This window comes from Rhodamnia argentea, chromosome 8 (genome assembly GCF_020921035.1).
Source record: "Rhodamnia argentea isolate NSW1041297 chromosome 8, ASM2092103v1, whole genome shotgun sequence".
NCBI lineage: Eukaryota > Viridiplantae > Streptophyta > Magnoliopsida > Myrtales > Myrtaceae > Rhodamnia > Rhodamnia argentea.
Window position 1 is genome coordinate 18,303,673 of NC_063157.1, and position 72,089 is coordinate 18,375,761.

The 72,089-nt window shown below is 40.5% G+C and overlaps 3 protein-coding genes and 2 long non-coding RNA genes across 6 annotated transcripts in view; 1 reads left to right on the forward strand and 4 right to left on the reverse strand.

Moving 5' to 3' along the window:
- The first annotated feature begins 1,679 nt into the window (after positions 1 to 1,679).
- LOC125316241 (probable NAD(P)H dehydrogenase (quinone) FQR1-like 1) lies at positions 1,680 to 2,407 on the forward strand. Its single transcript, XM_048284112.1, has 2 exons — positions 1,680 to 1,964; positions 2,070 to 2,407. The coding sequence occupies exons 1-2, from the start codon at positions 1,738 to 1,740 to the stop codon at positions 2,299 to 2,301; spliced, it is 459 nt and encodes a 152-aa protein (XP_048140069.1). The 5' UTR covers positions 1,680 to 1,737; the 3' UTR covers positions 2,302 to 2,407.
- Positions 2,408 to 7,096: 4,689 nt separating this feature from the next.
- On the reverse strand, positions 7,097 to 8,021 carry LOC125316303. The gene is made up of 2 exons (XM_048284315.1): positions 7,699 to 8,021; positions 7,097 to 7,258 (listed from the first exon to the last, which is right to left on the reverse strand). Exons 1-2 carry the CDS (start codon positions 7,927 to 7,929, stop codon positions 7,097 to 7,099), a joined length of 393 nt encoding a protein of 130 aa, XP_048140272.1. The 5' UTR covers positions 7,930 to 8,021.
- Positions 8,022 to 21,651: 13,630 nt separating this feature from the next.
- On the reverse strand, positions 21,652 to 21,875 carry LOC115733703. The gene is made up of 2 exons (XR_004014537.1): positions 21,767 to 21,875; positions 21,652 to 21,687 (listed from the first exon to the last, which is right to left on the reverse strand). It is a non-coding gene; the product is annotated as an uncharacterized LOC115733703 (long non-coding RNA).
- Positions 21,876 to 31,975: 10,100 nt separating this feature from the next.
- Positions 31,976 to 51,050, reverse strand: LOC125316242. Its single transcript, XR_007199546.1, has 3 exons — positions 51,039 to 51,050; positions 32,338 to 32,482; positions 31,976 to 32,254 (listed from the first exon to the last, which is right to left on the reverse strand). It is a non-coding gene; the product is annotated as an uncharacterized LOC125316242 (long non-coding RNA).
- Positions 51,051 to 55,364: 4,314 nt separating this feature from the next.
- Positions 55,365 to 72,089, reverse strand: part of LOC115733265 (T-complex protein 1 subunit alpha-like) — a 21,630-nt gene continuing 4,905 nt past the window's right edge. The window contains exons 12-18 of one of the 2 annotated variants that reach the window (XM_048284473.1): positions 71,676 to 71,733; positions 58,354 to 58,430; positions 57,978 to 58,082; positions 57,136 to 57,264; positions 56,894 to 56,988; positions 55,798 to 55,888; positions 55,365 to 55,692 (exon numbers count right to left, since the gene is read on the reverse strand). In XM_048284473.1, coding sequence (XP_048140430.1) covers positions 55,606 to 55,692; positions 55,798 to 55,888; positions 56,894 to 56,988; positions 57,136 to 57,264; positions 57,978 to 58,082; positions 58,354 to 58,430; positions 71,676 to 71,733 — 642 coding nt within the window. In that variant the 3' untranslated portion in view covers positions 55,365 to 55,605. Of the gene's footprint in view, positions 55,693 to 55,797; positions 55,889 to 56,893; positions 57,000 to 57,135; positions 57,265 to 57,977; positions 58,083 to 58,353; positions 58,431 to 71,675; positions 71,734 to 72,089 lie in introns of those variants that run through there. The other variant, XR_007199594.1, reaches the window with a different exon arrangement.

Below are 72,089 nucleotides of genomic sequence, written 5' to 3' on the forward strand. Positions count from 1 at the left end.
TTTAGGCGGCTCGATTAGGGCCGGTTTAGGTTAGAAATTTGGTTTAGGTTCAATGGCCCTAATTGATTAGGTTAGTATAATTAGTTAGGATTTTATGCCTAACTAGATTAGATTGATTGATTGATTGATCCGATTGTTCGAATTGTTTGATCGCGAGCGAGCGATAGGTCAGAAACGAGTGCGCAATTGGAATTGAAATTGGGATTAATAATTGATCGGCTGCAATTGAGTAATTGAATTATTGAATTATTGGCCGTGAGTGCCGGTTTGGCTGTTGATTGCCGTGGGGGTTCGATTAGAGGTTAATCGTCCCAAATTGCTTGGTCTGTCAGTCAATTTAAATTGCGCATTCATGTGACCACGTATGAATTAAAGTTGCATGTTTTTGCACGAAAACGGCCTTGGGGCCAAGTATTTGAAATGCGAGTGTGAGCATTCGACCTAAATCCAAGAAAAGAACCGACTGGTTGTCGAAGTGCCCGAGTGGCCACATAATGGGATAATTCCGACGATCATTGTCTTCCGGTCGTTCGGTCCTGGCAATCATTGTCTTCTGGTTGCTGGATGCGCGTCGATCATTGTCTTCTGGCTGTACGTTTGCCGGTCGCAGCTTGTGATGGGCCGAAACCTTTTAAGGATTCCTGTTAGCTCCGTGCCGTGTCGACAATCATCGTCTTACGGTTGGTCGAGCGGAGTCACATGGACTATCAGACGCCGTCGCCGAAAGTAAGGGACAATGTCCGGTCTCGCCGGGAGAGCACCAACTGACTAGTGTGCTAGACCTTCGGGTCGGATCCGTTAATAAATGGACTACGTGTGGTGTCCTGTGCATGCAAGTCTTGTGATGCTTTGCAGTGATCTGAATTGATTTGGTTGATTGATTGTTGAGTCGAGTATGCATTACATTACGTGTGGCCTGGAGGGTAAGTTGCCTGTGATTGAAATATCCGTTACGTGTTGATGTGATTGCTTTTTAGGGTATTTGAGCGAATCAACGTCCTAACCGGGCTTAGGCGTTGGCTCACCGAGATTAATTTCTCACCCCGTCGTGATTAATAATTTTCAAGCAGTCTTGAAGGCCGTGGACGATGAACCGGGAGGATTGTGGTAGGATTTTTGGGAGTAGACGAGGGATTAACCTTACCGGACCTTGTGTCTTTTGAGGTTCTAGTGAGCCGCCTCGAAGTATGGGGTTGTACGTATTTATCGTAGCTCAGTAGGGTTAAGATTCGTCTGCTTTGGATGTTTAATGAAATTGTTTTTGATGAATTGACTGTGTTGATTTTCTTGCTATACTATCCCCGCTGATCTTGTTGTCCGGGAGATTTGCACGTTCCGCATGCGCCGTAAATTCATAGGTCGATAGCCTACCTAGGACGCTATCATTCATGACCCGAGGCGAGTAAGGTAGGGATGTCGCGAGCTCGAGAGTCGGGGCGTGACACCATAGATCTTTGATCATTTATCTACTTAGAACACACACACACATCAATTTAATTACCATGAATATATTATTTTTGTCCATCGTTCAGAGATTGATTACCAAATATCGCATAAGAATTAGAGATTTTTTCTTCTAAAATGACCATAAAAGGTCAAGCTCGCACGTAAACAGTCGATTTAACTTTTACTTTTCTGTGATCTTAAGGAAGCATTTTCAACTGCAGTTGCGTGACTGAATGGTTTTGGCGAAAATGGCAGGTTCCGGAGACATTGCCTGAGGAGGTTCTGGGCAAGATGGGTGCTCCGGCGAAGAGCGATGTGCCGATAATCACTCCGAATGAGCTCGTGGAGGCCGATGGCATTATGTTCGGCTTCCCGACCCGGTTCGGGATGATGGCTGCGCAATTCAAGGCCTTCATGGACGCAACCGGCGGCCTCTGGGGCTCGCAGAAGCTGGCAGGCAAGCCCGCGGGGATCTTCTACAGCACCAGGTCTCAAGGAGGTGGACGGGAGACCACTCTGTAAGTTGCCGATTCACCGATCGAGTTTGCGAACATCATTCAATTTCGATTTTGTTCATAGACTCATTGCCCGATTTCTCCATTGACGTGCCTTGGTTCGATCAGATTGACCGCGATCACCCAGCTGACCCACCACAGCATGATCTTCGTCCCCGTCGGGTACACCTTCGGGGCCGGCATGTTCGAGATGGAGAAGGTGAAGGAGGGGAGCCCATACGGCGCGGGGACTTTTGCCGGCGACAGCTCAAGGCAGCCTTCGGAGCTGGAGCTCGGGCTTGCGTTCCACCAGGGCAAGTACTTCGCCGACACCGCAAAGAAGCTTAGGGCCTCTGCTTAAAATTTCTGCTCTGATGATATGGAAACTCCGTGCATCTGTTCTCTTCAAATTGCCTCGGCTTGCTACATCCACATTGTAATAAGTGCTTTTCAAGATGATGAAATATTTTGACTGTTACATATTTTTTGGTCTACAGTTTATTTTGATTACACAGTATTTAGCCATTTACTGATGAGGAAGAATGCGGCTGGAGGATTCATCGAAGTCAAAGAAAGACCCAAGTGATATTGCCGCTGCATTACAGAACGCTTTGATCCTTACAGAACGGAGTTTTTTCTTCTTTTTTTGGGTCAGATTTCAGAATGGATTAAACCGACCATTGATTTCTCAAATTTGTGCAACCTATGAAACACAACCATTGCAGCTTGACAAGGATAGACACATCTAAAGATGACATTCTCATAAACCACAGCACCACACACCGATAATAACTGAAAGAAAAAGTGTAATTCACGACCATACTACTACAACTGGAATCAGTGGACTCGCCGAAATACCACTCAAATGGAAATAAAATAGATAAAGCCGTTAATAGAGAAATAGCAGAAGCAGTTATCTTGAAATGGATCATCATGCAGATGCTTCCTTCTCATTGAAGAATATGTCTGTGAACACCTTCTTGGAGTGCAAAGAAACATTCAACAGCTTTATGGCCTACAAACCAGATGACAAGAGAATCAGAAGCTTTCACTGAACATTTCGCAGCCATGGGTAATGAATTGTCATGAGGCTAAAATAGCATAGAGAATTAAGTCCTCAAATTCGATTTAGTAACAATCCAGACCTTATCAGCTATCTTTAACTTAAGAAACTAACAAGTCGTGAAGACTTATTTAGGAAAAGTGCTGATGCACACTATTCCATAACTATGAATTATCATCCTTGTCATGAAGATGTGATTTTATCAAACGATGGATCTTGTTCTTTTTCTAAACCCAAGCCCATTTTTGTGTCGGGGTAGGATATCACTAAACCTTTTGCAATGTCAGCAGCGCGGCCGTAACAGAAGAGAGACTCGTAGCGCAAGTTGGAATGCATAAATCTGACATGTAGTCAATGGCGACACTACTACCATCCATATCCCAGCAATGGCTCACTGAAATCTCTTAACTATCATTAGAAATGCTCTAACTAACAACATCACTTCTATGTGTTATTCAATTATCCTCCAATTTTCACTAACATCGCTCCTACGTGTTATTCAATAATCCTCCAATTTTCACTAACATCTACATGAATAAAAGGCTTAATATGTCCTGGAGCATGACGAAAATGCAACTAATAATTTTAAGCCTGGAAACAAAAAAAAAAAGATATAGGATATTAGAAAGGGGTTGCAGGCCTTACCTCATCCATCCCAAAATCTACCACCTTCTCTTCAACATCCCCAAGTTCCTGCACATTGAACTTGTTGATGAGAGTAACACAAGAAATGGTGGACATAGGCTTCACGACCAGATCATCCATCACCATGTATGTCACAACGCCTTTCACATAACCACCCTCACTGCCGGATGTCTCGGACGAGGATGACACAGCTGGCCTAACAACCCATGAAAGTTTGGCACTCATATTGTCACGGCAATCCGGGCATTTTGCCGAGGGGGCATCAGTGACATAGTGATCACATCCGGAAGGGCACCCGTAGTAGTCGGTTAGGCGCGGAAGCTGAAGCTTCGGGTAATAACAAGGGAAGCTCCGGACCACTTGCTCGGTAACTTGGGCCTCAACGTAGTCTCTTTCTGGTTAGTTTTTAAATATATTTCACTGAGATTGTCAATACTCTTGTAGACGTTGCCTAAGCTAGCAGCTGTGCCTCCACCGGTGAGGAAACTAATAACAGTTCCAACCGGTAAAGCCAAACAATGGAAAAGGAAATCCACAAAGTCCTTTCCAGCTTCAGCAAAAAGCACCGTGTGGCTTCTCCGGTCGACAAGAAGCTTCAAGCTCATCTTAGTCGCTGCCATGGTTGTTTTTGTTCTTGACCTGTCAAGAGAATTAGACCAATCTGAAAAATATCCTTCCGTCCTATGTTACTGAGATAAAAGCCAAATTAAATCTCAACGTGCTTGGTTGTTTTTTGCCATTTTATAACACTTGCGCTTGAGTTTGTAATGTTATACTGTTGTAATATCAGCTTCTCAAATCTCATAAAATGAAAAATGTCTAGAGGTTCTCATGGCTGGCACTAGGCCTTGCAGGCACCGGAGTTTGAAGGGATTTATCGAAACCGAATCAGACGATCACACGGAGAATCGAGAAAAATTGGAAAGACGCACAAGATTACCCAAGTTCACCCCAAGATTAGGGCTACGTCCCGCAAAGAGATTTCACTATATTTTTTTTTTCTTTGACCAAATCAACTCAATACAATGATAAAACCGAATAAAATATATATGCTCAAAAACGGGCTAAAAAACCTAAAACCTCTTAATTCCATCATACGGGCCAGCTTAAATAAAAGCCCAAACCCGTAGAGCTTTCGGGGGCGTTGCCCCCGAACCCCCGCTCACTGACCGGGCAGCCGGACATCCGTGTCGGGCGCGCTGCCCCCGAACCCCTGCATCCCGCGCATAGGAGTCATATGTCGTTGGGTAACACTACGATTTCCCTAAGCTCACGTGGGTGTACCCGGTGTGAGAAATAAGAATCCCCGAAGTATTCGCCAACTCCAACAGAGTTACCCGGACCATCATGCATCTATTTGGCAGTCACCCCTCTAAAGCTTTGATCGATGTCGATCGTACCGGACCATAAAAAAACTATCAAATCAAGCAATCGGGTGGCGGTGTCCACAGAAACCGAGAGAAAATCAAGAACTACTCAAAGATTTGTCTCTTTTGTTGTATAAGCAGATGCGCAAGAGTTTCACGAACCAACATGTCCGTGATACAACCGACTCCTGTTGGGGAAAATACGAACCCTTGCTCTACAATGATGCGAGTAACGAAAAGGCGAGAGCAAATCTACTTCAGTTTCGCACTAACCAGGAGAAAATCGTCAAACTGGGCGTCTCAATTATGGCTTCGACCCTGCAAGTGCAAGAGCTGCTTCCTTCACGGGTCATGGTCAACAGACGGAGAGCTTTGCCTTTCTTATAGTGGAGTTTGGGACAAGGCCGGGGCCCGGGGCTTTTGGAAAAGGCACCAGCTTTTTTTCTTTTGGGTCAGAGGAAATTATTAACACAGGTTCTTCGGGGAGAATTTTTTTAGCTGGAGCACCTTCTTGAGGAAGTTTTCGCAGTGGGGTCTTCTCCTGACAAATATTCGACGTGACTTGATCGCAGGTAGAGCTAGGAGCATGCATATATACGAGGGTGATCGGTTCCCAACAGTTAGGAATGGAGAGGACGGTTCTCGAATTGGAAACTGGACCAATGCCCTGAAACGTTATCCGGTTCCGAGTGAGCCAATGAAACGGTGGCACATAACCCGGAGAGATGTTCTTCTCCGACGCATATCGGGGACCGACAATATCGGCGTCCTCTTTCATCCCGACAAAAGTGCCAAGAAAAAGGAAGAAGAGTGAGACCTAATGCTTGGCCCGATGATTGAAAATAGTTTGGAGCGACCGAGTGAGAGAGAAAAGTACAGTAGGCATCTCCAAGTTAAGGGTGCGCATGGCAACACTTCTACTTCAAAAATTAATTTCTAGTCAGAAGTTGATTTTTCTACTTTTACTTTTGAGCAGAAGTTGATTCTTCTACTTCTATTCTATAAGTTGATTTATGATTAGAGAAAAACTTTTGATAACAAGACAAAATTTCAGCTTCTGAAACACAAATTCGTTTGGTAATGGTTGAAAATTTCTACTTTTAAAATATTATTAACACAAAATCTTCTACGAAAAATTAATGTCGTCGACCAAAAAATCTGTTCTTCATTTTTAATTTTTTTTAAAATTTTTTTAAAGAATAATTTTTATTTTAAAAAAATCTTATTTACTTTTTAAAACTAAAAAAAATATTATTTGCATATGTGTGGCGAGCAAGAGCGGAACGTGCAATGGTCGGCAGCTAGCGGGGGTGGGTGGTAGCGAACAATGATTGGCGGCGGGCGGTGGCCACGGCGGGTGATGGTCGGAGGCGATGGGCGGCAGCAGGTCGATCGTGGGTGGGTGGCGGTTGGCGGTCAATGTATGTCAATGGCGGGCGGCGATTGGCGGCATCATCGGCGGAGCCGTTGTTGGGAGAGAGGCATTGAAAGTGAAAAGAGGTTGAAACGAGAGAGATATTAATATTGAAGAATGGGTGGAAACCACATTATCTATTTTATTTATGGCAAAGGTTAACTACTTAACAGAGTTGACAAGGATGCACAAAGCTATTCCGAAGTCATTGCAAAGAGTTAGATTTTGGACGGGAAAGGACATGTCATGTCGATCCCGCGAGCAACGTATGTATAGCTCCCCTTCACATTATGAAAAAATAAAATAAGTTTCGAAGTTTAGACAATAATTTCTTCTTGCTTATTTTATGGCACCTCGCGAACATTGAATATTGTTATCTTGTCTTTGGTGTCCCTTTTTCTGCTGGATTTTTTTATTTCTATCTTTTTGCCTAGGCCGTCCTTTTGTCCTTTGGGCTTGGGGAGCCTAACGACTCCCAGCCAGTTCATAGTAAATTTATCGAGGGTCGGTTCATAGTAAATCTATTGATTGCTTGAACCACATGGATCAGTTCACATAAAACACATTCATCCCGACGTTACAAGCATATACACATTCAAGAACTTGTTTTCTTAGCAAGCTAACATATAGTAGAGACTAATTTCACATCGCGGATCAAATAGTTTCATCAGCATTTCACAAAGTAGCAAGAGCAAACTACCCCAGCAGGCCAATACGAATGGAGAGTTTTTGAAATTGAAGAATAGCATTTCACTTGAGATCTTCCCCTGTTGAATCGGTCCGTGAGAACCGTTTTGGAATGCAATGAAGCGCTCAACAGCTTTATGGCCTGAGTAAAGATCGCACGGCACAAGACAAGTCATTAAAAATGGGTGCTTGAGAAAAGGCAAGTTATACAAATAGGGGTGCTTCCAGTTTCTAGCAAACAATAGCTCACATAATCTGAACTTGATCATGAAGCTGTATGGCTTCTAAAAAATCTACGTCCTAAACACCATAATTAGATTGGAATGTTTAGTTTCTTCTTCCAAATGCTGAGCATTGATGTGCTCTTAGTTGACGAGTTGACCACATATTGATGGGATGGATCAAGCCTTGTAATCTCATACGAACATCGTAGTTAGCTCTAGAATTGGTTGGTTATTCTCTTATGCCATGTTCCCGACCGGACATACGACTACCAGTTGAAAATCAACCTTCAGATTTCAGTGTTTTATCCTAAATTGGGTCCAAATATTTGTAAGAGGTTGCGACTTTTGTGGGCCTTACCTCGTCCATGCCAAAGTCGATCACCTTCTCTTGGAGATCCCCGATTTCGTGCGCATTGTACCGGTTGAGGAGAGTAATGCAAGAGATGCTGGACATGGGCTTCATGACCAAACCGTCCATCGCCATGTATGTGACCATGCCTCTCACGTAACCGCCCTCCCCACTAGGTACCTTGGCCGAGGATGCGGCACCAGCAGGTGGCCCCGGGACCCATGACAGTTTCTTGCTCATCGTATTGTTGCAACCGGGACATCTTGTAGAAGGGGAATCCGTCACACAGCTATCGCATGAAGCGCCTACGTAGCGAAAACCATTGGCAGCACGAGGGCAAATGTAGTAGTTAAATGGTGCTGAAGGTGGAGCTTCGGGCAACTACTAGCGCGTAACATCCGGATCGGAGCTCCATGTTTTGGGATTCAACAGAGCCTCTTTCTATCTAAGTTCGATTGATGGATATCTGAGATTCTCGACACTCGTATAAAGATTGTACAAGCCACCCACCATGCCCGCTTTGGGGAGAAGACTCACAATAGTTCCAATCGGCAAAGCCGGAAAATGGAAAAGGAAATCCACGAAGTCCTTTCCGGCTTCGGCAAAGAGGACGGTGTGGTTTCTCTTATCAACAAGAAGCTTCAAACTCATCTTCTTGGTTTCTGCCATGCTCGGCCTTAGTGCGTGCAGAGAATCAAGCATAACCATAAGCCGGTTATCCATGATTTCAACTACAACACGAAGGGAATCGGGCTTGGTCTAGGCAGGCTAAGTCTAACATCGAGCCTAAAAACTCTCATGCCAGCCCATAATTGGAAAAAGGGAAAAAGTCAACTAGTCCGTTTAACTTGCATTTTACTTTTCAATCGAGCCCATTTAATCGGTGCAATTGATCCTAACTCGTGCAACTTGTGCCATTGTCGCGACCCTCGATCTCGACGGCGGGAGATCGTGGGCTAATGGGTCGCCCTTCCGGCCCGGTTGCGTGTGGACCTTCGGACGCGGGCCTCTCCCAAGGCCCATTACCCAAATCGCGGCGGAGGATAAAATCGTGGTCGACCTTTCAGTGTGGTCTAGTGACATGTGCTACGTGTGCATGCCTCGGAGTCACTACCAATCGTTTCGTGGAAGGTACGATTGGAAACCCTATCGAATAGTCGGGAGTTTCTATTCGATTCTGCGAGAACCGGAGAAGTGGGATCGGGGACTTAGTTACGCCAACTATCAGAATTGACGCCCTTTCGATACCTAAGTTGATTGAATTTTTCTAATCTCGAATTTCATGCAGATGAGTGGGGTACGAATCCTAAATCTAGGAGTTCATGCGGATGGGAGTGACTATCCTAGCAATCACAATCAATCGAAGTAAATGCGCAAATCAAGGAATCCATAACGTTCGGATAAATCGCATCAAATCGGCGTGGCATTCCTAGTATAGCCCTATTGGCTTAGAGAAAGGGGTATTCAAAGCATAGGAGAAGATCGGGAGTGATTTGGAAGCGATTCGCCCATGAGGGGCAAAATCGTAATTTTGAGAAAATTTGGGGACGATTTGCCGAAAAGGGCAAAATCGTCATTTCAGAAGAGATTCGGAGTGAGAAATGTTGAAAATAGGATTGGCCACCTATACTGACCCATTTCCTAATTTCCAACATTTTTTGGAAGTCCACGAGAATTTTTGGAGACAAATTACCCCTAAAGGGTAAAATTGTCATTTTTGGAAATAGGATTGGCCGGTTGATTGTGGCCATTCCTCAATTTTTGAGAATTTTTGGAATTTTTGTGAATTTTCTACAATTTTTCCTAAAATTTTTTTTCGATTTTTTAATGATTTTTCGATTTATTTATTTATTTATTTATTTTACCGGGTCAACCCGGTCAACGGATCGAGCCAACCTGGTCCACGAACCGGTTCACCCGGTCCGGACCCACGCCCAGACCGGCACACCCCGAAACGGCACCGTTCTCTACCAAGCGCGCCCAAGAATTAAAAAAAATCCCGCTAAAAAAAAAAATCAACACTCGAGATTTCGCCACGTGGCGCAAGGACAGCAGTCGGATTCATTGACTGAAATCGACGGCTCAGATTGAAGGAGGACTTTATCTCCACCGCACGATTTAAAGGAAGAGATCGACGGTCTAGATCAAAAGGAGCTAATAAATCGTGACCGTTCGATCTAGCTATTTTTTATTTTCTGAAAATGATTTTTTATTTATTATTTTGAATTTTCGAAAATTTGATCCAATGATCAGAATGGTGACACGTGGCCAAACCTGGGCCGCGCGATCACAAAAATGATTTGATTTTTTTTTATTTTTTTATTTTTTGCAATCAGAATATTTTGAAAAATCCATTTATTATCCGAAAAATCTAAGATTGAGACACGTGGCACAAGCACCACCGTCGGATCAATTTTGTTTTTTTGTTATTTCTGTTATAACCACCGGCTGACGTGGCTGCCACGTGGCCACCACGTCAGCGCCACGTCTTCGTTGACCGGTCAAACCCAACCGGAGAAGATGATCGGCACCGGCGGTCCCTCGCCGGCGCCTCATCGGATGGCCATATCTTGGCCGTCCGACTTCGAAATCGCGTGAAACCAACCCCAAAAGACTCCTTTAGGCCTCCTCTACAACATATTCCAGCCATATCACAGCAGAATTATGTTCACCATACCTGCAATTTCCGGCGGAAGTAAACCTCCGGCGCGACTCGCCGTAACCATTCTATGCGCAATCTATCCTAAAAAAATCAATCATGAAGCATCGCGGAAGGTTGAGAAGACTTATCTGTGGCCTGCGATGTCTCGGTTTGCTCTTAACTGAGCTCACGAGCTCGAGCTTGGTCGGAGTAGTTTGGAGGTCGACTCGGCGATTCAGGCAACGAAACCACATGTGATCAAAAGAAAAAATTCTGAGCAACGCAAGGCAAAGAGATCGCAACCAATTTCGTGTAAAATGATCGCATATTGCCTAAGATGCCATGTGAGGCCGAGATAGAGCTTCGAAGTTCGACTCACCTATTCCGGGCTTCTGGAGCTCCGCCGTGGGGTTAGGGCTGCTCCTCAGGCTCTCAGGAAGCTCTCGGTCCGATCAGCGAGGATCGGTTTCGCCTGGATCGCTCCGACGAGCCCTCAGAAGCTCACGGCTTCAATGGCCAACGCCTGCAAAAAAAATTTACTCTCTCTCGTTTTTTTTGTTCTCTCTCTCCCCTCTTCTCTTTTGCGAGCCCCCTCGCTCTTAATTCTGTTACGGGCGTTTTGTTGCTCACCGAATCCCCCTCTGTGCGAGCACTTCGTGGTCGACGCGTTCTCTTGGATGCCAAAAATGGGTCTTCCTCCTTTGTTGGTCTTCCTTGAACTCCCCCAGAGCTCCATGACGCTCTCCCTCGATCTTCCCTCTTTTTTGTTCTGTTGTAGCCCCCCACGAATTAGAGCCTCCCTTCTATTTTGTTCTTTTTCCCATTTTTTCTGGAGCCCCCTTGTTGGAGTCCCTTCTTGTTCTATTCTCTCCACCCGAAGACCAATCTACAGAAGCATCACAATGGCACTTCTTTGGGTTAGCTTGGTCAACGAAGTCAACGGGTTGACCGGGTTGGTCAACCCGACCCCATATCAAGTTTTTCTCTCTCTTTTTTTTTTTTTGGGTGCAATTAACTGTCCATTTGACCAATTCGCATGAAATTAATGTCAAAATTGAACCTTACAACATGGATGCCATTTATGAATGTCAATTTCGAAACAAATTGGTACAATTTCATGCAAAAGCCCCAAATATCAAATTCGACCCGAACATAAAATCTGCTCAATTAGGGCCCTAATTGATCAGTTTTTGTCAATCTAACCTCACCAATGTGTTTAGAATGCTGAAAAACCTATGGGTCAAGGTTCACATGTGCATGGGTTCTCTTTTAAAATGTTTAATTTGACCATGATTAAAAACCGGGGACTAAATCGAAAATGCAAAGAAGCACAATTTGCAATCTGCTCAAAAATTGAAATTGATTGGACTAAAATGCAATTAAAGGTGTAGGAATCAAATGTCATAACTGACTCAAAGTAAGAAAAACAATAGAAAGACCCCAAATGATTTTTTTTGCTCAATTTAGGTCCACATTTGCAAAGACTCATGTGACCCCAAGTTGAATTTTTCAATTTTTAAATGGCCAAAATGCAGAGGGAATTAAAGGAAAATATTGGATATTTTCCCATATTTTTTTAGGCCGAAAATGCTATTTTTTGTGAATTTTGGGTATTTTTCTAATATACGGAAAATACTAAAAAATGTGAAAAATATCAAAAAAATATTTTTTGTTCAAAAATGGATCCTTAAGCTTGGCCAAGGCTTCCAAAATTGATTTTTCGATTTTATGAATTTTTATGGATTTTTAAAGATTTTTTAAAAGAAAAACTGATCAAAAATCGAGTGTCAATGACCATGGAATCATTAATTTCTCACTAAATACCCTTGTCCGAGCCTGTCCAAAAATGTCTCCGAGCTATTGTGGCTCAGGCTAGGCCTGTGGGCACGCGAGTTGCCGGACCCATCATTGGTTCTATTAGACGGTCACCACTCTAAAGCTTTGATCAAGTTGATCGCACTGTGGATCATCGCAACATTTCCAAATCAAGCTGGACTTAGAGAGCAATCTTGAGGCGGTGCCATGGATACCAAGAGAAAATCGAGAAATACTCAAGAGTTTGTCTTACTTTTGTTAGATAAGTACATGTGCAGGAGGTTCCCCTAGAAACATATACGTGATACACTAGAAAAGACGAGAGCATGTATAATTAAGTTTTTTTCTATTAACACTAACTCACAAGAGCGTCAATCATATCACACTAACCGGAGAAAAATCGAGTTCACAGTAGTGGAGTTCGGGAAAAGGCAGGGGCTTTTGAAAAAAGACTAACACTTTATACTTTTGAGTTAGACAAGATAGAGAAAAAACTATGGAGACCGGGTGGCAACGTTTTCCGCTATAGCAATGTGGGGTAGGCACTTCTTGAGGAAGTTTTTACCAGTCAAGTCTTTCGGCTGCGTTTCGTTCGGCTTTGTAGAAAAATCTTTAAGGAGATGCAAAGACTTTACGTTAGAGGGTTTTCATGAGAAGGTGGCGAAATTTTCGGTTGTAGCACCATGGGGTAGGCGCCGCTTGAGGAATGTTTTACCAACCGGGTCGTTCGGGTGCGTTTGGTTCGGCTTTCAAAAAAAAATCTTTAAAGAGATGCAAAGACTTTATGTTAAAGGATTTTCATGAGAGGCACTCATTTTCGTAATTACGGTAGTTGCTAAGAAGTTGTGTCAAGTAATCTTGGAAAATTTCATGATAGTTGCCACGTTATTATTATTCCAATTATTGTCGAATTAATTGAATTAATGATACGAGGCCTTAATTATAAATATTCATAAGTGAGAGGATTCATCCTATAAAAACAAGTTAAAAGAGCCAATGGGCGAGTGGAACAAGTTATATTCCATATAGTATAGATGCGGTTGTACAGTGTAGCTATGATGTGCTTTAATAGTGCCACGAAGTATTGTAACTTTTTTGTTTAGTACATGCACTAAAGCTATAGAACTTCGAAGGTCAAATGAAAATTAGTCCCATAGCTTGAAGACGTGCTAAAAGGGATGGGATAGCTTCGTGTCACCTTCTTGCTTGGCTGGTGGGACAGAGCAAGAACTTTGTCGGTAATGGAAAGTATCAATTATCAATAAAATTATTTAAAAAAATCTTAAATTCATTATACAACAGTCTATTCAATCTAAAATAATATTAAAATATAATTTAAAATTGTAAACCCGCATTTCCATGCGTGCCACTAAAATTGTATTTTTAGAAATGCGTGATAAGGTAACACAAACTTATAAACCCACTTTTCTCTTATATAAACTTTTTGCAATGGTTAAAAATTCTCACAATTTATCATAGTCCTAAAATCAACAGCTATGAAAAATTATTTTTGAACTTTTATTTTTGTGTGCAATGTAAGCACTTATGTTTTCTTTTATAAACTTTTTTGTAGGAATTAAAAATTCTCTTTTGGGAATATATATATGACTATAAATTCTCATACAATTATTTTTAGAAATGAGCGAAAAGGGAATTTTTAACTAGATTTTTTCCTTTCAACCAAAAAAAAAAAAAACTAGATTTTTTCCTTTTATGAAACTTTTGTGATTATTAGAATTTATGACCTGAGAATTTATCGTGACCCTTAGCTTCTTGTTTTTGTTTTTTTTTTGTTTTTGCGGGTTCGTAGCCCTTAGTTCAACAGCTATAAGTGATGCGATTTCATTTACTTTATTATTTTTTTGATAATTAATTATAGTAATAAAACCACAATGATTCTTATCACTATCGAAGAAGCTCATTGTGTAATTCTCTTCTTAAAGATGACAAGTACCATGTAATAAAACTAAAGCTCATAAAAAGCTATTTGAGAACAAAATAGAATATTTACGTGCCACAGATCTTTGATCATGTATCTACTTAGAACACACACACACATCAATTTAATTACCATGAATATATTATTTTTGTCCATCGTTCAGAGATTAATTACCAAATATCGCATAAGACTTAGAGATTTGTTCTTCTAAAATGACCACGAAAGGTAAAGCTCGCACGTAAACAGTCGATTTAAATTTTACTTTCTGCAGTTTACTGATGAGGAAGAATGCGGCTGGAGGATTCATCACAGTCAAAGAAAGACCCAAGTGATATTGCCGCTGCATTACAGAACGCTTTGATCCTTACAGAACGGAGTTTTTTCTTCTTTTGTTGGGTCAGATCTCAGAATGGAGTAAACCGACCATTGATTTCTCAAATATGTGCAACCTATGGAACACAACCATTGCAGCTTGACAAGGATAGACACATCTAAAGATGACATTCTCATAAACCACAGCATCACACACTGATAATAACTGGAAGAAAAAGCGTAATTCACGACCATACTACTACAACTGGAACCAGTGGACTCGCCGAAATGCCACGCAAATGGATATAAAATAGATAAAGCCATTAATAGAGAAATAGCAGAAGCAGTTATCTTGAAATGGATCATCATGCAGATGCTTCCTTCTCACTGAAGAATATGTCTGTGAGCACCTTCTTGGAGTGCAAAGAAGCATTCAACAGCTTTATGGCCTACAAACCAGATAACAACAGAATCAGAAGCTTTCACTGAACATTTCGCAGCCATGGGTAATGAATTGTCATGGTGCTAAAATATCATAGAGAATTAAGTCCTCAAATTCGATTTAGTAACAATCCAGACCTTATCAGTTATCTTTAACTAAGAAACTAACAAGTCGTGAAGATTTGTTTAGAAAAAGTGCTGATGCACACTACTCCTTAACTATGAATTATCATCCTTGTCATGAAGATGTGATTTTACCCAACAATGGATCTACTTTTTTTTCTAAACCCAAGCCCTTTTTTGTGTCGGGGTAGGATATCACTAAACCTTTTGCAATGTTAGCAGCGTGGCCGTAACAGAAGAGAGACTCGTAGCGCAAGTTGGAATGCATAAATCTGACATGTAGTCAATGGCGACACTACTACCATCCATATCCCAGCAATGGCTCACTGAAATCTCTTAACTATCATCAGAAATGCTCCAACTAACATCGCTTCTACGTGTTATTCAATGATCCTTCAATTTTCACTAACATCTACATGAATAAAAGGCATAATATGTCCTGGAGCATGACGAAAAAGCTGCTAGTAATTTTAAGCCTGGAAACGAAAAAAAAAAGATACAGGATATTAGAAAGGGGTTGCAGGCCTTGCCTCATCCATCCCAAAATCTACCACCTTCTCTTCAACATCCCCAAGTTCCTGCACATTGAACTTGTTGATGAGAGTAACACAAGAAATGGTGGACATAGGCTTCACGACCGGATCATCCATCACCATGTATGTCACAACGCCTTTCACATAACCACCCTCACTGCCGGATGTCTCGGACGAGGATGACACAGCTGGCCCAACAACCCATGAAATTTCGGTACTCATATTGTTACCGCAATTTGGGCATCTTGCCGAGGGGGCATCGGTGACATAGTTACATCTCCAAGAAGCACCAGAGCATCCGTAGTAGTCGGTTGGCGCGGAAGCTGAAGCTTCAGGTAATAACAAGGGAAGCTCCGGACCACTTGCTCGGTAACTTGGGCTTCAACGAGTCTCTTTACGGTTAGTTTTTAAATATATTTCACTCGAGATTCTCAATACTCTTGTAGACGTTGCCTAAGCTAGCAGTGGGCCTCCACCGGTGAGGAAACTAATAACAGTTCCAACCGGTAAAGCCAAACAATGGAAAAGGAAATCCACAAAGTCCTTTCCAGCTTCAGCAAAAAGAACCGTGTGGCTTCTCCGGTCAACAAGAAGCTTCAAGCTCATCTTAGTCGCTGCCATGGCTGTTTTTGTTCTTGACCTGTCAAGAGAATTAGACCAATCTGAAAAATAGCCTTCCTTCCTATGTTCTTGAGATAAAAGCCAAATTAAATCTCAACGTGCTTGGTTGTTTTTTGCCATTTTGTAACACTTGCGCTTGAGTTTGTAATGTTATACTGTTGTAATATCAGCTTCTCAAATCTCATAAAATGAAAAATGTCTACAGGTTCTCATGGCTGGGGCTAGGCCTTGCAGGCGCCGGAGTTACCCAGACCATCATGCATCTATTTGGCAGTCACCCCTCTTAAGCTTTGATCGATGTCGATCGTACCGGACCATAAAAAAACTATCAAATCAAGCAATCGGGAGGCAGTATCCACAGAAACCGAGAGAAAATCAAGAAATACTCAAAGATTTGTCTCTTTTGTTGCATAAGCAGATGCGCAAGAGTTTCACGAACCAACATCTACGTGATACAACCGACTCCTGTTGGGGAAAATACGAACCCTTGCTCTACAATGATGCGAGTAACGAAAAGGCGAGAGCAAGTCTACTTCAGTTTCGCACTAACCAGGAGAAAATCGTCAAACTGGGCTTCTCGATCGTGGCTTCGACCCTGCAAGCGCAAGAGCTGCTTCCTTCACGGGTCATGGTCAACAGACGGAGAGCTTTGCCTTTCTTATAGTGGAGTTTGGGAAAAGGCCGGGGCTTTTGGAAAAGGCAACAGCTTTTTTTCTTTTGGGTCCGAGGAAATTATTAGCACAGGTTCTTCGGGGAGAAGTTTTTAGCTATAGCACCTTCTTGAGGAAGTTTTCGCAATGGGGTCTTCTCCCGACAAATGTTCGACGTGACTTGATCGCAGGTAGACCTGGGAACATGCATGTATACAAGGCCCAAGGGTGATCGGTTCCCAATGGTTAGGAATGGAGAGGACGGTTCTCGAATTGGGAACTGGACCAAGGCCGTGAAACGTTATCCGGTTTTGGGTGAGCCAATGAAACGGTGGCACATAACCCGCAGAGATGTTCTTCTCCGACGCATCCCGGGGACCAACAATATCGGCATCCGCTTTCATCCCGATGAAAGCGTCGAGAAAAGGAAGAAGAGTGAGACCTAATGCTTGGCTCGATCATTGAAAATAGTTCGGAGCGGGCAAGCGAGAAAAGTACAGTTTGTATCTCCAAGCTAAGGGCGTGCATTGCAACACTTCTACTTCAAAAATTAATTTATAATCAAAAATTAATTTTTCTGTTTTTACTTTTGAGTAGAAGTGATTTTTCTACTTCTACTCTAGAAGTTGATTTATGATTAGAGAAAAAAATTTGATAATAAGGCAAAATTTTTGCTTCTGAAATACGAATTCATTTGGTAATGGTTGAAAATTTCTACTTTTAGAACATTATTAACACAAAATCTTTTACGAAAAATTATTGTGATCGATCGAAAAATCTATACCTCACTTTAAATTTTTTAATTTTTTTAAAGAATAATTTTTATTATAAAAAAATCTTATTTACTTTTTAAAACTAAAAAAAATATTATTTGCGTGTGTGTGGAGGGGGGAGGGGGGAGAGGGCGGCAACGGGCAATGGTCGGTGGCGGCGGGCAATTATCGACGGCGGGCGGTGGGCACGGCGGGTGATAGTCGGCGGCGGTGGGCGGCCGTAGGTTGACGGTGGGCATCAACGACATATGTCGATGGTGGGCGGCGATCGGCATCGACAATGAAGGCGTCGTTGGGAGAGAAGCGCCGAAAATGAAAAGAGGCTGAAATGAGAGAGATATTGATATTGAAGAATTGGGTGGAAACCACATTATCTATTTTATTTATGGTAACGGCTAACTACTTAACAAAGTTAACAAGGATGCACGAAGTCATTGCAAAGAGTCGGATTTTGGACGGGAAAGGACATGTCATGTCTATCCCGTGAGCAATGTATATATAGCTCTCCTTCACATTATGAAAAAATAAAATAAGTGTCGAAGTTTAGACAATCATTTCTTCTTGCTTATTTTATGGCACCTCGCGAGCATTGAATATTGTTATCTTGTCTTTGGTGTCCCTTTTTCTGTTGGATTTTTTTAGTTCTATCTTTTTGCCTAGGCCGTCCTTTTATCCTTTGGGCTCGGGGAACCTAACGACTCCCGGTCAGTTCATAGTAAATTTATTGATGGTCAGTTCATAGTAAATCTATTGATTGCTTGAACCACATGGATCAGTTCACATAAAACACATTCATCCCGACGTTACAAGCATATACACATTCAAGAACTTGTTTTCTTAGCAAGCTAACATATAGTAGAGACTAATTTCACATCGCGGATCAAATAGTTTCATCAGCATTTCACAAAGTAGCAAGAGCAAACTACCCCAACAAGCCAATACGAATGGAGAGTGTTTGAAATTGAAGAATAGCATTTCACTTGAGATCACCGTTTTGGAATGCAATGAAGTGCTCAACGACTTTATGGCCCGAGTAAAGATCGCACGGCACAAGACAAGTTATTAAGAATGGGTGCTTGAGAAAAATCAAGTTATAAAAACAGGGGGTGCTTCAGGTTTCTAGCAAACAATAGCTCACATAATCTGAACTTGATCATGAAGCTGTATGGCTTCTAAAAAATCTACGTCCCAAACACCATAATTAGATTGGAATGTTTAGTTTCTTCTTCCAAATGCTGAGCATTGATGTGCTCTTAGTTGATGAGTTGACCACATATTGATGGGATGGATCAAGCCTTGTAATCTCATACGAACATCGTAGTTAGCTCTAGAACTGGTTGGTTATTCTCTTATGCCATGTTCCCGACCGGACATACAACTACCAGTTGAAAATCAACCTTCAGATTTCATTGTTTTATCCTAAATGGGGTCGAAATATTTGTAAGAGGTTGCGACTTTTGTGGGCCTTACCTCGTCCATGCCAAAGTCGATCACCTTCTCTTGGAGATCCCCAATTTTGTGCGCATTGTACCGGTTGAGGAGAGTAATGCAAGAGATGTTGGACATGGGCTTCATGACCGGACCGTCCATCGCCATGTATGTGACCATGCCTCTCACGTAACCGCCCTCCCCACTAGGTACCTTGGCCGAGGATGCGGCACCAGCAGCCGGCCCCGGGACCCATGACAGTTTCTTGCTCATCGTATTGTTGCAACCAGGACATCTTGTAGAAGGGGAATCCGTCACGCCTATCGCATGAAGCGCCCTGCGTAGCGAAAACCATTAGCGATACGAGGGCAAATGTAGTAGTTAAATGGTGCTGAAGGTGGAGCTTCGGGCAACAACTAGCGCGTAACATCCGGATTGGAGCTCTGTGCTTTGGGATTCAACAAAGCCTCTTTCTATTTAAGTTCGATAGATGGATATCCGAGATTCTCGACACTCGTATAAAGATTGTACAAGCCACCCACCATGCCCGCTTTGGGGAGAAGACTCACAATAGTTCCAACTGGCAAAGCCGGAAAATGGAAAAGGAAATCCACAAAGTCCTTTCTGGCTTCGACAAAGAGGACGGTGTGGTTTCTCTTATCAACAAGAAGCTTCAAACTCATCTTCTTGGTTTCTGCCATGCTCGGCCTTCGTCTATGCAGAGAATCAAGCATAACCATAAGCCAGTTATCCATGATTTCGGCTACAACACGAAGGGAATCGGGCTTGGTGCGGGCAAGCTAAGTCTAACATCGAGCCTAAAAACTCTCATGCCCGGCCCATAATTGGAAAAAGGGAAAAAGTCAACTAGTCCGTTTAACTTGCATTTTACTTTTCAATCGAGCTCATTTAATCGGTGCAATTGATCCTAACTCGTGCAACTTGTGCCATGGAATCATTAATTTCTCGCTAAATACCCTTGTCCGAACCTGTCCAAAAATGTCTCCGGGCTATTGTAGCTCGGGCTAGGCCTGTGGGCACGCGAGTTCTTGGACCCATCATTGGTTCTATTAGACGGTCACCACTCTAAAGCTTTGATCAAGTTGATCGCACTGTGGATCATCGCAACATTTCCAAATCAAGCTGGACTTAGAGAGAGCAATCTTGAGGCGGTGTCCATGGAAACCAAGAGAAAATCGAGAAATACCCAAGAGTTTGTCTTACTTTTGTTAGATAAGTACATGTGCGGGAGTTTCCCCAAGAAACATATACGTGATACACTAGAAAAGACGAGAGCATGTATAATTAAGTTTTTTTCTATTAACACTAACTCACAAGAGCGTCAATCATATCACACTAGGGGTGTCAATGGTTCGGTTCGGTTCGATTATTCAAATAATCGAACCGAATCGAACTATTAAGGAATATGCCCGAACTCAACCGAATTCCGTCCGAACCGAACCGAACCGAATTGAAAAACTCGGTTTGGTTCGGTTCGGTTCGGTTCTGTTTTCGGTTCTATTATTTATTTATTTATTATTTATTTGTATTTTTGCTCTTCACTTTTCATGAAGATGGTTTCTAAAAATTCCATCAAACACCTAAATTTCACAAGGGGCTTCGGGAGCGTGGTTCACAATATCTATTAATCATCATAACAATCCCATAGACATCTTTCACCAAACAATTACTAGTGACGTAAGAAGTACCCGATACTTTTAAAGTCATGTCACGTAACATCTTCAAGAAAGGAAGAATTCCACGGGCATATTCCCAATCGACAATAGTAGGCAATCCGGTCCCTCCTCTCACCTTGGAAAGCTCTTCAAAAAATTTGCGATCCTCAATCTCTAACGAGATAAAAGCCTTTTCAAACTTTAAAGCCGCTTCCAACATCAAGTATGTAGAGTTCCAACGAGTCTCTACATCCAAACATACAAGACTCTTAGACTCGATATTTTCTAACTCAATGCACTTCTTAAACCGTTGCAATCTTGATGGAGAGGACCTCACATAACGCACAACCGAGCGTATTCTAACAATTGAATCATCAATTTCTTTCAACCCCTCTCTCACAATCAAGCTCAATATATGTGCGCAACATCTCATGTGGAGTAACTCACCATCCAATAGTAGAGAGTTCCAATGGATGAGTCTCTTTTTCAAGTATTGGACTCCCAAGTCATTAGAGCTTGCATTATCCACGGTAATAGAAAAAATATTTTTAATCCCCCAACCAATCAAACATTTCTCCACCGCTTTTCCTATAATCTCACCCGAATGTCCCGGAATTTGACAAAAATTCAAAATTCTTTTTTGCAACTTCCATTCACCGTCTACAAAATGTGCGGTAAGACACATATAACTCAAGTTTTGACACGAAGTCCATGTGTCGGTTGTAAGACATACTCTTGGAGATGTATCAGAAAAATATGTTTTTAACTTGTTTCTTTGCTCCAAGAATCGGTCATAACAAGCTTGCCTCAAGGTGTTTCTTGAGGGGATTAAAAACTTTGGTTGGATTCCCCTCACGAATTTCCGAAATGCCTCATTTTCTACAAACTTGAGAGGCAATTCAGCAACAATGAACATGGCGGCTAGGTCTTTTTGACTTATGTCTTGGTCGAATTTCCCCTGGACAGATGAACTACCTAACCCAACAAGTTGACCCGATGCATCTTTTTGCCTTTTCTCCACGTTCCCATAAGGATATTGCTTACATCTCTTTAAATGATTAAGCATTGCAGTTGTCCCATGCTTAAAAACAATAGAAGCCTCACAATATACACATTCGGCTTTACCTTGGCCATCATCTATCTCTTTAAAGTGATCCCACGCATCGGATCTCGTCGACCTCCTTTTATTTGTGCTAGAAGCTTCACTCATTGAATCCATCTACCAATCAAAGAATATCAGTTTCCATATCAAACTGAAATTTTTAATTTCTGCAACTACCAATATCATGTAAAGAAACCCAAAAGACCAGAATTTGTAATCTTTTTTTTTTTTGTGGCTAATATGGGTATCAAGTGCAGCATAAGAGGAGAAAAGCAAAGCTGCCCCTGTATGGTAATGAGAAGTGGTCTTACCAAGCTTTGTCCCAACAAGAACAATTGGGACACTAGGCGCGTAATGCTTCAGCTCGGGAATCCACTGGTAATGAAACCAAAGATACAGACAGTTTATCAGCAATGGAGAGAGAGAGAGAGAGAGAGAGAGAGAGAGAGAGAGAGCTTCATTTGTCTAACCTTCTTAGAGACATTTTCATAGCTGCCCTTGCTAATGAGAGAGAATGCTAGAATGAAAACATCTGCCCCACGATAACTCAAAGGTCTTAGTCTGTTGTAATCCCCATAAAGATTCTAAGGCAGCATTCAGGATCTGCAAGCAGGGTCCATGAAATACAATTTCATAGATAGCATAGCTAATTTTTTACCCAAAATATCCTCAATGCATCGAACAACAAACATGCACAGCAGCAACTTCCAAATTTAGACAAGCCATGAGACACAATCCCACCCCCACTGATACCACGTCAGATCAGTAGAAAGAACATGAGCAGTAATTGTTTGATGCTTTTGCTCTCCAGGCAAAAGCCCTTGTAAGAGGCGGCAGCATCGCAGACTTCTATAAAAAGTAGTGTTTGACAAACTTTCCATCTTTTATACAATGCTTATTTTCTTGCTCATTAGATTTCTGCTCCTCCAGTGCTTCACTCTGTCACGACTGTATCTAGTCAAAAAGGTTAATTTCTCATGAATGCCCGAGGGAATGACCCGCAAGCTGATATACTAATGCATGGAGATTTTATTTGCAGACATGAATAACATGCTTGATATATATTCTCGAAGGTCACTGTAAATTGATTATGGAAATGGTCTTAATTTTTCTTTTACTATACAGATACAGGAGAGATGTAATTATAATATAAAACAGAAATGTCGCTAACATAGGTTCTTCATCTTGAAGATCATTGGGCATAAATACTTGCACCGTCCTCTCAATAAACTTGCACCCATTACTCAAGGGTCTGGTCTCCTCTGATATTAAACTTTTCGAGAAAATGAGAACTAGTTTCGATGTAACTAAATAATAGGTAGAAAACTAGTAAGCCTAATTTCAATAAATCAAGAACTGACTTTTATACGGCACTTCTATGGATACAGAGGCATAGAAGATGAAGTTAATTTCAAAATCAACAGCATGGTCAGTAGGCTATGCACCCGTGAATACATCTCCAATACTAAAAATATTACCTTATTGTCGCATATTTCAGGGATTTTCTGTACTCATCAGCCATATACTACCAGTCATGTAACATGTTATCCCCATACAGGGGGGCTGACCCGCAAGCTGATGATTCAATCAGGACCCAAAGTTTCCAAAAATCGAAATTAAGCAGATCTAAACCCTAACCCTAACCTATCAAGGACGTGGGGGAGGGGGATATCGCTGTTCCTCTCCGCTGCTGCTCAAAATATGTATAAATTAAAATTAGGTCAAATCCCCCCAAGCAAATCCCAGATGACAACACAGAGAGAGAGAGAAGATCCGGACCCTGAATTGATCCGGGCAACTAGCAGCAAGTGCAGAAGAAACCCTAGACCCACCAGAGATTTGGGTGTGGTGGGGAAGAAATCAACAACTATCCAGACAAGAACAGATTAACAACACAAGAAATATTCCCCTCCCCTGCGACAAAAAGAAATGGAGAAATCAAAGGAAACCCTAGAAGCACACCCGTTGTCACCAAGAACGACGATCTTGAGCACTGTTCGCCTGCCTGCGACACCAAGATACAGAGACAAACTGATGTCGTCCTCTTGCACGTGTGTCCGAACGAGAGAGAGTATGATGGAGATTGGAGAGTAGGCTCGTTCGAATGCGATGGAGATTGGAGAGTGCGATGGAGATGCGATGGAGATTCGATGGAGATTGGAGAGTGCGATGGAGATGCGATGGAGATTCGATGGAGATTGGAGAGTGCGATGGAAATTCGATGGAGATTGGAGAGCGGGCGTTGGAGACGAAGACGACCGGACGAGAGACGCGAGATGAGAGACCTAAATTGATTTTTCAGTAGCCATCGTCATTTTACTTTTGGGCTGCTATCGTCGTTTTACTTTTGGGCTTTTCATGGATCCACATTCACTAATTGAATCGAACTGTACCCGAACTGAAAATATCTGAACCGGAAATTTTTTTTTGGTTTTTTCTGCTATCTGAACCAAAAACTGAACCGAACTGAAAATATGTAAAATTTCAGTTTAGTTCAGTTCAATTCAATTTTTGGTTCGGTTTGTGGTGCGGTTTTGACACCCCTATATCACACTAACCGGAGAAAAATCGAGTTCACAGTAGTGGAGTTCGGTAAAAGGCGGGGGCTTTTGAAAAAAGATTAGCACTTTATACTTTTGAGTCGTAGACAAGATAGAGAGAAAACTATGGAGACCGGGTGGCAACGTTTTCCGCTGTAGCACTGTGGGGTAGGAGAAAATATTCGGTGGTTGTTGAAGTCCACGTCAACATCACATGTGGCATAGAAGAGCATATCCGGACCACTGAAAACTCGACACGTGGCGGGGAGGAGAGAGAAACGAAAAAGAAAATATTAGCCGCTCAAAATTTCCTCTCTCCTCTGCTACGCCCATGATGTTATGTATATTCTCCTACAACACTCAAACATTAAATGCCTTCCCTCCCACCTCTCTCTCCTCTTTTCAAATTTGTTCCTCCTTTTTCTCCTCGCACGAACGACAATCCAATCGCCGGCCTTTGGTTCCCGCTTCGGTTTCTTCTCCTTGTGCACGGAACGCCGGTCCAACAGATTCGAGACCTCTCACGCCAAACCCGGGTTCGCTCATTTCGCTTCCTTCTCGCGTTCTCCTTCTCGTTGCGCTTCTTAAGCGAATGGTGATTTCGTATTCGATCGTTTCAATGTTGTGTTTGATCGAAGGTTCGCTGGCCTCTAGTTCTCGCTTCGGTTCCTTCTCGCGAACGCCGGTGCTTGCGAACGCCGGTTCTCGCTTCCGTGCTCGCGAACGCCGGTCCAACTGATTGGAGAACTCTCGCGCCAAACCCAGGTTCGCTAACTTCGCTTCCTTCTCGCGTTCTCCTTCTCGCGGCGCTTCTTAAGCAAATGGTGATTTCGTGTTCAGCCGTTTCAATGTTGTGTTTGATTGAAGGTTCGCTGGCCTCTAGTTCTCGCTTGGGTTCCTTCTCACGAACGCCGGTTCTCGCTTCTGTGCTCGCGAACGCCGGTGCTCGCGAACGCCGGTTCTCGCTTTTGTGCTCGCGAATGCCGGTCGAACAGATTGGAGAACTCTCGCGCCAAACCCGGGTTCGCTAACTTCGCTTCCTTCTCGCGTTCTCCTTCTCGCCGCGCTTCTTAAGCAAATGGTGATTTCGTGTTCGGTTGTTTCAATGCTGTCTTTGACCGAATACCACCGCTTGAGTAATGAATTTTTGCCTGATGTTGGTTGCGCATAGTTTGCAAAAGTTGGGAATTGTTACATGGGAAAGAGATGAGTTCTTTGACTTTTCTAGAACGGATGGGTCTTGCGGCATTTGGAAACCACATTAATCGTGTCACTTTTGGAAATTGGTAGTTGCTGTTGCTATTTGTTTGAGAAGGGGGAACTACAAACCGATGCGGTGCGTTCTGCTTTTACGCATAGCCGATCTTGGGTCATTCCGCTTCGGTCTTCTTTATTGCCGCCGACCATGAAGTCACTATAAAACGTTGAGGTCATTCTTTGTAATACTGATTTAGAACCGATGATTGCTTTAACTATAAACCGTAGATCTTTTGCAACTCGTCTTAGCTTAACCTTTTCTTTTGCTTCGGTTTGTGAAAGGCGACAACGTTGAGGTCATTGCTGTAATAATGATTTAGAAGCGCGTGTTTACAAGGTGTGACTATTGTTTTACATATATTGTTTTCACGAAACCCCATCTTGTTCTATCATAACCGAAATTAAGTATGGACATACAAAAACTTGTGCACCGACTTACATTTTTACTATTATTCAGCAGATAATTTCTATTCCTCGGTAGCTAATTCGATGTGTTTTCGAGAAAAATGGGTATGACTATCTCTTTAGATTTTAAGTTTGTTTTCTAGAGTTTATCTTTCTTCTTAAAATGATTAGAATTTTTTGAAAAAACTTGTAGAGGTTGCAGAGGATAATATCATCGTGCATAACGTTGATAAAGAATTTAAATTTAGAACTGGCATGACATTTCCTAATGAAGACGAAGCTTATAATGCGTACAATGCATATGCAATTTGTAAGGGATTTGGAGTGCGAAGAGGACAAAAATCAAACAATAGCAAAGGAATATTGCGAATATGCACATTTTTGTGTAATTGTGAAGGATACTCTCCACCAATCCCACCTCATGAACAAAGAGATGTTTATAGGACCGTGAAAAGAACCGGATGTAAAGCATGCATCAAATTCAAAATCGAAGATGGAGTTTGGGTAGTTACCAAGTTTGAGGAGGTTCATAATCATCCATTCATTGATGATAAACAAAAACATCTCATACGGTCATATCGGCATATAATAGATAGTGATAAGAGTATTTTGACTTCTTTGGCTGGGGCTGGTATAAGGGCTACGAAAGCATATTCATACCTTAGTGGCGAAGCGGGGGGACAAGAGAATGTTGGCTTTACCTCTCGTGATTGTCAAAATTTCTACCAATCAAAGAGAAGGGACTTGATTAGTGCGGGTGATTGTCAAAGGCTCATTAATCATTTCAATGACTTGCAAACAGATGGAAGCAATTTTTCTTATACTTTTCAATTGGATGAGGACCAAAGATTGACCAATTTTTTTTGGTCCGATGGTGTATCTAAACTGGATTATGAAGCTTTTGGAGATGTTGTGGTATTTGACACTACTTACCGCACAAATAAATACAATATGATATGTGCACCTTTTGTTGGCTTAAATCATCATTGGAAAAATGTTCTATTTGGATGTGCATTTCTATTGGATGAAACTATTGCTTCTTTTGTGTGGGCATTTCAATCCTTTTTAAAGGCAATGGGTAATAAAGCGCCCAAGACTATATTCACCGATCAAGATCATGCAATGGCAAATGCCATTAAAACTGTTCTTCCGAACACTAATCATCGTCTATGTATATGGCATATTGGAAAAAATGTTGTGCATCATATATCACATCTTCTAAGATCGTCGGGCTTTCGTGATAAGTATTGGCATAAGCTTTTATATCAATGCGAATCCGAACTTGAAATGGAGAACATTTGGAAAGCTATGTGTCATGAGTGGAACTTGGGGGACAACAAGTGGTTGGATAATTTGTATCATTTGCGTCATAAATGGTGTCTTGCATTTGGTCGAGATACTTTTTCTGCGGGTATTAGATCCACGCAAAGAAGTGAGAGCACTAATAGTGTATTTCAAGATATGGCATGTAAGACCATGACTTTGTCTGAATTTGTGAGTCATTATGAGAAGCAAGCAGAAAAAAATGCGCAATGCTGAAGTTATTGATGATTTTGAGTGTGCTCGAGGAAAGCCTCGGATTATGGTTGCGAATAGTGGAATACCGAAACATGCTGCACATGTCTACAGTCATGTCATTTATAGAAAATTCCAAGCTGAGTTCTTGCATGTTATGTCCGAACATATTCTGAGATCGGATACCGATGGGCCATTGCACACTTATATACTGGGAGCTGAAAGTAGTGAAAGAAAGCATATTGTCCATTTTTTCTCAAGCGATTCTACCATTACATGTAGCTACAAGTTATTTGAGATGCAAGGATGGTTATGCAGGCATACTTTATGTATATTGTCACACGTTGTAAATGTTACAAGCATTCCATCACAATACATTTTGAAGAGGTGGACAAAAGCTGCAAAAGAAAATAGTCTTTGTGATGATGTTGGAGAAAGCTTTCATGATGCGATAAAGTCAAAGACATTGCGCTTGAAGAGGTTGATGCAATTGTCTTTCAGTGTTATGATCATCGGTGCAAATCATGATATTACGGAGAAGATGGCAACATCAAACTTGTTGCATCTCCGCTCTCGTATCACGAATAAAATGCGGTCTCTCACAGGTGAAGATGATGTTAATTTGTTGTGGGAAAATGATGAATCTCAATATGCAGAAAATTGTGGAATTCAAATACTCGATCCCCTTCGGAGAAGGCCAAAAGGTGTATCAAATACTCGATTGAAGGGCGCTAGTGAGAAGCGAAAGAGAAAGGAATCTTCGTCAACAGGATAGACTTGACCCCAGGTGCATCATGTAAGAAAAGCCCTTTCTTTATTGTTTGTGGTTCATTGATGTGTAATTATGTCTTGTTGGGTTTGGTTTAAAAAGCAAATCGGATAACCAACAATAGAGTCAAAACCGGTTCTTCCTATTGGTGTAAAAGGCGGATCAGATATCATCTCAAATGTGCATGCATCTACTAGTAGCATATGTCTGTATGATGTTGTTACTTGTTCAAATGTGCGCACAAAGGCCCTCTCAATAGTTTATTCTTGAGAGGGATGAGAGAGAGGCTTACCTTGGAGACCGAATGGCGCAAGGAATTGTCAAACAACACATAGCTTCATATTTCAGGAAAAAAAGTTAGAGATTGTGAAGGATTATGAAAGAATAATCAACTTTCTTTTTCTTCCCATGGAAGTGAATGACAATGTCTCGGATCCTTAGTCTCTACTCTACAGAAGGACATAAGATATAATGGCCTGCAAATAGTAGAGTTATGTGTGCCAAAAATAATATGTTGTTGCAATAAGTTTCGTGCGGCATTTGGGGTGGATAAGGACCCTCAAGCCTAAGATGATTAATTCTTCATCTTTTGCTTTTTGTCCAATCCCCTGATTTGAAAAAGGAATGAGTTCCTCACTAGCATGTTCCTTGTGGCATGAGGTAATATAGCTCATTGATAGTAGCATTCACGATCTTTGAGAATCAATAATCACCATTTGGACCATGGTTAAGGAGATTGTTTTTTCTCTTTTTACTAATGCTCATTCAATCCTTTATGAAAAACTTATTGTCCGATCGACATAGGGTTTCCTTTTGTCTCAGAGTGGGAATTATTTTATTTAGATTGTTAGCACTTATCAAACCAGCTTGTAATGCATGAAAAGACCAAATAACGATCCTTTAGTCCATTAATTTTGCTTGCTCAATGTCTTCTTGTCTTGATTTGGAAGCACCGAAATTTCTGTGTTTCACATTTAGAGTTGTCAATTTCTGTTAATAGGTCATGTTTGTGCATAAAATTTGTGTGCTCAAACAGGTTGTTATGATTATAACGCGCACAAAACTGGTTCTTCCTGTTGGTCTAAAAGGCAAATCAGATATCATCTCAAATGTGCATGCATCTACTAGTAACATATGTCTTTATGATGTTGTTACTTGTTCAAATGTGCGCGCAAAGGCCCTCTCAATAGTTTATTCTTGTGTCTACGTCCTGGAGGCAATGAGTGGTGTTTATAAGGTAATAATGGACCTCATATATTTTCTCATCATTTAGAAACCAGTAGAACTAGTTTTGACTCTATTGTTTGTTATATGATATGGGGAGTGTTTATTCTTTTTTCCTTGTACCTCTCCATTTGCCTAATAATGGACCTCATTTTGTTTTCCATTCTTCCTGTTGTGTTTATTTTCAATGGTATCTCCTTTATGTACTTAGCTTTAGATTTTTTTTTTTTTTTTGCAGATGCGGACAAGAGCAGGCGTTAATGGGAGGACATCAACAAAAGGCGGGATTCTTAGTTAATGGGAGCAGCTTTGTAGCTAATATTTATTTTTATGCTTTGGAAACTTTCGGAAGTACAATTCCCTTTTTGGCATAATATGTTCTTTCTCTTGTAATTGATAGCCTGGTAAATTGCTAGCAAATTTTTTTTTTTGTCAGAATTGCTAGTAACTTGACAATGTCAATTTTTGTGAATATTGAGGTTGCATATTGCTGTCTTTTTGGAAGACCAAGAATTTCAGCATTTTCAATGAGTTAGGAGGATTTTAAATATTATCTCTTTTGTCATAATTTGTGGGTAAGCTTGTTCAAATCAAATTGCAGGGTTCACGATGTTAACTTTTTTACGAGGCCACTTGGAATGGAGAGACTTCAATATTTTTTCCTCCAAAGCAGTCATTCATGCTCTCACTTTGACTTTTTGCTACCTATGTTTATTCTATTGATCGATCATATTACAAGATACAATGCAATCGACTCTCACTAAGTACCAACAAAAGCGAAGGCATATGATCCAAATGCACTGTTATTTTTTCTTCCCCGCTAGTGTTTCCTTTCGTATGGTGTGCGAGTCTTAGGCACCCTTTGGGACATTTTGCAGCGTACATGCATGACTGATTAAATCCGATCAAATTGAGTCGACCCGAGATAGCACCAATTTCGAACGCGAGTTCAATTCGACTCGATTATGGAATCAAGAAAGACAATTCTTTTTTTTTTTTTTTTTTGGTGAAGTAAGTGTGTATAGAACTTTTCAAAAGGCTAGGTACAAGTAAAAACCGGACACAAAAATCATGAACCATGGATGGCGCCGTGTGCCAGCAAGGGTTCAACGGTGAACCGGTTGCAAAATACAAAGCATCGTGTAGGATGCATACACCCGTGCAAGTGTGGACAAAGAGAAACAAGACAAGGCTAAACATGCAGCCCAAACAAAGCAAGAGGAAAGCTAGAAAATAGAGGGCCTACAACAGAAAAGAGAACCCCAAAGCACCGAAATAACGGCACCTAAACATAGAGGTGTACAAAAGGGAGAAGATGATTTTGGAGAGCATGGTCCAAGCCTAAGAAACCATCGAAGAGGTAAAGCATTGACCGAGGTCAAAGCTGGTAAAACCGAGCAACGGCTATATTGTAGCCTTCCGAGCAGCAGAGAAGGAGGCCATGAAAGAGCAGCCGTAAGTGTCAAGCAGAAAGGATCATCACCAATGACAGCAGCACGTGACCTAGACGGCGTAAAAAAGGTAGAGAAGAAGCCAGCAGAAGGAAAGGAAGAACGAGCACTCCGGGGTAGCAGAGGACAACAAAAAGTAGAAAGTTGACAGCAAGGGGACAACCGCAACAGCAAAAGGAACCAAGCCCACACCGAAGGAAAAATGGAGAAACAAAGCAAAGAGGCAACAGAAAAAAAGGAGGAAAGGTAAAAACAAAAGGAGCAAGAGACTCCAAAGCAACAAAAAGAAGGACAATAGAGAAGAGAAAGAAGTCCAGGAGAAGCAACAAGAAGCGTTGATCAGCACTTGGAGCTTCAAGGCAAAAACCAGGTTGAGAGCCCCAATAACGCATGGAGTCCAAGAAAGGACAGCGGCAAATGCAGTCCAACGAGAAGAAATCGAGTTGAAGCTTAAACCCGAGCAGCAGCAAAAGTGTTTTCGATGCAGCAGGGCGTGACAGAAGTGAACCAACAGCCGCACTAAAGCAGCATAACGGGATCAACATGTCATTCAAAAGGCAAAGAACAAGGTAGATAAGAGGGTCAGAAGTATAAGTGGACGGAAAACCAGTCCCCAGAAACCGAGAGCAGCAGATTAAAATAGACGTGAAAGGAGAAGCAGCATCCTCAAAGCAAATAAAACATAGTAGAAGTAGCAAAGTCCCGGATGGACATCCCCATGACCAATGTAAGCTCCAATCGGGAAGGCATGTATGGAAAAAACCCAAAGCATCGGTAGACTTCAGCTTGGTGCAAGAATAGTAAAAAAGGATCCTCGGTACTACCAGCCCACAATGCAAGAAATAAGCGGCTTCCAGTATAGAGTTTGGCGGAAGAAATTTGGTCTTCGGCAGATGGGAGATCAGCAGGGGTAAAAACACAAGTAACAGCAGTATAGAGATTCAGGAGTATAAACGACAAGCAGTGGACGAAAAGCTGGAGCATGGGCTGCCTAAAGACCTGTCAACAATCTTAAGAAAGACAATTCATTATCCTCTAAGTTTCTTTAAAATCACAGTAAAGCAAGTTTTACATAACCATCAAGATTGATCGCTATAATTACCTATATAGTAACATAGAAATCACAATTCCAAGAAGGAAAGATATGACGACTCCATATATTATTAGTAGTGGCATAATAAAGCCTATTTTTCCTCTAACTTCCTTCAATTCTCCTTTCATGATTGTCCATTCTTCATTTTGGCTTGATGCCACTCGAGAAATGACTGCGTCCACATTTTTAGGTGAATACATCCTGTATTCCTCAATATAATCTTCAACCCATTGCACAAACCCCCGACAATTATCTGTCTAAACAAAAAAAACCTAAGGTAAGCAATATCAAGTATTACATATGTCACTATGTGCACAATATAGTAAATTGATACACTTACATTACAAGTCGAGGCATAATATGATCTTCCTCGATTAATCGGATTCTTTTGTACTTTTTTAACCGTGCATAGTTTCCCTTGAGGACATGGACATATCTTAGATGGAAAATCAACCGACCAATTTGAAGATCCTCGAGATGTCATACTGAAACAATAATATCATATAATCAAATTTAGATTAGATAATCAAGCACAACATTCTAATTCAATAGGTTAAGCAAATAGGAGGAAGTGTAAACTTTAATTCGGTTACTTCAATACCATGCTCACAAGAACAAACATACGGAGATGCAGCTAAACATCAAAGGTTGATCACGCGCTTCTAAATCAGTATTACAACAATGACCTCAACGTTATCGCCTTTCACAAACTGAAGCAAAAGAAAAGGTTAAGCTAAGACGAGTTGCAGCAATCTACAGTTTTATAGTTAAAGCAATCATCGGTTCTAAATCAGTATTACAGCAATGACCTCAACGTTTTATAGTGACTTCATGGTCAGCGGCAATAAAGAAGACCGAAGCGGAATGACCCAAGATCGGCTATGCGTAAAAGCGTAACGCACCGCATCGGTTTGTAGTTCCCCCTTCTCAAAAAAAATAGCAACGAAACTACCAATTCCCAAAAGTGACACGATTAATGTGGTTTCCAAATGCCGCAAGACCCATCTGTTCTAGAAAAGTCAAAGAACTCATCTCCTTCCCATGTAACAATTCCCAACTTTTGCAAACTATGCGCAAGCAACATCGGGCAAAAATTCATTACTCGAGCAATGGTATTTAGTCAAAGACAGCATTGAAACAACCGAACACGAAATCACCATTTGCTTAAGAAGCGCGGCGAGAAGGAGAACGCAAGAAGGAAGCGAAGTTAGCGAACCTGGGTTTGGCGCGAGAGTTCTCCAATCTGTTGGACCGGCGTTCGCGAGCACAGAAGCGAGAACCGGCGTTCGCAAGCACCGGCGTTCGTGAGAAGGAACTGAAGCAAGAACTAGAGGCCAGCGAACCTTCAGTCAAACACAACATTGAAACGACCGAACACGAAATCACCATTCGCTTAAGAAGCGCAACGAGAAGGAGAACGCGAGAAGGAAGCGAAATGAGCGAACCTGGGTTTGGCGTGAGAGGTCTCGAATCTGTTGGACCGGCGTTCCCGTGCACAAGGAGAAGAAACTGAAGTGGGAACCAAAGGCCAGCGATTGGATTGTCGTTCGTGCGAGGAGAAAAAGGAGGAACAAATTTGAAAAGAGGAGAGAGAGGTGGGAGGGAAGGCATTTAATGTTTGAGTGTTGCAGGAGAATATGCAGAACATCATGGGCGTAGCAGAGGAGAGAGGAAATTTTGAGCGGTTAATATTTTCTTTTTCGTTTCTCTCTCCTCCCAGCCACGTGTCGAGTTTTCAGTGGTCCAGATATGCTCTTCTATGCCACATGTGATGTTGACGTGGACTTCAACAACCACTGAATATTTTCTCGTGGGGTAGGGACTTCTTGAGGAAGTTTTTACCAGTCAAGTCTTTCGGTTGCAATTCGTTCGGCTTTGTAGAAAAATCTTTAAGGAGATGCAAAGACTTTCCGTTAGAGAGTTTTCATGAGAAGGTGGCGAAGTTTTCAGCTGTAGCACCATGGGGTAGGCGCCGCTTGAGGAATTTTTTACCAGCCGGGTCGTTCGGGTGCGTTTGGTTCGGCTTTCGAAAAAAATCTTTTAAGAGATGCAAAGACTTTATATTAAAGGATTTTCATGAGAGGCACTCATTTTCATAATTACAGTAGTTGCTAAGAAGTTGTGTCAAGTAATCTTGAAAAATTTCATGATAGTTGCCACATTATTATTATTCAAATTATTGTCGAATTAATTGAATTAGTGATATGAGGTCTTAATTATAAATATTCATAAGTGAGAGGATTCATCCTATAAAAACAAGTTAAAAGAACCAACGGGCGAGTGGAACAAGTTATAGTCCATATAGTATAGATGCGGTTGTACAGTGTAGTTATGATGTGCTTTAATAGTGCCACGAAGTATTGTAACTTTTTTGTTTAGTACATGCACTAAAGCTGTAGAACTTCGAAGGTCAATTGAAAATTAGTACCATAGCTTGAAGACATGCTAAAAGGGATGGGATAGCTTCGTGTCACCTTCTTGCTTTGCTGGTGGGACAGAGCAAGAACTTTGTCGGTAATGGAAAGTATCAGTTATCAATAAAATTATTAAAAAAAAATCTTAAATTTATTATACAACGGTCAATTCAATCTAAAAAAATATTAAAATATAATTTAAAATTTTAAACCCGCCTTTCCATGCACGCCACTAAAATTGTAATTTTAGAAATGCGTGATAAGGTAACACAAACTTATAAACCCACTTTTCTCTTATATAAACTTTTTGCAATGGTTAAAAATTCTCACAACTTATCATAGTCCTAAAATCAACAGCTATGAAAAATTATTTCTGAACTTTTATTTTTGTGCGCAATGTAAGCACTTATGTTTTCTTTTATAAACTTTTTTGTAGGAATTAAAAATTCTCATTTGGGAATATATATACGACTATAAATTCTCATACATTTATTTTTAGAAATGAGCGAAAAGGGAATTTTTAACTAGATTTTTTCCTTTCAACCAGAAAAAAAAAAACTAGATTTTTTCCTTTTATGAAACTTTTGTGATTATTAGAATTTATGACCTGAGAATTTATCGTGACCCTTAGCTTCTTGTTTTTGTTTTTTTTTTTTTTTTTTTGTGGGTAAAAATCGTAGCCCTTAGTTCAACAGCTATAAGTGATGCGATTTCATTTACTTTATTATTTTGTTGATAATTAGTTATAGTAATAAAACCACGATGATTCTTATCACTATCGATGAAGCTCATTGTGTAATTCTCTTCTTAAAGATGACAAGTACCATGTAATAAAACTAAAGCTCATAAAAAGCTATTTGAGAACAAAATAGAATTTTTACGTGCCACAGATCTTTGATCATGTATCTACTTAGAACACACACACACACATCAATTTAATTACCATGAATATATTATTTTTGTCTATCGTTCAGGGATTAATTACCAAAAAAAAAAATACCAAATATCGCATAAGAATTAGAGATTTGTTCTTCTAAAATGACCACGAAAGGTAAAGCTCGCACGTAAACAGTCGATTTAAATTTTACTTTCTGTAGTTTACTGATGAGGAAGAATGCGGCTGGAGGATTCATCACAGTCAAAGAAAGACCCAAGTGATATTGCCGCTGCATTACAGAACGCTTTGATCCTTACAGAACGGAGTTTTTTCTTCTTTTTTTGGGTCAGATTTCAGAATGGATTAAACCGACCATTGATTTCTCAAATTTGTGCAACCTATGAAACACAACCATCGCAGCTTGACAAGGATAGACACATCTAAAGATGACATTCTCATAAACCACAGCACCACACACTGATAACAACTGAAAGAAAAAGCGTAATTCACGACCATACTACTACAACTGGAATCAGTGGACTCCCCGAAATACCACTCAAATGGAAATAAAATAGATAAAGCCATAGAGAAACAGCAGACGCAGTTATCTTGAAATGGATCATCATGCAGATGCTTCCTTCTCACTGAAGAATATGTCTGTGAACACCTTCTTGGAGTGCAAAGAAGCATCCAACAGCTTTATGGCCTACAAACCAGATAACAAGAGAATCAGAAGCTTTCACTGAACATTTCGCAGCCATGGGTAATGAATTGTCATGGTGCTAAAATATCATAGAGAATTAAGTCCTCAAATTCGATTTAGTAACAATCCAGACCTTATCAGTTATCTTTAACTAAGAAACTAACAAGTCGTGAAGATTTGTTTAGAAAAAGTGCTGATGCACACTACTCCTTAACTATGAATTATCATCCTTGTCATGAATATGTGATTTTACCCAACAATGGATCTTGTTCCTTTTCTAAACCCAAGCCCTTTTTTGTGTCGGGGTAGGATATCACTAAACCTTTTGCAATGTCAGCAGCGCGGCCGTAACAGAAGAGAGACTTGTAGCGCAAGTTGGAATGCATAAATCTGACATATAGTCAATGGCGACACTACTACCATCCATATCCCAGCAATGGCTCACTGAAATCTCTTAACTATCATTAGAAATGCTCTAACTAACAACATCACTTCTATGTGTTATTCAATGATCCTCCAATTTTCACTAACATCGCTCCTACGTGTTATTCAATGATCCTTCAATTTTCACTAACATCTACATGAATAAAAGGCTTAATATGTCCTGGAGCATGACGAAAAAGCAACTAATAATTTTAAGCCTGGAAACGAAAAAAAAAAAAAAAAGATATAGGATATTAGAAAGGGGTTGCAGGCCTAACCTCATCCATCCCAAAATCTACCACCTTCTCTTCAAGATCCCCAAGTTCCTGCACATTGAACTTGTTGATGAGAGTAACACAAGAAATGGTGGACATAGGCTTCACGACCAGATCATCCATCACCATGTATGTCACAACCCCTTTCACATAACCACCCTCACCGCCGGATGTCTCGGGACGAGGATGACACAGCTGGCCCAACAACCCATGAAAGTTTGGTACTCATATTGTTACGGCAATATGGGCATTTTGCCGTGGGGGCATTAGTGACATTGTAACTACATCTTGAAGGGCACCCGTAGTAGTCAGTTGACGCGGAAGCTGAAGCTTCGGGTAATAACAAGGGAAGCTCTGGACCACTGCTCGGTAACTTGGGCCTCAACAGAGTCTCTTTCTGGTTAGTTTTTAAATATATTTCACTGAGATTCTCAATACTCTTGTAGACGTTGCCTATGCTAGCAGTTGGGCCTCCACCGGTGAGGAAACTAATAACAGTTCCAACTGGTAAAGCCAAACAATGGAAAAGGAAATCCACAAAGTCCTTTCCAGCTTCAGCAAAAAGAACCGTGTGGCTTCTCCGGTCAACAAGAAGCTTCAAGCTCATCTTAGTCGCTGCCATGGCTGTTTTTGTTCTTGACCTGTCAAGAGAATTAGACCAATCTGAAAAATAGCCTTCCTTCCTATGTTACTGAGATAAAAGCCAAATTAAATCTCAACGTGCTTGGTTGTTTTTTGCCATTTTATAACACTTGCGCTTGAGTTTGTAATGTTATACTGTTGTAATATCAGCTTCTCACATCTCATCAAATGAAAAATGTCTACAGGTTCTCATGGCTGGGACTAGGCCTTGCAGGCACCGGAGTTACCCAGACCATCATGCATCTATTTGGCAGTCACCCCTCTAAAGCTTTGATCGATGTCGATCGTACCAGACCATAAAAAAACTATCAAATCAAGCAATCGGGAGGCGGTGTCCACAGAAACCGAGAGAAAATCAAGAAATACTCAAAGATTTGTCTCTTTTGTTGGATAAGCAGATGCGCAAGAGTTTCACGAACCAACATGTCCGTGATACAACCGACTCCTGTTGGGGAAAATACGAACCCTTGCTCTACAATGATGCGAGTAACGAAAAGGCGAGAGCAAGTCTACTTCAGTTTCGCACTAACCAGGAGAAAATCGACAAACTGGGCTTCTCAATTGTGGCTTCGACCCTACAAGTGCAAGAGCTGCTTCCTTCACGGGTCATGGTCAACAGACGGAGAGCTTTGCCTTTCTTATAGTGGAGTTTGGGACAAGGCCGGGGCCCGGGGCTTTTGGAAAAGGCACCAGCTTTCTTCCTTTTGGGTCCGAGGAAATTATTAACACAGGTACTTCGGGGAGAAGTTTTTACCTGTAGCACCTTCTCGAGGAAGTTTTCGCAATGGGGTCTTCTCCTGACAAATATTCGACGTGACTTGATCGCAGGTAGACCTGGGAATATGCATATATACAAGGGTGATCGGTTCCCAATAGTTAGGAATGAGAGGACGGTTCCCGAATTGGGAACTGGACCAATGCCCTGAAACTTTATCCGGTTCCGGTGAGCCAATGAAACGGTGGCACATAACCCGGAGAGATGTTCTTCTCCGACGCATCTCGGGGACCGACAATATCGGCGTCCTCTTTCATCCTGATGAAAGCGTCGAGAAAAAGGAAGAAGAGTAAGGCCTAATGCTTGGCTCGATCATTGAAAATAGTTCAGAGCGAGTGAGACCCACGCCATCCTTTTATCCTTTGGGTTCGGGGAGCCTAACGACTCCCGATCAGTTCATAGTAAATTTATCGATGGTCAGTTCATAGTAAATATATTGATTGCTTGAACCACATGGATCAGTTCACATAAAACACATTCATCCCGACATTACAAGCATATACACATTCAAGAACTTGTTTTCTTAGCAAGCTAACATGTAGTAGAGACTAATTTCACATCGCGGATTGAATAGTTTCATCAGCATTTCACAAAGTAGCAAGAGCAAACTACCCCAGCAAGCCAATACGAACGGAGAGTTTTTGAATTGAAGAATAGCATTTCACTTGAGATCTTCCCCTGTTGAATCGGTTTGTGAGAACCGTTTTGGAGTGCAATGAAGCGCTCAACAGCTTTATGGCCTGAGTAAAGATCGCACGGCACAAGACAAGTTATTAAAAATGGGTGCTTGAGAGAAGGCAAGTTATAAAAACAGGGGTGCTTCCCGTTTCTAGCAAACAATAGCTCACATAATCTGAACTTGATCATGAAGCTGTATGGCTTCTAAAAAATCTACGTCCTAAACACCATAATTAGATTGGAATCTTTAGTTCTATCAAATCTTGAATGTCTTGTTTTATCAAATCGAAGAAAACTTACGGTTTCATTTTTCACAGTCCATAAAAGCCATCATGATAGGAATTTCATTTGTCTAGCGTGAATACCTGAAGAGACTAAGCGCCCCTATTGGCCTAGATACACAGACTCCTAGCCTTATCTTTCTAGATATTAAGGTTGTCCGAGGCAATTTGTTTGCCAAGAAAACAATAAATAAGACTTAAGTTTTCCTTAATCGCATATTGTATTTTTACTTTCTCAAAATTTAAGAATTCATAAATTTGTTATGAATTCAAAAGTAAACAAACCAGCCATTAAGAGATTCAAGGACCTACCAGATATTACGTTACCGCTGGGGACGGAAGAAAAACTGGCCATAACTTTTAGAAGGTTGCTAACAGAATCGGTTTTGAGGATATAAGATCAGGGAATATAACAGAAAGAGAAAGAGGGAGATCAGATTAGTTGGAGGTTCTGAAAGATTTCACTCCCTGGAAAAAAGAGGCAAATTCACAGAGAGAGATAAAACGAGGGAGAAAAGGAGAAAAATAGAAACGAGATCCGCTCGTCGAGGCAGTCCCGACGCCTTCATCCCGGGCGTTGTCGATTCCCATGGCGTTTCCTCCGCGCCGAACCGGGTAAATTTCTTCTCGTCATGCTCGTTGATAGTCTTGGATGCATTCGATGAATGTTGAACGAATATTAAGATTCCGAGGCTATGTCAAGTTTAGGCTAAGAACTACATTGAATCTGAATATGAGTGCTTATTTTATAAGCGCATAATAACTGTTTCATGATTTTGTCTAAGAGAACATTGAATCTGATATTTGTGTAATCGGCCTTTTGACGATGTTTAGATATAAGATTGAGAAAAGAGAGAAAAATGGAAAGGAGTCCCGCTCATTGAGGCAGTCCTAACACTTTCGTCCTGGTCATTATCGATTCCCATGATGTTTCCGCAGCGCCGAACCGGGTAAATTTCTTCTCCTCATGCTCATTGGTAGTCTTGGATGCATTCGATGAAATGTTGAACAAACCTTACGATTCCGAGGCTAATTTGTGATGAATGATGTTGATTTATAGCTTCCTATATCAAGTTCATGCTAAGAACTGCATTGAGTCTGAATCTGAGTGCTTATGTTCTAAGCACATAGTAACTATATGAATTGTCCAAGAGAACATTCAATCTGATCTTTGTGATGTTTAAATCTAAGATTGATCGGCATTTACTTCGTTGATTTTGAAATCAAGTCTATTTCGTGACTCTTCTTTGGCTTCGTAACATGATATTTGGTTTTGACTTTGGCCATGGAGGAATATTCGAGTTGAAACTGATGCTCATTTGATGATGATAGCTCACAGTTAGTTCTCTATTCCTTGTTCATATGTCTGTATATGTAGAGTTAGATTCTGATTTTGAGTTGAGAAATGCGGCAACGCGGAGGCTGGAGAATAAAATAATGGTATTTGGAGTTTCAATTTGGTTTCTGACGAATGGTCCGATAACGTCCGTGACTGGCTGACGACAAAGGTGAGATCAGCATTGAGGATTGGCGGAAGTTGGGGGCAGGTAGCGACAACTGAGAATGGTGGCCAAAGACTTTGATGGTGAGGTTTCAAGAAGAGAGGACTCGGGAACAAAAAAATAAAAATAATAAATAGAAATAGAAAATAGAAAATCTAAAGAAAAAAAGAAATGGGAAAAAAATATAAAAAAAAAGTGAAATAAAAGACAAGCCGAGAATTGGGTTGGGTAAGAATAAAGATTTGGGCTTAGGGTGGCTAGATAGTCTAATGGGTTGAGCAAAATTAGGGCTCGAGTAGTCAATTTTCGGATTGGCTCTTAAGGACGGTCTGGGCTTTAGATCAACCTAGACCCTTAGGGTCCGGGTCGGATCCTTGCGGTGTGGGTCGGGCCTCTTGACCTAATCCGGATCATTTTCCATTAATAAAACAATAGAAAAAATTCCAACAAATTTAGAAATTTGGTTCTGATTAGTTTTACTAGATTTTGAGTGTTAATTTTAGCTTATAATTAGTTCTAGGTTTTCCTAGATTAGAATTGGCATAGTACAGGAATTTTAATGAACTTTTTAGGCTTACAATAAAAATTTTCCTAGATTAGAATTCGCATAGTCTCTTGCGCATTTACATTTCGATTTTATTTGATTGCGCATTTTTAATACATTGATTGTTCTTTTTCCTTTTAGCATGCTTATGCTTTAATACACCCAAAAAAGAAAAAAATATCAAGTTTCGATATTGAAAGGGCACTAGTTGAATAGCTAGTATAATCAAGTTCCCCAACCCATTTAATCTTTGGCTCATGGAAATAAAATACTCTCCCATACTTTACTCAAGTGTCTAATTGACCCATCAAAAATTGATTAGTGGCAATTACTAATTGAATCAACTTTTACATGTTAATTGACACGAAATTTATGAGTTGGCATGAGCTTGGAAAAGTTTGAGCTAAGTTTTTTGGCTTAGTAATACAGTAGCCCTCCTTTGGATGGTTCACCCTTGGGAAGGTTGCGACAATCGACACCCAATAGTTCATCCTGGACTACTAGTGATAGATTACTGCCACCTATCCCGGCAAAACATTTCGGATGCAAGCTAAAAGTATTAGCAAGTGAACACTCCCGAAAGCATTGAATGATGTAGACACATCATCAGACAAAGAAAGATAATTCATTTATAGGTCACGGCAATAAATGTGTGAAGTCTCTATAGGATAAATTGCTTTAAGAAGCCAATTTAGCATGTTAAGGGAACATGCAGCTTCAGCACATTCTATCTAAAAAATTTCCAAGAAATTGAAAGCAAAGAATGTCTCTCATCTCCCTAGCTCGGCAAATAGTAGCATGTGGCCATTATGCTTGTTACTACATTCCGAGAACATTCATATCGTTCGGGAGATTTTGGAGAGTCCTGTATCAAGATTCATATTGGGGATCATGATCAAATTCCACAATAATAATATGCAACAAATCCATGACGATGCCAAAAAAGGAGGGTGGCTAACATTGGCATCAGTTATCAACGAAAGATTGAAACACCTAATAGTAAGCGGAGATGTAAATTAAATATTATGTGCTCATTGCTAGTTAAAGAGCACTTATTGCCCCAAAATTCTTTCTGCTTCACAACGTCTAGCATGGTTTATGGAGAGTAAGGTGCACATCTTCATCTGATTCATGGATATTGTGGTGCCTCATGGTGCCTAACTAGATGACAAAAGCTATCCCCACATGAACTATCATGGGGCACGTAGATATTTAACCATTGATTGGATCACACCATTTAAAATAGCTATTCCATTTGAGCAAAGAAATTGGCAACTAAATTATTGGAGTAAACTAAAGTAAAAGAGTAGCTTTCCATTAGAGGATGTCGAGGAGAATAGTGTCAAAGCCACAGGCCTGTTGGAGTAATTGGATAACACTACCGTAAATGAGCATGTGGCGAACAGGCGGGGTTGGGTGGAGGAGATCCCGCTACATGCTCTATGCAGTGCCTTGCGTATTGACTTGGACAATGTCATGATTGTACACCATAGGGATTCCAACAGCCTCCTTGATGTTGGTGAGTGGGAGGGCAGTCCCCTTCGCAAATTTTTGGCGAGGACGCCAACATCAAGGAGGGTGACGGCATCCCTATGTAGTATAACCATCACACTATCCAAGTCAATGTACAAAGCACCGCAAAGGGTGTGTGGCTGGATACCAGACCCTGCTCGTTTGCGACGTGCTCATTTGTGCGAGTGGGATCCACTTACTCCAATGGGCCTGTGGCTTTGACACTATCCTCCTCTACAACTCTCGCAATTTTGAGAAGGTCATGGTCACCTTATCCAACGAAAAATTCCTCTTGATATCAAATTTCACATTGTAAAGGCAGTCCTCATACTTGTCCCTAAATTTTTCCTTAATAAGGATGGGTGGTTGTGGTTGCTACTAAGCAGCATCGACGGGATGATTGTCTCGCTCATCTACCTCAAAATGTGCATGACTATGTGACAATATGTATCCCCTCATTGTTTTTCTATGTGACAATTTACTTCCATCGGGATGGGGCCGATATCATCAGTGTGTAGCTCAAAGACCTTCCCATTGAGGTTGCATGCACAGGAAACGCAGTCGGTGTTGGTAATTTACTGTAATTCCTATTCATGATGGTTTTGCATGGATTGTACAAAAGCCATAAGTTTTCCCAGATGTGATGGAACGATACATTCGAGATTTGATAGGACCATTAATTTTCATTTGAATATGTTGAAATCTTTTCATTCTTTTAGATTATTTTGATATTGTTAAACAATACACCTCGTGATGTTGGTAATTTACAGTAAATCCAGAATTTGCATCTTTAACTTATTTTCCATTCAATGCGAGTCATCATCAAAGTATATGATTCTTCGACTTCTCTGGACCAAGGCCTGGATGATCAGTATGAGGAACAGCAAAGAATGTGAGGCCTGGAACAGTTAAGAAGTATGGACGTCTATGCAAATTGTCCTTTGAGAGCAAAAACTGATAAAATTCATGTCGCTATGTTTGGTTTATTATCTTTAAACAGTCACTTTCTCCTGTGCATTTGTTTTGAATGCCAAACATATTTGATGTCTTATATTTTTATGTATATAGCACTATGGATTTAATAGTTCCACTACTTTCTCCTGTGCAATAGGCTGGCAGTAAGCTAATACCACTCAAGTATTTTATTCTTTTTAAAAAATTGATGGGAAAAAGGAAATCATAATATAACTGACTCTAAATAATGTGCTACCTAGATAAGTGATTCTAAATAAATACTTTTGCAAAGGAGTGAACGTGAGACTCCGGATTATGGATTCAAGTCCGTTCATCAAAAAATGTTTTTTTTTTTTTTGGTAAAGGTAAATATGTATATAACTTTCCACAGCGCTAATTACAAAGAGAATGCCGCACACAAAAACCTCGTACCCCAAATGACACAAGGAAGTGTCATAGCGGGTGCAAAAGGTGTACCGGCTGAACAAAATACAAAAATAGCAAGCATACTTAGGCTAAAAGGCCAAAACAGCGGCCAAAGTGTCGCTAAATCTGAGCGGGCAGAATGTAAAAGACGCCAACCCAATAAAGGAACCCAGTCAGCTAAGCTTGCATCAAACAGCAATAAAACCGAAGGAACAGCAGTTAGGGCAAGGTAGAGTCTTCAAAAATCGTGGGCGAGATATCCCAATTCCTCTATATTCGTCTATTCCGGGGAATGTCTTCAACCCGAGCAAAGGTAAGTCCTTTGTCTCCGACGACCTTTGTCAAGTGTTTAAGGATGGCTGGCACGAACAATGGCTTATTCCTGAAACAAATATGATTTCTCTCTGTCCAGATAATATGGCAAAGGGCCCCAAGAGAAAACCTGGCCATTTGATGAACAAAAGAAGTACCTCCAATGTTTTGCATAGCCCACCGAATACTTAAGAAATTCCAACCAAATACGAATCGATAACCTATCTTGGGATTGACCAAGTGATAAAGTCTTTCTCATATTTCCCCCTAGAGGATCAATGGCTGTTGGTTTAATTATTTGTCTTGGACAACGCAGCTTGCGCACTTTTGGCAATGGATTCCCGTGCTAGCTTTTTTTTTTCAAGAAAAATGATTTTCTTGATATTTTCTGAACTTGGTTGAGTTTTTTGTGCTCTCGAATTTTGAGCGTATGACCATATTATGAATTTTGATTCAGAGAGTTTTGTTAAGCTTTTGATTTTTTTTTTTCACTTTTGAAATTCTGGTTGGCAGAAGTAGATCCTTAGAAAGCATGTTACAATGTTAGACGGACCTATAAGGGATTGGCTCAATGATTAACAAACGAATAGGGCAAGAATTTGGCACACGGCATTGATATGATTTTTTCTACCATTAAACACAAAAGGACATGTTTAGTCCATTTATAAGATTTTCAAAACCTAATCTAAACCAATCGACATTTCGGGAATTGTCTAAAATTCGTTCCTTACGTCCTTACGATCCGAAATTTTGTACAGATCGAAATTCAATTTTCATCCTTTTATTGAATTCCAGCATTTTACAGTCAAAGAATTTCCAGGGCGTCATAGCTTTTATCAAACAATAAATAGATGCGAGTAAGAGAATAGAAGACAATGCATGACAGATTATAGTGGTTCAGATTTTGATAAAGCCTACGTCCGCTCTCACACACTAGCAGCCTACTGGCTGGATAAAAATCAATCTTCAAACTAGTCATTGACAGATTGATGGATAAGAATCACGTAGCCACTGAGATTGAAGACATCGGAGATTTGAGAGGATTAGTTTGCCCATACAATCAAATTCTTGAATCTATAAATCAAGCCTCTAATAAAGGAAATTATCTATAAGGCAATTGCCAATCAATTAAGATTTCTCGTATGGAAAGTTATGAGAATATCTTGTAGATTGCTAGTTAATCAATATAACTTAGGAACGAAGTACCAAACTAGATTATTGACCGTTAGCGAGCGATATTTAACCTAATAGACAATTAAGAATAAGTTTAAAACAACAATGAGGATTGTTCGATGATCAGAATATATATCTCGCCACAAATAACTCGATTGAATCTGCCTCTGTCCATGAAATCTGCTTCTATCAAAATATAATCATTTGACAGATAAAATATATAAAGCGTAACGATATATTTGTAGGATATCCTCAAATTATTTCGCAAAGTTTGTTCAACAACACATAGCAATTTTGTTTCCTTCAAATCTAATATAATTTCCCAATAGCCAGCACATACTAAAAGCAGACCCAAATTTCTTCCGATGATAACTAGCGGTGTTAGACATTTATAGCATCTGAGATGATGACTGCCGTAGACTTCTGCTACCCCACAAACGAAACATAACCAAGCAATGAAGATATTCAGGATATGACCTCGTCAATAGACAGTATAATGATTTTCTAATTGGGAAAGAACATCTCGATCGACATGCCTAGTCATATAATATATCAATTTGCCAAAAACGGCATGCTCCATAGGTGAGCTGACACAAGCAAAAAAAATCAACATCCGAATACTTGGCTTATTAGTTGTTTGAATGAAGTTCTCAGAAAATTTATCCCGTCTAGTTATCTCTTTCAACTCATTTATTAGGGAGTAGGACCTCTAGCATACTCAATTAATCACAATAGTTAGAAACAAACACATACTATGCTTCCTAAACACATTAGATACGTGACAGGTCACGAAGATTCGAGTAAAGAGTGGCGAATATAATACTCATCAGTTGATGGACCTGTCGCTATTAACCAGCAAGAACTGGAAAAAAGATGATGAATACAGAGCTTCAAGACCCCTGGAATGAGCTTTCCAGAAGAGCTTAAAATTGGAAAAAGATGGTGTTTCACCGAAAACAAAGCGCAAGAAACATTAAACAGAATTTCCAGACGAATGATGTGGGAAAAAGTACACTAGAAGTGCCATAATTTTTGTTCGGCGTTCACTTAAGTGCCATAACTTTCAAAACGTTCACTTAAGTGCCATAACTTTTAAAAATGGTTCACTTGAGTGCCATGTTGACGTGGCAGCCGGAAAAACTGACGTGGCAGCCGGGAAAGTTACTGTAGACACCGGAAAAGTTACTGTAGCACACCGGGAAAGTTACTGTAGACGCCGGAAAGATGACGTGGCACACCAGAAAGTTGACGTGGCATGCCGGAAAAGTTACTGTAGCACTCAAGTGAACGATTTTTGAAAGTTATGGCACTTAAGTGAACGTTTTGAAAGTTATGGCACTCAAGTGAACGCCGTACATAAGTTATGACACTTCTAGTGTACTTTTCCCAATGATGTGATAAAGAAGAAGAGAGAGGACGGAGCAAAGGTAGCTCCCTTCGGTCCAAGCATGGGTAAGCTTGAGATCCAACAAGACTACCGTTTCATTCACTCATCTATGGAGCTTCCCTGCGCGTTCTCGCTCGGTATTTGGATGAATGAATCGACAGCTAATTAAATCCTAACGCGTCCTATGGATTAACTGAAGAAACCTGTCTTCCTCTCTTTCTCTTACTCCTTAAACGAAACACACCACTTCAAGAAGAAGAAAAAGAACCATCGGGGAAAGAGGAGAGCGCCATGAGCGAAACCAGCGAAGCCAAAGGAACTTTTTAAAAATGAAGAATGGAACCCCTTCTCCCTCTCTCTTTGTAGGACCCTACGCCGTGACCATCCTCAACCTAACCGCTCGTGGATTTCATAGAAGGGACGGTGACTTTATATAGATGGAAGATGATGACAAATTAAGCTCCACCACTTGAGATTATGGACAAGACGCTTCGACTATTAAGCCCACTCTCGGGTTTCTCTATATCACGTTTCATGTTTGGTGGATTACTGGATATGGACATGTTTGTAAGGCCACCAAATGTGGCATGCCCGGATCGCCATAACCAGAATGAGAAACACAATACATGAATTGAGGAAAGAGGATCGGCACAAACCTGGTTTGGAATCCATCACGACTCGAAGCAAAACGATGACGATTCTCGGAACAAGCTTCACCCTCTATTCCCTTTGTATTATCGCTGGCCGACGAGACAACCGTTATCCCAACGAAAAAGTGTTTCTAAATTTTTTTAGACAAATGGCTAGAGGGGGAACTTGTGCCTTTTATAAAGGTTTCGACGCGGACTTTCTCATCACTGGTTAGGCCTAATTAGGCCCATACTAGCCAGCTTATATTATAACTAATTAAGAATATGTATCATACTATAATAGACCAATCTATAAATTAATTTCAATTAATGTAGATCACATTAGGATAATTCTAATATTTTCTCACTTTGACTATATTAATTGAAATTGTACTATACATAACTGTATGTTGGTCTTGTGAGCATCAATAGACACAGAGCCTTCTATGGTCACAAATGTCTTTAACTCTACCGATATGGATTTAATATGGTAGTGTGACAAATGGATAAGACCTCACGGAAGAGTGATACTTTATTCTCTCTCATTATGTGTCACAAAGCCCGATATGCCATCAAAGTGCATCCTAATGGTTCCATTGAACCTACATATGTCTTATCTTTATAGCTAACTGCACTTTATGTGCAACGAGACATATCCATAAGGCTACTAACTTAATGCCCCCAGCCTTTACTAAAGATTCACACAATGCCTTAAGATTTTTAAAGATGTATGTATTTAACTTGATAACAATATGTTCACAAATACTTTATTGAATGCAAAAGAATTGATACATATCAAACATTACATAATTCTAACAAATACGGATGTCAAGTTTATTAGAGCAAAACCTAAACAGCTCTCACTAATTAACAGCATCCAATGATGCCCCTAAGCCCATGCTAATGACATGTCTTTCACAAGAGCAAAGGCCTTTAGTTATTGAATCAGCAAACATATCATCTGTAGAAACATGCTCTGCTACAACATTACCATTTTGAATTGCCTCCTTTATAGTAAAAAACTTGACCACCAAATGCTCGGACCCCTCGAGACTTCTATTATTGTTGATGAACAACACTACAGTGTTGTTATCACAATTGGATCTTACACATATCGTATAAACCTTATGGTTTTATCCACAAAGTCAAATACGGTCAACTCCCTAATAAGATTTTGAAGCCAGATTGTCTAAGTTGCGATCGTAAAGCATGTTACAAACTCCACTTGCATGGTAGAGGATGAAATAGATTTCTACTTCTTGCTTTTCCATGATATTGCACCTCATGCAAACATAAAGATATATCCAGTTATCGACCTCATGTCATCCCGATAGCCAACAAAGTTAGCATCCTAATGCCCAACTAATCGCAGGTCTTGAACATGTTTGTAAACCAGCATATAATCCTTTGTCTTCTTTAAGTACCTTAAAATATTTATGGCAACAACCTAGTGATCATGTCTTGGATTGCACTGATATCCGTCAAGTAGGCCTGTTGTAAAAAGAAATATCGGGTCCGGTACAATATTCATTTGGGCTTTCTCAACATCTAGACAAGGACACTATGATAGACTCGGTTTATCACCTTTAGTGACAAAAGCAATTTATGGGTTGCAATCCCGCATACCGAATCTTTCCAGAACATAATCAACATATGCCCTCTATGATAAATCCAACATACATCGAGAACAATTCTTATGGATCTCAATGCCAAGGACAAAAGATGCTATACCAAGGTCCTTCATGTTAAAGTTCTTTGATAACATCCGCTTTGTCACATGCAGTAATCCAAGATTACTATTTGATAGCAGAATATCGTTTACATAAAGTATGATCAAAATAAATTTCCTCCCACTGACCTTTCGGTATATACATTGATCCACTTTGTTCTCAACAAAACCAAATGAAGTAAGAACAATATGAAAATGCAAGTATCATTATCTGAAAGCTTGTTTGAGACCATAAGCCGCCTTCTTCAATTTACACACAAGCGCAAATCTATTGCAATACCTTCGAGTTGCACCATATAGACTTCTTCATCAAGGTCTCCATTAAATAAAAAAAAATAGTCTTAACATACATCCGATGCAACTCCAAATCAAAATGAGCTACTAATGCCATGACCACTCTAAAAGAATCCTAATAAGAGATCGGTGAAAATGTAGGTTCGTAGTCTACTACTTCTCTCTGAGACCCTTGGCTACCCGTCCGGCTTTAAATTTCTCAATCTTTCCTTCAAAATCCCTTTTAGTCTTGTATAACCATTTGCAGCCGATGGGCCTATGACCTTCAAGCAATTCAATAAGTTTCCAGACAACATTATGTTTCATATACTGCATATCATCTTTCATAGCATCTATCCACATATTGGATTGAGGACAAAACTATATAGTCCGGCAAGATAGCTGATTGTCTTTTCCTAATAGATTTCCTAGATGGAGTTGCTACAACCTCATCCCGCACCTAAAAGGCTTAAGGAACTTCTTCAGGAACCATCTCCACAACGAGATCCTAGAGCTCAACAAGCTCAATGTGTGGTGTGGGATGCTCCATTGTCCTCTGTATAAGGAGAGAAGAAGATACGGTAGTATCCACCATATTGTTATCCTCACTAGTCCGTGAGTAACTACCCTTTTCGGCCACAACAAACCCTTGATATTTTGCTGTTTGTGATTTCACAATTCTTGCTCCTCTATTAGTATTATAAAATCTATATCCCTTTGAATGATCCGAATAACACACAAAATAACACCAAGTAGTTTTGGAGTCCAACTTACTCAAGGTTGGATTATACAACTTTATTTCTACGGGGCATCCCCAAATCTTGAGATGGTTCAAGCTAAGTTTACATCCAATCCATAACTCAAAAGGAGTCAACGGAACAACTTTGAATGGTACATAATTTAAAATGTACATAGCTGTTTTTAATGCTTCACTTCCAAATAAATAGGTAAATTAGTCCTACTAATCATGCTCCTCAGCATTTCTATAAGGATGCGATTGCGCCTTTCGGCCACACTATTTTGCTCGGGACTCCCAAGCATAATAAACTAAGTTACTATCCCAAAATCCTCCAAGTACTTAGTAAATAGCCCTTTAAGCTATCCAGCATCGCCATGTTTACACAATACTCGACACCTTGATCCGATTTGACAACCTTTATGAATTTTCCTAGCTATATCTCAACTTCAATCCAAAAAATCTTAAACTTGTCAAGAAACTCAAACTTTTCTTTAATCAAGTATACATAACCATATCGGGAATAGTAAAAAATAAATGTAATGAAATAAAAATTTATACATAAGGTTGACGTATAAGGTCCACTAATATCGGTATGAATGACCTCCAACACTTCAAAACTTCGGATTACTGATTTCTTCTTTATCCTAGTAATCTTTCCCCTACGACAGTCTACACAAGTTTCTAGGTCACTTTCAAGAGTAGGCGGGATGTTGCCTTTTCACTCTTTCCTTAAAGATGTGATCAAGACATTTATGCGTAAAGCAGGTAGAGACCTTTTAGGGAAAAAAAAAACCTGTTCAGCAATATAAGCGACATATATATCATTGGGAGATAAGCATAATATGTACAATCCATTAGACATATTACAGCACGCAACCTTATTTGAATTAAAAAATAAAGAAATAGTATTGTTCTTTATTTCAAATGAGTAGCCATACATATCCAAACATGATACATAAACTAAGTTCAGTCAAGAAGATGGTACATAAAAAGTATTTTTTAACAGCAATTCAAAACTAAAGTCTAAAATCACGATAACATCTCCCACGAACTCAACGTCTGATTTTTTGTTGTCTCTTATAGTAAACTTTAACTTATCCTGATTTAGCTTCCTCGGATTTTTGAATCCCTGTGTGGTAAACGCAACATGATTAGTTGCTCCGCTATCTAGCCACCATGAACTGGATAGGGCTTCTAATTGATTGGATTCACAAACAAATGCTAAAGAATCATTACCTGCAGGCTCATGCTTGGACAATCAATTTTTAAACATTTCACAATCCTTCTTTATGTGGCCTCTCTTCTTACAAAAGAAGCAATGGTCATCATCTGTCTTGAAGGATGCTTTCTTAGGATCCAAACTATCAGAACGTTCGGTGGATTCATGAGTACCTTTATGAGTACGCATCAAAATCAAACAAGGATCTTCTTGAAGGCGGATCAACTGGCGTTAAGTATGCTTCCGGTGGTAATGGCGTCCTCACACACAGAACATCTTCAGAGGCACTTGTGGAACATGCTAGATTTGTTAGTGACATTGGCCAGCAATGCTCTCGCAGTGTCTAGCATAGATGTTGGAAGGTCGTGTTTTTTCACTCATATCTATGCTAAAGCTTATCAGATCCGTAGAGATCAAGGTCTCAGCAAAGTAGATACTCATGGGGAGGATGGTCGAAAGACTGGAAATCAGAGATGATCGTAGAACAAGTTATAGGTGCCTGGATATATAGAAGACAGTTTCCGGGTCCTTCGTAGATGCAGATATGGTAATGCATTCTCTTCTGAATAATGCCTAAAATTTCAGTGACGAATCTAATATTTTCTCCATGAATTAATTCTATTTCTCTAATGTAGCAGATGGTGGAGAAGTCCATCGGCATGTATTGGAGTATGCTCTAACCCCCTGGAGATTGTAAACGAATTTTAATGTCTTGGTTTCTTCACTTGTCAATATGCTAACCGATTGGTGGTGGCCTTATGTGTGGGCTGTGGGAGCGTGCATTCCTTTTGGGCCGCTTGTTGATGGTTCGGTTAGATAGAGCTGATGGTGGGTAAATCTGCCTGCTTGTTTTTTGGTTTCGAGCAGCTTGAGGTTGTTAATGGCTCGATCAGTTTCTTTATTTGTTAACATTACTGGCATGTTGAGATTCCTGAATGTGCACTCTGTTCAATGAGATTCACTCAAGTCTATTTGGAAAATTTCATGTATTATAATTTTGTCCATCTGAATATGAAAAAATCATTAAAAGTTAGTGCAGTTTTAATTCCCTGAATTGCGTAGTTCCTTCAATTTCGTCCTTTTTGGGGTTGTTGGGCTAAAGTAAAAAGGCTACCTTCATATGGAGAACATTTGCAGGACCTAACCGAATCCCACATCTCCATCACATAATCTCGTGCTTTAGTAGAGACAGGAGTAGGCACGCCATTGCAAGAGACCCAACACAAAGAAGATACAGTAATTTAACATCGTACACTGCTGTAAACACCGAGGAACCACAAACCTTTTCACAGATTTGTATGGAAATGCGTTGGAGACCATTGGCGTTCTCCAATTTAACAGTGACGTGATCAAAACCGATGCTAATAATAACCCTCGGCCACTAGAGTTTGAGTTAGTATTCAAAAGAAATTGCGCTCCTCGTTATGCCATTCTTCCATGGAGATCAGATCGTATCCCGCTCTACATGTGTTTTTCCGGGATCCTATGAAGGCATTCGATTCGGTTCAAACGGCCGTACCATGGAGAGAAGGATGTGATCCGGACACAAGGTGTTACAAGACAAAAGCCCTTGTAGATAGAAATAACATATTTCATTTAGTTCATCCATTGTCATGCTGACCATAACTAGTTATGTCGATTGCTACTAGTAACTTTGATTATAACCTCTCCTCTTTTTATTGGTCTGATCAATATGCGACTTAATATGAAATTGATTGAGCGAACATGTATATTGAGGTGGTCCGGAACACACCCCATAAAAAGGATCAGTGAATCGTTGTTTGTAGGAATGAGAATGAAATTCTATTAGAATGCAAAAATTGGACCTCGGGTCTGGTGGTTTAAGTTGGTGGTGGGGGAGATAGTGAAGAGGCGCCTGCAACATTTATCTTTTCTGACAATTCCAACAGGGCAGAGAAAAGTTTGAAGCTTCCAGGAAGATGACATAAAATGATTCTCGAATTTCGGTTCAATGGGTAACGTGATCTTTAAATTTTTAATTTGTTCAATGTGATCCTTGTACTTTAGTCCAATGTGTAATGTGGTTCATGAAATTTTAATTTATTCAATGTAGTTCTTGAATTTTTTGTACATGTTCAATTTAGTCTTTGGACTAAATGAAATATTTAATATTATTCTTGATCTTAAAGATTAATGGAAGGACTACATTGAACATGGATTAAAAGTCCAAAGATCACATGAAACAAATCAAAAATTCATAAACCACAATGCATATTGGGGCCAAATTAATGTCGCTTTTTATGTTTTGAAGGGCTCTAATCAGTCTTCTTCACCATGCTTGCCTACTTTCGAATTTATCAAGGCAGAGATTTGGAAGCTGAAGAAAAGGAATTCGCTTGGCTCGTCCTGCCGAGGCAAAGTCCACTGAGGAGGAAGTTGTGAGTGAGAAAGCTGCTGTTGGTTTAGATGAAAAGGATAAAGAGATAGAGAAGGACAACAATGGTGATAATAAACAAGTGGAAAGCAAAGCTGATAATGAGTTCGGACGAAGAAATCTATTCCAGATAAAGAATGTTGACGACGATAGGAAGAAGAACAGAGAAAAGACATGCAAGAAAATTTTTGAAGAGTTGATTTTGTCGATCATCGTGCTTTTGGACTTCCAATTACCATTTATTCATTGTCCACTCTAGAATACTTGTTTTGATGGTCATGTCATACTTTGAAATTCATTAAAAAAATCATGTATGACTCTTCGTCAAAATACATCGCTAGATATACGTAGGTTGTATTTAGTCATTAGGATTCTTTTTATCAGATACGATAAGGGAGGTGGGATAGCGATGGGATTTATAATATGATGGCCAATGTTTACTAGGTGTACGGATATAACATAGATAATAAGGGAATCTCTATGTCGTGGAAAAAATTTGATGCTCATAATCACCGTCAATCACGCCTTCAATTTCACGCCGCACACCAATCATTTCCTCGACAGTTCTCCAAGGAGTTCAAGATGCAGATGTGAGAGGAAAGATCGAAAAAGGGATCTTCCAGGGGAAGGTGGCTCGGTTCTTCTCAATCCACCATTGCCGTATGTCCTGCAACTTCAAGTTCCACTGAGGCTTGTCTTCTTGTCATCTTGCAACAACATAAGCTCCCTTTCACGCACTTTTCTTACTAGTCTTCATGGACAACGTCAGGGTTCGGCATCTCAACACCAAACAGCCCAGAAAGTCACGCACACTTCCTTCCTTGTCTACCTTCATCTTCTTACACCGTCATTCGCCAATCCCTCTCTCTCTCTCGCTGGACCAACACCCACCACCATGACCATGAACCTCGCGTTGCCCAGTTTGCCATAAGCTCTGACCAATCACCCTGATCAAGGGACCTCATGCGAGCTCATACCCCCGGCGACCAGCGGCCCCAATTTCGACACACATGAGACGAGCTAGCAGTAGCGACCTCCTGCATTTGCCACGACGACAGGCCACGACAGAAGCAGAGGTTGAGGGCCAGCCTCAGGCAACCCCAGATCTAGTCCCCTGAGGCTGGAACCTCCTATTTGAGATTGTTTGCTGGTCTTCGAGGTGAAAACTCGCATGTGATTTTCTCTATCGAATTTTTATTCCATCCGGGTACATTCCACAGCTTATGTGGGATTTTTTCTTTTCTGGATTATACTCAAGTATATCCAACTTGTGTGTACCCCAAACACCGAATATGATATTTATAACATATCCGGTGTCATATCCGACCTATCAAGCCCAGGCCTCAAGTTATCATTTTTTTTTCACCAACGTGACACTTCAATGAAGTTGACATTAAAGCGAACGTCTTACGAAAGTTGTAACACTTGCAATGTCCTTTTCTCCTTTAATAAAAGATTCTTTTCAAAACTCCATCGTAGTTGGAACAAAAAAAAAACCCCAGATGTTCTTTTGGTAAAATGATAAGTGCACTCAAATTCCATAACGGCGCTCTGCTGCAGAAAAGTAAGACGAGCAATGCTCAACCATCTCTGTTCAAAAATTCCTCCCCAGGTTAAGATACAACTACTAACATCAACATACACAGACAAAGAACCCATAAAAAAAAAATGAGGACAATGCTTGATGGCATCTCCTCCACCCCATGGTGGGCGCCATTCAAGTACCATTTAAACAAACCAAAATTCCTAGTCCTCTCCATTCTGACTTTCATCCTTGACAAGCTTGATCATATCGTCAATTCGAAGAATTGTTATAGCTGCTTCAGTTGCAAACTGAGGAGCAAAAGGTTCCAAAAACAAATTATAGCAGATGAAATAACAACAATAACAATAACAACAACAGTTAGTGAATGCACATTTTCATGCTTCTTCCTTTACCTGTATTATCTTTACTTTGCTCATTGCTGGTTCGATGACACCAGCTTCTAAGTTGTTCCGGATAGTTCCTTTAGATAGATCTAATCCCATGCTGCGTTGACATGAAACCAACAGTATCTATATTAGAAGAGTCAACGGAATAAAGCTTTAGTAATCTTATAATGAATACAACACAAAGATGGTAAACGGTCTTGTGAGTAAGGTCTTCGATGCTGGTCCAACTCGGATGATTGAATCAACCTAACCGTCCCAGTTGACATAATATAGATTTTAACAGTTTCCTGAATCCCTTGGTGTTATTGCTTATTGCTATGACACTCACAACTTGAGACAGTAAAATATATCAGGATCCTTTTTCATTTAAAATATTATCTTAACCGCTATGCGAGTTATCTTTCACCTCACTTGTTAAAACAACTCCAATCATATGCTTGCAACTTTGAATGATAAAATGTCATTTATACCAGAAAAAAGTGATAGCATCCATACGATATTTTCTTATCTAGGTAAAAGAGATAACTTTCAGGAACTGATGATAAGCTTCCAAAAGTCTCTGGAGATCAAACCACCATCAACTCCATTCCATGACATGACTCTTTGACGTAGCTAAACAATTTACGTCACCTTATAAATTGTGTTCTACAAGGCTTTTGGACATCCAACAAATATTAAGGTGTTGGTATTGAAGCTATCTATTCACGTTACAATTAGTTTGTATAATGTCGTTTCATTTCTTGTTTAAACATCTGAAAGTCTAAGCATTATAATCAACAAATTAAGATGTGAAGACGGCATGAGAACAGGTGAAATCACGTAAGTTTGCTGATCAAATTTTCTTTTCCTGGAAGTCACACAACTGTTGGGTTCTGATTATTCTAGATGTTCCATAAACAATTGCCCATCTTATGTCCACACGTGTTTACATGAGTATGTGAAGGTGATCTCGAACACAATAAATGCAACCCTTGCGGGAATAAAATAAGCGAGGATCGAAAAGAAAGATCAATGGAGTCAATCTTAAGTTAGTCAATCTTAAGTTACCTAAATGATGGCCAACTACAAAAGACATCATTGTCAATACACAACAAAGAATTACCTCGACAAATGCTTCTTGTCGGCCTTAGTTTGTGCAGTGTGGTGGTAAGCCCGTAGTTTTGCAACTAACTCGGTTGCATCCTTTGCAAGCATTGACTGGCAAGCACCTTCAGCAGAAAAATAATTTAATAAAAATGGAAGATAATTTCCAAAGTCATCGCCAAATAGGATGCAAGTGCTCCATTAAGCCTGGACAAAAATCAAAGTAAAGTTTGAAAAACATCAATGCATGTTAATCCGGACCTTTGGTATAATTAATAACGACTCGGCAAATTCTGCAATAGCCAACTGTTCACGGGATCCTAGTGTCGTTGCTAGATACTCCAAGTACACAGATAAGGCAGCCTCAACCGCACCACCACCCGCTACCACCCGTAATCCCAGCATAACAATAAAAAGGGGGTAAAATGGGGAAGAACAAAGCAAAGTAATCATAATCACATTTATAATTACAGTGCAGAAGTGCATATGTTAGTTAGGTCACAGCTGAACTGTCAATAGATTATGTGCAGAAAATGCCGACATTGTACAATCACCACACACCCAAATTCACGGGTAGCCGGTCCAGTTCTACAAGGAAATACTCCGATATTATCACTTAATATCTAGCCCTCCCCAACATCATGGATGAGATGTCTCTTTGGGTTCTTTTACGTGACTTCATTTTGGTTTCTTTTTTTCTTTAAATGACAAAGGGTTGCGCTAGAAGTCGAATAAGAAAATCCCTAACTTCAAGATCGAAAGGCGAGCACCGGAGGTGGTGTCTTCTTAAGTAGTATGTGCCTTAAACCTGTCTTAACTAAATGAAATTCAAAGACAACACAAATCGGTTATCTAGCGAGCAGGTCTAGCAAGCATGCCATATCAAACTCAGAGAACCATTTCAAGAGATAAACTAAGGAAAACGCACAAAGTTCTTCGGGCATCAAATGATAATTTTCCTGGGCCCTGGCTGTATCATAAGTAATCGGTTCTATGAGAACAAGTATCCGAAAGTCATCCATATCATAGTTAGTTTAATGAATATTCCGGACTAGCACCAACGGGGTCATCTAAAGAAAATAAAGCAAGGCCAAGAGAACTACCGTGTTGGATTCAAGAGTCCTCTTGACAATTGATAAAGCATCATGAAGAGCTCTCTCCATCTCATCAAGCATATAGTCATTCGCACCTCGAAGGATCAAAGAAACCTACAACAAACAACTCAACACGAACAACTCAACTTGTATGAAACAACTGGTTTCTACCATCCAAAAAAAAAAAACACAACACAGGTACAGTAGAGGATGTAATGAAATCCTCGGATAACTAAACTCAATGAGTTCTTATGAAATATAATACGAACATTGAAACAATGACTAACTTCCCAGGTCTATGTCATACCAATACGATTAGCGGACATTATTCCAATATAGCTATCCAATTCAAGACTTGGACCAATCAGAAAGAGCATGAACTCACCGCGCTAGTTGTTTTTGTCCCTTTAATCAAAACCACATCATCATCAGAAATATGCTCTTCTACAACTTCTTCTGCATGTCCGTTGACGCCTAAATTTTGATTAATCTATTTTTTGCATAAAAATTATAAAAAAATCATCTCACATATTTATTTTTAGCGTACATTGCATTGGCATATAATCGGGCAAGCGTAACACTTAATTTAGCATGCGTCTAGACTAGGCACGGGATGGAAAAATACACCGAGAAGATTTGAAACTTCAAGGACTTGTATTGCAAATACTTAAAATTTCGTGGACTGTATTGCAAATACTTGGAACTTCGGGGACTGTATTGCAAATACCAAAAGAAGATGAAGAAGGGAAGATGATGAAGGGAAGATAATGAAAAGAAGATGAAGAAGGGAAGATGATGAAGGGAAGATAATGAAAAGAAGATGAAGAAGGGGGAAGTGGAAGAGAATTGAGAGAGAGAGTAGAAGAGAATTGAGAGAGTTTTTTAGGAAGAGTGGAAGAGAATTGAGAGAGTTTTGAGAGAGTTTTTGAGAGGAATTTTTAGAGAGGAAAAATAGAGTTCTTGAGAAAAATCGGAAGAGAAAATTCGAGAGTGAAGAAAAGTGTTTTAGTCGAGCATCATCTTCGACGAGTCCCGACACATATTTCGCCCCTCGCAACCCAACAAGGCCATTGCTTGCCATTTTCGACGACAGCCGCGTTCTTCCAGCTCCGAGATCTTGAAGGGAACTATAACGTGTATGTGAGTAAGATTTTGTGTAATAGAAGGTAATCCTTTCCATCTCGATCTACAAAAATGTAATCGTTTGGTTTGAATATTTGTTTGTTTATTTTAGACATGCCACGTGTTTCAAATTTTAGCATTATTACATGTTAATTTATTTTTATAAATACTCGTGATCGGCTGCGTTTTCTTTCTTTCTAAATCACCCATGGTGTATATCGTACAAAGTTCAATGTTTTACATCCCCATAAAAAAGAAGAAAAAACCAAAAAAATTGCATCTTTGAATTTCAAGCAAAATCCATCAAAATAGCCAAATCAAATATTTTTCATGAAAATGGTACCGAAAGGGCGTTAGAGAAATCGACGTAACCAAATCCCCGAATTCAAAATCTCCGGTTCGCGGAAATAAGATAGTTTTCTCCCGCTATTTTATTTAGGTTTCTAATCAACCTACCAAAAATGATTAGTGGCGGCTCCAAAAAATGAAAAATCTTTTGCAAGATAATCACATGAACCATAAGTTGCGATTTGGTATGGACTTGGGAGAGTCCGAGTTAGGTTAGTTAATTAATTAACCCGATAATCCATTAGCCCGAAAAATAAACTCGTTTATTTTTGTATGTCGCGACAGCTTGGCGACTCACTGGGACCCAAAGAGGACTTAGGCGAGATAATTTCATGAAAAAAGAAATCACTTGATTTGGTAAACTTTGGTTGAATTCTCATTCTTAGGTGTTAAATGTTTTTGCAGATTAGGAGTTATAAGGGGAGGAGTGATCGGCTAACCCTTTGTTTTGCGGAGCTTGGTGAATTGGAATTGTGATTTAACTTTTGAATCATTGAAGCGGTGTTTGCCTTTAATTGTTGTGCATGATTTATCGTATTTGCACTACATCGCACACAACCCGTGACCGGACTCGGGTCACACTAATAGTTTTAAGATGGTATTTAGATGGTTCTTTAACCTTGGCAGTAAGGTTTCGCTAAAGGTTATCCCATCCGGATCCCGAAAATTTTTTCCAAAAAATGGCTCAAGAGTCGTTCTTATGCACGTGAGGCTACGATGCATGAGAATTGCCCTTGTCGACCGAACCAAGCCGAAGTGATTGGACCCGACTAGTCATGACTATTGTACGCGAGGTTGCGACTAGTCATGATGACTCGTGCGCGAGGCTGCGACATGTCGTTTCGTTCATCATTTCACTTTGCAAAAGCCTTTTGGATAGATAGAATAAGATTTAAACTCACAATTCATGCGCATGTCTTTGTGATTGGCATTTTCTTCGTATGAGAGGTAATTTCTTGTCTCTTGTACCATGTTATCTCATTTTTATTTTGGGCGGGTCCATGGTTTAGGTTGATTGTTTAGAAGTTTCATTGTCTTATTTCCAATTTCGCACTTTGCTTCCGTAGCTTTTACAATTTCATCGGTTGTCCTCAATTCTGATTTGGCTTATTCCTGTTGTGCGATTTTTACTAAATTCTACGGTCGAGCTTTGAGTAAGTGCCAAACACGAAAGTTGTAGACCTATGTTTCAACTAATATCTTGCAAAATTTCAAAATTAAATTCATAATTTAAGATGGCCCTTCGTTTTTTCAACAACATGCGGTTATAACAGTTTTCTGAACGTGATTTTTTTGGAAAGACACATTAAACTGATTTGATCCGTGCATTTCTAGTCTGATTGGCCAACATAAAAGTTGTTCATCATCTTCTCAACTACAAGCTCGTAAAATTTGGACATGTTTTGATCAACGTACGAATTAATACGAATTTTTTCGTAAAAGCGGACAAACTGAAAATTACATGTTTCAATCCTTTGGTCATAATCACTTTGTTCATTTGAGTCTAGAGGGATGCCATGGGCCGGCTCGCTATTCTTGCTCCCTGTACTAATTTTGGGTTTGTTACTGTGTACAGGTAATTTATCACGGATCCTCCATATATTACTCGATCGATCGCAAAGAGGATGGCCGACATTAACGATGCCGTTAGTGCTGCCCTAGACGAGAAACTTGGCTCCTTGACCGAGCGCTTTGAAGGGATGATGTCCCGAAAGATGAAAGAAATGATGGCCGCCTTCACCGCCAAATTTCAATCATCCGCCGCCAGCCCGCCGCTTCCCGCTCTAGTTCCCCCTACGGACAACTTCGGTCACAAAGGCTTAGGAGAAGTTCAAGATGACCGACTTCGAGAAGTATGATGGGACTTCCAACCCGGTTCAAGCATGTCCCTTGTCACAAATGTCGATTCATGGTAACAAGATTAATGTCCCTCCAAACGAGTTGCATCGGTTATCCGAACCATGGCCGTTTTCTATGTGGGGCATTGATGTTATCGGCCCTATCAACCCTAAAGCATCCAATGGCCATCGATTCATCTTGGTGGCGATTGACTATTTCTCCAAATGGATCGAAGCCGCATCCTATTTAGCGGTCACGGCACGAAATATCGTGAATTTTATCCGCCGGGATATCATTGCTCGATACCGGTTCACCTGAAGCTATAATCACCGACAATGGCTCGAACTTAAACAACAAGCTAATGGACGAATTGTTCAAGATCAAGCATCCGAACTCTTCCCTATATCGTCCTCGGATGAATGGAGCAAGAGAAGCCGCCAATAAGAACATCAAGAAAATCTTAGCGAAGACGGCTGAAAATTATCGCGATTGGCATGAGAGGTTGCCATTTGCACTTATGGCGTATCGGACCTCGATCCGGACATCTACCGGGGCAACCCCGTATTCTCTTGTATATGGAATGGAGGTTGTTCTACCGCTTGAAGTGGAAATTCCTTCCTTACGTATATCTTGTCTCAAGCTATACGACGGAAGCTGAATGGATCCAAAGCAGAGGGCGAGCCAATTGAATCGATCGATGAAAAGAGACTTAAGATTATATGTCATGGCCGGTGTTATCGGCAGAGGGTTGCTAATTCATTCAACAAAAAAGTTCGGCCTCGATATTTTCGGATCAATAACCTGGTCTTGCGAAAATTGTTGCCAATGGTCCCACTCCCCGGAAGGGAAGTTCGCTCCAAACTATGGTGGTCCATATATAGTAAAGAAGGTGCTCCCTGGTGGTGCTTTAATTCTAGCCGAGATGGATGGTCGTGTCTTTACCAATCCAATCAATTCGATCTTTGTAAAAAAATATTATACTTGATTTACTCTCATGTTTTCATAATCGAGTTATAATATTAAGACAGATTCTTGAGTTGTTCACATTCGGGCATTCGTTTGTTGAGAGATTATTTCAAATGGGGGTTTCTCCGGCCCAATTGAATTGATCATCGGGAGCGTGAGATTTACATATCCACAAAGTAAAGGGGTTATCTTGCAAAAAAATATGACGACCAAGATAAAATCGTCAAAGACATGGAAGAAGGAATAATGCGAAAGCGAAATGCAAATCGGTAAAAACTTGCATTTATTCCATCCATCGGGAAACCTTACAAACGGATCATCGGGGTGGGAACGTAAAGCCAACCGAGCCCTAATGAGCATCACAAAGGAGTTTAACCGACTCTCCATACGGTTGATGCTCCGCCTACACCGATCGCTTCGAGAATCGAGATCCGCCCGGCTTAAAGAGGAGGAGCTCACATTTCTCTTTAAGCTTGGCCACCCTGTCCTCGTGATACTCGGCAGCAGATTCCAAGTCATGGATCAGCATTCTCCCGCTGGCTATATCCGAGGGTCGGATCGTCCGGCCTTTCTTCCCGGCCATGTGCATTGGAATTTCAAAACGATATCGAGCGGATCGCGCTCGAAGATGGTCCGGGACATGGCCAAACGTTCCACCAAGTTCCCCTCTCACGAATCGCAGCGAGACTTGTTCATTACCATAGTCAAGGGCCTTCTTATGATTGTCGGCTACAAGACTCGGCCAACACCAAGTCTGTCCGACCGATCGATAGCGAGCTCTCACAAGATGAGCCAAAGTAACATCTTGATGAGCAAGATGGTAAGCCTCCGGGAAGTTAGTGAAGAGGGTAGGGAAGATCCTATATTCCTTTTCTAACTCGGTACCTTGAATAGAAACGGTGTCCATATCCGTAAACATGAGACGGATTTCGGTTTCGACCTCCGGATGGTTGGCTATATAAGAGTAGCCCTGGCCTAAGAGATTATAAAGTTTCTCCCATTTGGCCAAAACTTCAGCCGAGAAGACGCGTGCGGGGAGGGGAGGCCATTGTTGCTGAAGTTTCGCTAAAAAAGAGTGGATGCGAAAGAGTGCTTAGAAGGTTGGAGATGAAGATATGAAAGCGATAATCGTCTCGGCGTTAAATCCTAATTTAAAGGGCAGAAAAAGTTATAGCAATAATTATTGTGGGGGCCGAGTTAATTATCCGGGCAAAACTACAGACGTTTCGTCCCGTGAATCACGGATCTACCATCTCGAGGCTCACCAATTCGAAAAAGTTGCGAAATGACTTAAAGGTCTCGCCATATTAAAAGAGGGACAAGCATCTTGCAGAAAAGATTTGAGGGTCCCAAAGATGTCGAAGGAAATGAAGAAGACAGAGCGGGAAACATGAAATCTTGGGAGAAGCACGGCTTGGTGGTTTTCATCCACGTTAAAAGGGAGACTCGGAATATGCATGTTTACTCGGAAGAATTTGGAGAGAGTAAGCATACAAATGGAGAGTAGAGTGAACAAAAGGAAGTAAGAAGTATTTCAATCCAACATGTTTGGAGGCTACCAAGCACTTACCGGAGGCAACCAACCTAGACATCCCCGAGAATGAACCGCTGAATTTCGAGGCCGGATCCAGCCGCAGGCCGTAAAACCCAACTCCCTTGGCGGTGAAGTTCAAGATCTCGATAACAAGAACAACAATAGCAGCAGCAGCAGCCGTAGTCAACCCCGTAAAAGAAAACATCAAATCAAAGAGCTCGAAGTGCCTTCAAGGAGTGCCCTTACGTGAACGGGAAACGAAAAAATGAGTTGAGCCGGAAGCTAGGAATGGAGCCCTTGAAGGTCGGGTTTTGGTTTCAAAACAAGCGGGCCCGAGTGAAGGTTCGAAGTGAAAGTCATGAACTTGCGTCTCTAAAGGAAGAAAATGAAGAGCTTCGAGCGAGAGATCAAGAGGTATAGGGATACTCTTAACATCGCTATTTGCCATGTCTGCTAGCAACCCCATCACCTTTGGTGGCATGTTCCTTGATGAGCCACACTCGAGCATTGAAAATGCTCATTTATCGATTCATCCTCCCGAGCAAGTTCTCGCACAATCGGATTTCGTTGGGGATACATCCCGGAAAGTCGGCCTTGCGGAGGCGTGAACCGATGCCCTTCGAGGGAAGTGACATGCATCACTACAATTGGAGTTTCACGATGTCACGGTCGGCCAATTCAACACCGATGAAACTCCGAATCAGTAGCCTACATGAAGCTTGAGTTTTTATTATGGGCTTTCAAAATATCACTCTTTTGAGCATTACTAGCTAGCCCTTATGAATTCTCAAGAGAAGTAGAGACATGCGTGAATGAATGTACTGTTTGTTACAAAGTCCCCATGTGAGACATTCTTCCTTTTACGCCTAGAGATAATCAAGGGGCAAAGAACAGTATTATCCGCAAATATCGTCATGCTTAAATGCGTGAATTCTTTGTCAGATTTGACTGAACGCCGAAAGAAAAAGCATTAAAAGCCTTCACATAGGTAGATGCAAAAAGATTTGAGGAGGGAAATAAGCGCCTCGTTCGTAGGAGAAAGCGGAAAGATTTGAAGAGGGAAATAACCGCTCGCTCGTAGGAGGGAGCGAAAAGATTTGAGGAGGGAAGTAAGCGCCTCGTTTGTAGAGAAAGTGAAAAGATTTGAGGGCTCCTCCATATCGGAAAAGGAAGAAGATGATAGATGGAGTGAGAGATGAGAGTTATTACGAAACGGATCCAAGGCACTAAGACCGAAAAGGAGAGAAAAAGCTGTCCTCTTTCGTAGAGAAAGCGAAAACCTGTCTGCAAGACTAATAAAAAAAAGAGAGAGGAAGTTTATAAAGAACTTGAAGTCTCCATACACCTAGCGACCTTGAATCCGTCACGAAAGGCCATCATCGCTTTTGTGATTTTCGGGCAATTTGTTTTTGCAAGTCCAAGAACATCTAAAGCTCATTCTCTAGTCGAAATGACCATTTTCGGTCTACATATGGAAGGTTTTAAAAGAAAAACACGTTCATTCCAAGCGGAAGTATGGGAACCTTCCTATCCCGAGGATCTCATGAGTCATGGCCATTGATGGCAACCCCGTTTCCCTCTCAATCCTCGTTGCTATCTTTGAGAAGTTGCATGTACGGGGTTTTTGCTTATGCGAAGGCAACGGATGCCTTAGAAGTGCTGAGGCAAGTACAAAGAAGAGTTTGACATCGTCGTCACAGCCGTGGTAGGGATCAATATGGACGGTTTCGGTCTCTTAAAGATCATTGATTCCGAGTTAGACATACGAGTCATCGTAGTATCGGCAAGTAATGATCGCCAGTTCATAACGAGGGCCACATTGCATGGTGCTCGAGACGTCCCTACGAAGCCGCCTGCGTTCGAATGCTCCAAAACATTTGGCAGCATGCTGTAAGGAAGCAATTACTCGAACAAAAAAACTACGACCAAGGCTGATGACGACGATTTTGTCCAAAAGAAAAGGCCCCTTTGGTCCGCCAAGCTTCATTCTATATTCATTGAGGCAGCTGACACTAGGAATCAATTCAAGACACGACCAATGGCTGTATACAGAATAATGAATATAGACGGACTCACCATGCAAAGTGTCACGAATCACCTTCAAAGGGTTAGAGATAAGTCGAGGAAGCACGATGCGCAGTTGGGACCAACACGACGGGACCAAAGTTGATTGGAAGATCAATACGGGAAAATCTACCGAGCAAAAGGTACTCGGCCACTTCCCAATCAAGAATACATGTCATACCAACCTTCCGCTGGTGGTTCTAGCAGCAGAGACAGTTGATCATCCCTAGAAGTTTCCGAGCAACGGCGGAAGTTCAAGCTCAAGGGGTCGATCGCTCACGGTGAAAACAAAGTGGGAAATCCGTCGCTAGTGTTAGCAAGTAACACTACCCAATTCGAGTATCAATCGAAGATTACTTTGATGATGAGCTCACCACATTGATCGCCCGGTTCGGAGTCAAGGACCTCCGAGTTGTGATCCGAAGCAAGTGATTATGGATCCTTGAACAACGATCGTTGGTGTATAATCCAAGACAAAATCGATCGATCATTGGAATGGCCAGCAAGAGAGGTGGAACCAATCTCGCATGAATACTTCTTTGATTCCATGTATAGTTCCCCTGCGTGGGATATTTTTTTACTTTCTAGTCCGTCTAGAATTTGCCTAGAGTTAAAGGGCGAATTTTCTCATCCCTTATCAAATGCGTGAGTTCCTTGTTAAGCTAGGCACAGTAGCAAATCAATTTGTGGACGACGCCCGAACGCCCGTAAAGAGAGATTCCGAATAGCCTTACTTGGGAGAATACGAGTAAAAGGCCAAGCGGGCTCAAAGATGGGTAACTCCGTATCGTCCCAATTGGCTCTCGATCATTTCAAACTCTAAATTATGCTTTTTTTTTATTCTCGACGGGGGATTGCCAACTGTTTTGAGAACAATATAGCAAAAAGCGAACCAACCGTGGACGCCGACATCACCACAAACCTAGTGGTTGGGGAATGACAGTGGTCCGAGGCGTCCCGGGTTCGATTTCGGGATTTGGCATCAATGTACAAAGACTAATAAAAACCTTTTTGCTTCGCAGTTCAATGCCGATTGAAGCTCGGCCAGATGGTTACAAAACCGGAGGGATAACATCCCGGGACATGCAATCCGATCCGGATGAGTTGATCTTTTCAATTCAAAGTTCACAAGAAATTCGTACAAGGGTAAAGCGGTATCGTTTCAACTCGTTTAGAACATGAGAACGTACATTGACGCTTTCCCTTTTGATTTTTACAGGGTCACCGCCTTTCCGGATAGGGAAGTATCCATTCTCCCCGAAAAATTAATGAAATAAGAAATTCCTGGAGCCTTTGACAATCTCATGTCTCGAACCGAGATAATGAAGTTTTGCAACTCATTTGCATGAGCAAGGGCAACTCCCAATCCATGCCCCTAAGAAGTTTCTTATGTGCTTGCGAATTCTCGTCCACCAAGATAAAAAGTTGCTGCATTTTATATGCTCAAAAACACTCATACATTGCATAGTTTGCGCATGATTGTTCCTCATGTTTAATTTACCAACTCGAATAAGGAACATGAACTACATAAGATACATCGAATGTACGGAATGGGGCAAGCGGGATGATGAAAGGCAATCCTTTCCCAAACACGTCCCATTTTTTCGGGAGAGTTGAACGATGGCTAAGTTCCGCATTTCACAAGGTAAAAGGTTTTCTCGCAAAAGGTACGATAGCCGAAATGACAGAGGCATTCGGTTCTCTATCCCAAACACTACGGGTGATCCATTGATTACCCCTTTTGAGCGGTGGTTTCATTTCTTTACCCCTGTCAAAAATCACCCCACATCGGGGTCCCAGACGAGTTAATTCCAGAACAACACGAGGTAAATGGTTAGAAATTTTCTTTCTCGGACTAACATTAATCTTCGGGTGTTTCTTTGCATTTATACTCGAATTTTAATTCAAGTGCCTTAGGATGATGAAGAGCATTCATTTCTCTATCCTATACACTTCATTCTTTGCATAGCCCACTTGAGCCTGCAAATTCATTTCTTAAACCCTTGTTGGTGATCATTTGCTCATTCCAAAGATAAAGATAGCATATTCCCAAGGATTAGAATTGGAGATAGTCGGGTCAACGAGAGAATTCCCGAATGGACTCATTTCTTGTATGCTACATTTTTTATGTTTACATAATTTTTCTTTGTAAATGTTTATGCTTTTGTAATTCCTGGTTCAAAATCATGGGATTGTAAAAAAAAAAAAAAAAAAAGGAGAGGCAAACTCGCTTTAAAGGAGAAGGGCCCGCTCTAAAAAAAAAAAAAAAAACAAAAAAAAAAAAAAAGCAAAATAAAGAGATGTCGAAGGGCTCTCAAAGAAAAAGGAAAAGAAATCTTTTCTCGAAAAAAAGAAGAAAAAAAGAAAAATGAGAGTCGGGAGTAAGAAAAGCAAAGGCCGATCTCATATGAAAATTTCAAGCATAGGAAAAGCAAAGTGCCTACCAAAAGTAAGGCCAATGCACATTCATTTGTAAAGTACTTCTGAATTTTGAATGTACATTTTTGCATGTTAAGTTGTAAATTCCATGTACATGTTTGCATTGTGTCTCTTGCAAATCCTTGACAGACACTTGTTATGAAGAAGACTCCCCAAGAAATCGGTTTGTAAAGTGCAATTTTCAGTAGAAAACTACCATCCCTCATTCAATGATGGTATTCTTTCTCAAGACATTTCCGGAAGACCAAGATCGGTGACTAGTCGGCAATGATCACCAACGTCAAGCCCCTTCTCATTTAATTTCGAGCCAAAACGAGCCTTTTCGTTCCTCGTCCCCAATCCTAGCCTACGTTATAACCCTCCAAAGTCTCTTCCGATTAGGGCACTTGAGTTAACGTAGAGTTAAATGATTTTAAGCATCACTCGAAGAAGTTCGAGCAAGATTATTTCTCTCTCATTTTGCGGGATTCTTGACTTGTAAATCCGGAGCAAATGATGAAGAAATTCATTTCAGCGACCTTGACTCAACCGGAGTCCCCTTTGTAAACCTTTGACCTAGCTCTCATTACGGTCCTAATCAAGACCTCCGGATCGACTCGGTCGTATCAATTGCGAGATTACTTGGATCCTTATCGAATGCGATGATGGAAAGATTGAGTGATTTCTCTTGAATCCTGCAGACGGGATAAATAGCTTTTCTCGAGAGTGAGAGAAAGCCCTTTCGGATCGAAGTCCCCCATTCAGCTCACATTCGAGGTATTCGTAATGTGAGAACCTCCCTGGACAAAATTGGTAATGCAAACTTGACAGAATGGTTATGCATGAACCATAGTATGAGTGATTGCATTATACTCATTGTTGAATATGTTTGTGTGTGTTACCTATGACATTCTATGATAGGTAATACATTCCCGATGTTCGAGTTCCCTCCCAAGGTCTCGAAATTCATCCAAGGATTATTGAATGAGCAAGTTTTCTTTGGCAAATGCCTACCAGTGTACGATACAAGCAATCGCTTCGTTCCTTGATTAATCGTTTGGAGAACCCGGGTAAGTTTTCTGAACCCCTTTTCAAATTAACAACTCTTCTCATGATAGTTGTTATGATTCAATTCGGGCAATATGCCCCTTTTGTACTTATCGATTCCATTCGATGGTGCTCCTATCAAATATTGTTCAATTCGGGCAATATGCCTCTTCCGTCAAGTCGTGTAGACATATGCACCGGCGATCTTGACATCTTATCAAATCACAACGACGTAGCTCTTATGGTTTCAATCTCGGGACGTGAAGACATATGCACTGGCGATCTTGACATCTTATCAAATCATAACGACGTAGCTCTTATGGTTTCAATCTCGGGACGTGAAGACATATGCACTCGGCGATCTTGACATCTCTTCAAATCATAACGACGTAGCTCTTATGATTTCGAAGATCGGATCACGAAGACGTATGCACCGGTGATCTTGACCTTTAGTCGGCTCATAATGACATAGCTCTTATGATTTTCGGCTCCTTTATCAAATCATGAAAACATAAGCACCCATATTTTTTGATCCAAACCAAATCATAACGACGTAGCTCTTATGATTTTGGTTCCCCCTTTATCGAATCGTGAAGACATATGCACCTGGCGATTTCGACATTTAATCAACTCACAACGACGTAGCTCTTGTGAACTTGATCCCACTTCTTTCGACTCACAACGACGTAGCTCTTGTGATCTCAAACGACACACATATCTTGCATTTGTCTTGCATTAGGGAGAAGTCTCCGATAACAGATAGGCCAAATACCTTAAAATCCTTGCATCCGCAAAAAGAAACTTGGAAATTAAGAGAACCATTAGCTTACGAGAAATTTGGTAAAACGAGTATTCTTGTATGCGATCCATGTGCATGTTTCTCTAACATGGAAAAGAGGAATTATGACACATGTTATTTACGGTCTTGCATATCATGCATCACTTCATTACATTAAAAAAAATGGGATTAAAACTCCCGCCAAAAAAGTTCATCCATAATTTGCACTATCAAAATTTAGGATTCAATTTTGTCTTTGAGCGGAACCTCTACGAGCCTCCACTCAAAGAGGGGCTATTGCTGACGCCTAAATTTTGATTAATCTATTTTTTGCATAAAAATTATAAAAAATCATCTCACATATTTATTTTTAGCGTACATTGCATTGGCATATAATCGGGCAAGCGTAACACTTAATTTAGCATGCGTCTAGACTAGGCACGGGATGGAAAAATACACCGAGAAGATTTGAAACTTCAAGGACTCGTATTGCAAATACTTAAAATTTCAGGGATCGTATTGCAAATACTTGGAACTTCGGGGACCGTATTGCAAATACCAAAAGAAGATGAAGAAGGGAAGATGATGAAGGGAAGATAATGAAAAGAAGATGAAGAAGGGAAGATGATGAAGGGAAGATAATGAAAAGAAGATGAAGAAGGGGGAAGTGGAAGAGAATTGAGAGAGAGAGTAGAAGAGAATTGAGAGAGTTTTTTAGGAAGAGTGGAAGAGAATTGAGAGAGTTTTGAGAGAGTTTTTGAGAGGAATTTTTAGAGAGGAAAAATAGAGTTCTTGAGAAAAATCGGAAGAGAAAATTCGAGAGTGAAGAAAAGTGTTTTAGTCGAGCATCATCTTCGACGAGTCCCGACACATATTTCGCCCCTCGCAACCCAACAAGGCCATTGCTTGCCATTTTCGACGACAACCGCGTTCTTCCACTCCGAGATCTTGAAGGGAACTATAACGTGTATGTGAGTAAGATTTTGTGTAATAGAAGGTAATCCTTTCCATCTCGATCTACAAAAATGTAATCGTTTGGTTTGAATATTTGTTTGTTTATTTTAGACATGCCACGTGTTTCAAATTTTAGCATTATTACATGTTAATTTATTTTTATAAATACTCGTGGATCGGGTTGCGTTTTCTTTCTTTCTAAATCACCCATGGTGTATATCGTACAAAGTTCAATGTTTTACATCCCCATAAAAAAGAAGAAAAAACCAAAAAAATTGCATCTTTGAATTTCAAGCAAAATCCATCAAAATAGCCAAATCAAATATTTTTCATGAAAATGGTACCGAAAGGGCGTTAGAGAAATCGACGTAACCAAATCCCCCGAATTCAAAATCTCCGGTTCGCGGAAATAAGATAGTTTTCTCCCGCTATTTTATTTAGGTTTCTAATCAACCTACCAAAAATGATTAGTGGCGGCTCCAAAAAATGAAAAATCTTTTGCAAGATAATCACATGAACCATAAGTTGCGATTTGGTATGGACTTGGGAGAGTCCGAGTTAGGTTAGTTAATTAATTAACCCGATAATCCATTAGCCCGAAACTTAACTTGTCTATTTTTTTTTAGGTCGCGACAATGTCCAAGAAAGGATGAATCATATGTTTCTTCTCCTTCCATATCCGCAAATGTTGAAACCCGCATATAGTCAAGGACATACCAAGGTACGGAATGAGGAAAAATCCACGGAATCGGGAATCTGACCCATGACACCAGCACGAAAAAGGAAGATGACTGGAAGCAAAAACTAGCAATGTTATGACTCATGCTCACCCTCTCGTATACTCAATCCCCCACTATAAGGCAAAACGAACAACATATGCAACATCGGGTGAGATGATGACAAGAACAAGAAGTCATATACAGGCGTTCCATACTCAAGATTCCAATAATCATTCATTGGCAAGAAACTCACCCATATAAGAATTAATCAGATGTCAAGCTATCTAAATTCCGACATTGAAAACCCAATATAAAATAAAAAAGCTCATAAC

Bases quoted from the DNA above. Each gene is read 5' to 3' on its own strand.
- LOC125316241 (XM_048284112.1), top strand. From the start codon at position 1,738: ATGGGTGCTCCGGCGAAGAGCGATGTGCCGATAATCACTCCGAATGAG. The intron at 1,965-2,069 runs GTAAGTTGCCGA...TGGTTCGATCAG, and splicing joins GGTGGACGGGAGACCACTCT to ATTGACCGCGATCACCCAGC.
- LOC125316303 (XM_048284315.1), bottom strand. From the start codon at position 7,929: ATGAGCAAGAAACTGTCATGGGTCCCGGGGCCACCTGCTGGTGCCGCA. The intron at 7,259-7,698 runs GTAAGGCCCACA...ATCTTTACTCAG, and splicing joins TCGACTTTGGCATGGACGAG to GCCATAAAGCTGTTGAGCGC.